Consider the following 60,948-nt stretch of genomic DNA (forward strand, 5'->3'; position numbering starts at 1 on the left):
ATTCAGCTCTGCTTGGCTTCGTATTCAAGGTTTCAAAGAAAATATCGTTGATTGGTGGAATTCCTCCCATTTTGAAGGATTTGCCGGTCATAGGCTGATATGCAAATTGAGATTCATCAAGGAGAAAATCAAAGAGTGGAAGATAACTGAATTGTGCCAGCGCGAAAGGGAGATGGAAGCTCTTTTCGATGAATTGCATGACATGGACTCTAAGGCTGTCGACTCTGATCTTTCGACGAACTTCCTTTCCAAACGAATTCAGATAATCCAAGCTCTAACGGCCAGATCTCTTGAAGATGAAATTACTTGGAGGTCGAAATCGAGATCGAGATGGATTTCGGAAAGAGATAAAGACACTCAATACTTCCACTCCATAGCTAACATGAAAACCCGGCCGAAGACCATTCTCAGCATCTCCAAAGATGGTATCCAAATCGACGACCTTGATGAGATTTTGCAAATGGCCGTGGACCATCTCAGATCCGTCCTCTCTTCCGAGGGTTAGAATAGACCTCGCCTAGATGGGATTCCTTTCTTCTCGTTGCAGGAATCAGAAGCTCATATCTTGGAAGTGGCGTTCTCGGAATTGGAAGCTAAAACAGCAATTGATGCCATGGAAGGTGACAAATCACCTGGCCCTGATGGCTTCCCCATCAGTTTCTTCCAATGTTTCTGGGATACAGTGCGGCCTGATGTCATGAATTTTCTCCATGAATTCCATTCAAGAGGTAAGCTTTCCAAGGGTATCGAAGCGTCGTTTATTGCCCTCATTCCCAAAGTAGCTGGTGCTACTTCCTTCTCGGATTTTAGACCCTTCAGCTTGATCGGCAGCCTGTACAAAATCCTGGCCAAAATTCTGGCTATCAGATTATCAGCGGTCATAGGGAAGTTGATTTCTAAATATCAGAATACGTTTATCAGGGACAGACAGATCATTGATGGAGCCTTAATTGCTAATGAAGCTCTCCACACCTGCCACTCCTCAGGAAAAAAAAAGTCTGTTCTGCAAGATTGACATCGAGAAAGCTTATGATCACGTTGATTGGGAGTTTCTTCAATACTTGATGATTCGTATGGGATTTGGAGATAAATGGAGAGCCTGGATCCAGTCCTGTATCGAGTCAGCTCACTTCTCCGTTCTTCTCAATGGCATCCCGAAAGGTTTCTTCCATAGTTCGAGAGGATTGCGGCAGGGGGATCCCCTATCCCCCCTCCTCTTCCTCCTTATCAGTGAGGCTCTTTCTCAATTGCTGCAAAAAGGCCAGCGCGCTAACATCTTTAGTGGGATAGCTATGCCAGGGATCTCTATGCCGATCTCCCATATCCAATTCGTGGACGACACCCTCATTATGATAAAGGAGGAAGCCGCAACCAATCTCCACACAACTCTCAGATGTTTCGAGGCAGTTTTCGCGTAGAGAATTAATATGGACAAATCTAAAATCTTTGGGGTGAACCTGCTGGACCAGGAACTTCAGAGCTACGCTGCCTCCTTCGGGTGCCTCCATGGCCACTTCCCATCCTCGGAAACGTAGGTATTTATCCTTCGGCGGCCATTTAACTCTTATTAAGGTGGCCTTTTTCAATATGCTAGTTTACTTTACGTCTCTCTTTAAGTGCCCCAAGGTGGTGTTGGATAGACTTGAGAAGCTGAGAAGAGGAAAGGAAAACCAGAAAAAATTTCACCTGTTAGATTGGAACGAGGTGTGCAGCCATTTTCAAGAAGGAGGCGCGAGTGTCAAACGGCTGAGGATCATGAACAGAGCCCTTTTGGGAAAGTGGACTTGGAGACTTGGCTTGGAATCTGCTGCTCAACAAACCACAAGAGCAGGTACTAATGGAGATTAAAGGTGAAGGATTCGTCAACTTACAAGACAAACTTCGGAGCAACCCGAACTGAAGGAATAAAGGCAAATACTGTCATTTGCATTGGGGAGGGGCAACTCCATCTGATTTTGAGAAGACTGCTGGATAGGAGACTCAAGCCTCGAGAACAGATTTCCAGCTATCTATCGTCTCTCCAGCAAAAAGGACAGCCCCATCTCCGACTTCTATTCTGTCTCTCCCTCAGGCGCTGTCTGGAGCATCCTGTGCCGCAGGGACCTTTATGACTGGGAGACAATTGATTACGCCAACCTTCTCGGCGTGTTGTCCACTGCTTCCCCCAACCACTCCGAATCGGATAAGATTATCTGGAAGATAGATAAGTCGGGCAAATTCTCAGTTAAATCCCTCTACTCCTTGCTCACCCTCCCCTCCACTTTACCCCGAGCTCCTGCCTTCATCTGGAAATATCCTACTCCCCCCAAGTTCATTTGCTTTGTGTGGCTTGCTGCAAAAAATAGGATCCTCACGATCGATAATTTGAAGAAAAAAGGCATGCAGATCCCCAATATCTGCCTCTGCTGTATGGGTAACGAGGAAACTGTTGATCATCTCCTAGTTCACTGCCCCTTCGTCACCAAGATTCGGGAAGAAATTCAGTCTCGATTCAATGTCAAAGGGTGTGTCCCTGCTTCTGCCCGCCTCGTCCTAGAATACTGGCACGGTTTTAAATTGGGCAAGAACTGCTCCTTGGTCTGGCGCATGGCCTTAGTCGCCATTTGGTGGGCGGTGTGAAAAGAACGTAACGAGAGATGCTTCAACAACTGTCACTCTTCGGCCTCCACCGTGGCATCCCGGGCTAAATCTTTTGTTGTCGAATGGGGTTCTAATGTTTCGGCCCTCAAGGGTTTTAATTTTCTGTTACAGGGCCATAAAAGCCATTACATAAAGGTTATGAAAAAAATGACCTGTAACCGCCATTAACAGCCCGTTACACCCCCTATAAAGGCCGTTAGATACAAAAAATTTGGATTTTTATTCATCATTACGGAGCGGATATAGGTTTTTTGAGTTTTTTTTTTCCTAGTAAAAAACTGTAACAACTGTTACGACCTATATCGTAAAGGTAATGGTGGTGGCTGTTACGGAATACCTTGGATAAGGACCAAATTTCCCCTCACATAAGTATTCTGGACCAACCAAGTTCTCCTTTTATTCTCACAGAAATAATCGAACCTAACCATTTTCCAGTTTTGCCTTTGTTCAAGCGGTAATGGCAACAGATTCCAAAATGAAAAATCCTTTGACTTCCTCCTTGAGAAATGCATGTGTACTTGCAATGATATGCAAGGGCACTCAGATTTTTACGTGTGCAACAGTGCAATATCCAAGCTGCTCATCAAGTGGCTCACTAAACTCTTTGGGCCTAGTCTAATTTTAATGGAAAATTTCAATGACCAAAATTGTCCCATCATCTCAATGTTAAGACTGCTCCATCACAAAGGGGTCCATGATTTGCAGGGTTGGATTGACACACTTGATGAACATATACCACTAATGGGGTTGCTTTCATGTAATCTCTCATGAATTGAAGCATACAACAATGTGGGCCTTCGAGCATAAATGTAGAGACTAACATAGTTCACCACTGCTTTAACTAGTTACTGGTTCATCCTAAATACAGGTGACAAGCTGAGTTTGGGTAGCACTAAGGTGTTTCGTAATGGTAACGGTGGCCGTAATGGCCACCACCATTGCCTTTACGATACAGGGCATAACAGTTGTTACAGCTACGTAACGGTCGTTACACTTTTTTTTTTTTTTAATTGAAAAAACCCCTGAAAAACCTATATCTGCCTCGTAATGTTGATTAAAAAGTATGAAAAACCTTTATATGTCCTGTAATAAACCATTACAGGGCTATTATGGCCTTAATAGGGGATGTAACATGCTATTAACGGCAATTACAGGTCATTTTTTTCCATAACGGCTGTTACGGCCGTTATGACCCTGTAACAGGTAACGGTTGCCACCGTTACCTTTACAACCCTGTAACGGCCCTTACGGCACACCATGGGTAGCACACCTAATGGACAGATTGGATTTCACATACAAAGCACAGTGGGCCCCATACAATATCAAGCTGTGTCACCAAAACTCAGCCTGCTATGCAATTTCTATATGTAATCTAGAAAAATAAAAAATAAAAATGGTCGCCTTTGGGCCTAACAAATCTTCATTGGGTCAGGCGCTGTATCGATTGGCTTGGGCTGTCCTTAAACCTGCCCAGATCTGCCGCATTGACACCCATATTTGTAGAAGAAAACATAAAGAATAATTTAGAATATTAAGGTATACTACTGAACTTTAAATGACTTGTTGATTGTAATCAACTTGTGTGCTAGACAACTATATAGCACTTAATTGTAATTAACCTATATAATAGTCTATTACATTGCACCTGTTGGAGTTTGAAGTCTTATTGCCAGTCCCAAGCCCAGATAAAGAAGGGTTGTGTTAGGTTGGCAGCTGGCATCAAACTTATGCCAGAACTTACATCATGAATCCGAACAATATGACATTCCAAACTCATGCATGCTAGGGTGTAGGTTTGGCCCTTGATAGGGTGGAATGGCAAAACAGGATTCATGTAGCCGACCCATAAGGCTCAGAAGATGATGATGATGACGACGACGACTGAACTGTAAATGAGTGATGAAGATTAGCTACACACCTACACCACAAAACAAATCTGCTAGGCTGGCACAACCAAAAGATATTAAGGGTTGGCATTTGATGATTAAAATAGTAGAAATGGTAGAAAGTTAGAAAGTGCCGTAACCAGAACATATCTTATAAAGAAGATGTCAAGTAGGAAGAAGAAGGCCATGAACCCAAAAATGAGGCAAATCCAAAGCTCCAGTGGACCACACCATAGGAAACAGTGAAAATTGAATGCTTGCCGTATAAAAATTTATGTGGCCCGTAGAAGTTTTGGCTGAGGCTGATATTTGTGTTTACCCCTTATCAATGTTTTTATGACCTCATGAATAGGTTAGATGATAAATAAACATTAATGTGGGCCCAATAAACAAATTAACTTTTAATGGCGGATGTTTAAGGCCATTGTTTCCTGTGATATTGGCAACTTGAGCATTGCATTTGTCTTAATTTTGGACTTGGGCCCTAAAATCTTCTGATAAAATAGATGGATGGTGTGGATATGTTATGCACATCATAGTGGGGTCCACAAATGTAAGTCAGCTTTTTCGGACCAATTTTTGAGAAGAAAATGCACTTTGAAAATTCAAACAGGAAAAAAGGTAATAATGACACTTTTCAAGGGTATTTCCCTATTCCCTCAAAACGACTGAACTGTAAATGAGTGATGAAGATTAGCTACACACCTACACCACAAAACAAATCTGCTAGGCTGGCACAACCAAAAGATATTAAGGGTTGGCATTTGATGATTAAAATAGTAGAAATGGTAGAAAGTTAGAAAGTGCCGTAACCAGAACATATCTTATAAAGAAGATGTCAAGTAGGAAGAAGAAACAAAAACATGTACAATTATTCTTGTAGGACGCAATGCCCATTCCTTTGCGGACTTTGATCAAAATGGACCATCCATCTGGCAGTCATCACCTTCCTTTGTTTGCTTCTGATAAAAAGAGTGCTGACCATCCAATCAAAAGCCCGCAAATGCACATTAAAAACTCCATGGTTCACATTCCACAGCAGAAAATCTGCTGATGGATAGGATCATATCTAATCAGAGCAATTTTTTGGGCAAATGGCAATCCAAGGTGGGGCAACTGGGTGGATGGTCCATGTGTCCAATACATAGGTATTGGATTAAGTATACATACATAAAAGTTGCATTAGATTATTCCTCAGCAACAAATTGACAGAAAATAAGCTTAAAAACCAATTAAATTAAGTGGTATACCGTATGAGAAGATGACGCGGGTTCTGACTCCAAAGGCAGTTCTGATTCCGAAGGCAGTTCAGAATTCATGTCCTCCAATCCAGCAGCCATAGAGGGACGTAGTGTGCATTTTGGTGCCAACAACATATGATGAGCAATTTGCAAACTGAAGAAGACAACAGGTTTTAGTTAGTGCCTTAGTGACATTAGCAGAGAGACAAAACGGTTTGTCAGTCATGAGCAGTGTTGTCAAAATCCTATGATTTACGATTTACAATTTGAGTCAAATCTTAAGCAAAACGATTCAAGTCCCACCTTTGAATCCCTTTTTATATGAAACCTATGATTTTATGATTTGAATACTAAGATTTAGGATTCAAATCCTGATTTACGATTTAAATTACACTTGTTTTCTTCTATTTCAAGCTTCACTTAGCTTTCATTTTATGTTTTAAAATTGGTGGGGGGCTTTAAGAATCATTTAGAAAACGCCCTTTAGAAAATCCTTTAGAAAAGATAAATTATTTTATTTTGTTCTTTATAAGAGATTAAATGATATATATTCTCTGCAAGGTTAAATTGTAGAGAGATTCTTTTTTTTTCCTTTTTTTATGATTTCCTATTTCTTAACTGGTCGAGATACCAAATTGACGTATGACTTATCTGGAATGTTTTTATGGATGGTTACGATTATGTTGACTTATATGTATTGTGGAATCAGGAATGATAGTTAGAAATCAAAACATCTTTTTTCATCAGTCTACAGAATCAAATGTCATTTTTCCAATGTGATTCTACATTCAAGAAAGGTAACAAGAACATAAATTATTAAAAGATCCTTTTTTGTGTTTTAAGAAAATTTTCTTGAAAGACAAAAAGAAGGAAAGATAAGAATCCTTCAACACTATCATGACATGGTATTACTTAGTACATATTGATGGCAAGAGGATGATTGCTGAGTTTTTAATTTTTTTTCCTGATTTATTTATATTTTTCATGTTTTTAAGAAAATCATTAAAAAAATTCTTACAATTTTATTATACAATTTGCAATTTGATGCGTTTCAACCCCTACTCGATTTGTGTTACGATAACGATTTTGACAACATTGGTCATGAGTGACTGACCATGGGTTGGTCACCCATAACCTCCATAGGTGTGGCGGGAAGGTTGAAGGATCAGGGATGTGGGTCCTACTATAGAAGGGCCCTTGGTCAAAATTACACTAAGTGGACAATCTGAACAGTGTTATACTAGACTTTTTCCCATTTAATGTGAGAGTGGATGATTTTTGTGTTTCTAATCGTTCATTTGAAGGTTTCCCATTGGATAGTCGAGATCATCACCAACTAGTGACTTTTTCATTGTGGGCTATCAGCTTTAGGGCCTGTTAAATGGTTGATCCAAACCAAAACAAGTTCAACTGAATACAAAAGCCGTGAAAACTTGTGAAATGCCCAGTTCCAAGTGGAGTAGACCTTGTGTGCATGAGTCGACCACCTGGATAACCCGACTGAACCAACAAACTACAAAGCTCACTTTCCTGTGGAACCTATAGTTAGCAAAACTCCATTTTAAACTCGGTATTTCGAAATAATCTTGTATAACTGCTTTAACATTTATATACTTCAAGAAGTCATGTGATGCGACATTGAACCTGTCCAATAGGTTGGCCTTACCATGGGGATCAGCTTTTGCAAAAATCTGCCCCATCCATTCATCACATGGACTACATTTGTATTTTCTTCTACTCTTTATTTCCTACTTGCATTTTGTTATTTATCAGCGGTTATTCTTTACTTTCTATGGTGTGGCCCACCTGATGAGTGGATACGACTGAATTTTGCACAAGGTGATCCTCATGGTTGGGCCAACCTATTGGACAGGGTGGATATTGGTTGGAAGTTATCTGCCAACTTATCATCCAACCCATTGGACCATAATTTATGGTCCAACCAGCAAATAATTTCCAACCTTATTGTGTGCGTGCAACATCCAACCCTTTCAATAGGTTGGCCCCGCCATGAAGATCAGTTTGTGCAGAAATCAGCCCTATAGACTCATCAAGTGGGACACACCATAGTAAACAAGGTCTGGCCATTGATAAACAACAAAATACAAGTGTGGTCCACTCGATGTGTCGATGTGGCTGATTTCTATACGTGGATCCTCATGACGGTGCCAACCTATTGGACGGTTTGGATGTCACACGCACATTATCTGCTGGATGGACTGTAACCTATGGTCCAATATAAGGATTATTTAAAAATAAACTGGCAGAAAATGTAACACTACGATATTTCCACAGCAAGTTATCAAACTAAAAATTATTGCAATTCAATTTGATAGTACATCCAAACACGAAAAAATAAAAAAATAATAAAAAAAATAAAAGAAAAGAAAATCACAGTGAGAAGAATCAAAGATGACAGATTGTAATAGTAAGGGAAGAACAAACAAGGAAAAGAGGGAGATTAGATCTCACCAGATATGGGGTTGCGACCTTGAGATTCGTACCGGATGCGACGACGGACGGTGGAGATTCGAACATGTAGGGTTAAAGGAGGGTGGAGGATTGTAGGGCTTAGGGTTTGAGAGAGAGGAAGTGAAGGTAGTTGGACTGAAGAACAGTACAGCCATCTGTACAGAGAGAGAGAGAGGATGGGGAAGAGAGGAAAGCAGGACGCAGATTGCCTGCAGCGGAATATCCCTGCAGCAAGCCGGACACGGATCGCGTAGTAGAACACAGCAAAGCACGGATCGTCCCTGCCATGTATACATCGCAAAATTATGTGGGCCCCACCATGATTTATGTGTTTTATTCACGCCGTCGATCCAAAGCTAAGTTGACCACACCATGGCAAGCAGTGGAGATTGAAATCCTACCGCTGAAAACTTCCAAGAAGCGGATTGCGTCCTGGACCCAAATCGGTCCAGGCAGGGGAACTGTGGGGTCCACCATGATGTATGGGATTTATCTATGCCGTTCATCTAATTTTCCAGATCATTCTATAATGCAATTCAAAAAACGAGATGGATCCAAGACCCAGATGGACCACAACATAGGACACAGAGGTGATAATGATGCCCACCGTTGAAACCTTCCTAGGCATATCATGATTTTTATTTCAAATCCAACCTGTTCATGAGGTCACGAAAAAACCGGATGAAGGGAAAATAAAATTTTCAGCTTGATCTAAAACTTCTGTGAGCCCCAAACAAAGTTTAATGATGGACAGTCTATACCAATTATATGAACCAATTAAGCTTCCTATACGCCTCATTTTTAGGCTAGGACTCTAAAATGATACGAAAAGATGAATAAAATGGTGTGTTTTACTTATCTTTGGGTCTGCCTAATTTTTTGACTCTTGCCATTGGAAAAAAATGAACTGATAGCATAAATAAAACACATACATCCCAGTGGAGCCCATGGAGTTTGCCACATATACATAGTACGGACAATCAATGCTGTATTTTATTTTAAGCAATCCAATTCCTACATGGTCCAAGCTCTACAGGCTGCTGTGATGTATGTATTTTGTGAATGATGTCCATATGTTTTTTTTCAAAACTCATTTTTTTAACATAGCCCCAAAAAAAGGGTTAAAACCAAAGCTTAAGTGAACACCCCAGTAAAGAGTGAGGAATAAGACATTTACAAAGGTTTATTTGCCATCCACCAACATGGATGAAGGAAAAAAGTAATAATCAGCTTATCTAAAACATCCATGGCCCCGTGGTGTTGGCCATTTGAGCTTTCTACTCATTTTTTTGGCCAATAAAATGTATGGACAGCATGAATAAAACACATACATAATGGTGAGGCCGACAAATCTTGCTCTACATCATGCCCTAGGATATTACTAGAGAGGAGGTTGTCAGTGTCTGGTCAGAAGCTACATGGGCCATAAAATGTAAGCAAGAAATTCACTTACATAGGACTATTAAGGTTTTGGATCAAGCTAATATTTGTGTCCTGTAGCTCATTCCAGTTAGAATGAACTTATGAACAATTTGAATGGCATATAAAATGTATGGTGGGCCTCAAGACAGTTTCAATAGTAGGCATATTCATCCCACTACTTCCTTTAGTGTGGTCCACTAGCATTTTGGATCTAGCTCATTTTTCAGTTCATATCTTAACATAAGCTGACGAATCCAAGCTGGGAAATCCGACAAGCAGGTGGATTTGGTTGTTGATGTCTTAAATCTGCAAGTAATAGAGTCTATCAATGCCATCGACAGATTGCTCAATGTCATTGAGGAGAATTCGATGCCATCGATAGGTGCTCAATGTCATTGGAAAAATCCAAAAAACTCATGTTTCGTTGCTGAAACATTTTAGTGTTTTCTTAATGCATTCGGTTTATAAAGATGACATCTTTACTAGGTATGATTTCTGTTCTGATTCATCTATCCCCATCTTTGATGCACAGTGCAATCCTTTCAATTTCGCAATTTCTAGTTCTATATGGTATTCTAGATTGTGTGATCAATGTTCAAATAAAAATGTAAAGTTTGACAAAAGTATGTTTAAAGTAACTTTAAAAAAAATAGAACCCTTTTTTTGTATTACGCTACTTCAATTTTACCATACTCCTTTCCCTCTACAATACCACTTGCTATTATATTATTTCCTACCATAATTTGGTTTTACAAGGGATATTTATAATCAAACTGCTAAACCGATTTAAGCAAAAATAATAACAAAGATTTTACATAATTTCATAACTTTCATATTTAATTAACTTATTGATATTGTCTCTTCCTCTTCCCATGCTCTTTAAATATTCAAATTACTCCATTTAAATTTCAAAATTATTTTCAACAAAACTCTTCAAAAATTTTCCAACAAAACTCTTCCATAATTTTGAGTTTTCACGATACTTCCACAATTTCAACGTCCAATTCATTCTTTTCCGCTGCTGCTCGAACACATGCTTTGAAAATTTTCAATTTTTCTTTTATTGTTGCTTCAAACATTTCTTTCGCTATTCCTGGCTTCTCATTCTCTTGTTTGACAAAACATGATCACTTGTTTTCTGTTTTTTTCTTCTTCTGAATATGCATTTATATCCAATGTGCTTCTATTAACATAATCAAACTTCGCATATCTTCTCATTTTAGTTCATTCAACACAGCTGATTGTTCCTTCGTTTCCTTCTTTGACTGTCTTGTCACACCAATGAATGTGTAGGTAAAATGGTCTCTTATGAATTTGAATGTTGCAACAAATTGGGGTTAGTGATTCGTCTAGTATTATATATAGTATTCTTTGGCTCACTAAGATGTACTTTGAAATTTACTTCATGTAACATTGTTAAACAGAATAATTACTCTAATAATAAAAAATTCATTTATGCATAAAATACAATATGATCATCCACTTTGAGTTTTTATAACTTATAACTATAACGATGAGGATTACATTTATTCAAGCCTATTTTCATATAACTGTATAGATTTGCTTACCACCCAATGTTACACACTTTTATTAAATGGATGATCAGATAACATTTCGAGTGGTGTCGATTTCTAATCATTTTCACACCATTCCAAATCTTCGATCGGGATCTTTTTACAATTTTTAAAATTTGGTATCCTCTCACAATTTTCTTAATTTAGCACCAAATTTTGTCTCTGTTGTTCAAAATAGATAGAAGATTTATCAAAATGGACATGAAAATCAGTATTTCTCAATGCCTACCGAGAAAAGGAAGTCTACATTGATTAACCAGCTGAATATGTGGAGAAAAGAAAAGAAGGTTGGGTATACAGATTAAAGAAGGGGCTAAAGTAAACTCCAAGAACTTGGAACACTTAGATTGAGTTCTTAAACATAAATAACATCGTAAGCGGGTTTAGAATAAATTAAAAAGAAAAGAGAACATTTTTAAAGATGTATAATCTATGACTGTATAAAGCTCTATAACTTTACTAAGTAGGCTTTTTCTAAATAATAATAATAATAATAACAACAATTCTTGTTGGGGAAAAAATACGACAAGTCCGGAGGCCCGGTTATGGAATGGACTAACTCTACCGACATAGTTCGAGGATCCGAAGTAATGGGTCTGACCGAGGCAAGACAGTAAAGCCTGAAGGAGAGACTTAGTTCGGATTGCAGGAAATGAATCCCGACCGAGACTCAAAGAGTTAAGAGCCATAAGCAGTTATGGGTCAACTATGGATGGACCACATTCCAGTTCGACTCGGTCCATAGGTCAGCCATATGTCGGTCTTAAGTTGATTACGGATTGATCATACCTCAACCGACAGCTGATTAAGGATCGGCCAACATCGGTCAACCGTATTACAGTCAACGTAAACGGTATCCCCGACAAAGTCGAAAGGAAGCCGTCTAGTATGACCGACGCTCAGCTAGCCGACGATCGACAAGTATAGTGAATATTGATCCAATTGGACGAAACAATCACCACTGGGTTCGACACAGAGCCGAGCTACAGACTTGGCTAAATCCTCAAGATCTTACGGATGTCTTTCGATATCTCCGGAAGATAACCTCGAATCTCGAGAATCACGAAATCTATAATCTCGGGATTATCTTGGATAATGATAAAATCCCCAAAATATCAGGGAAGGATCCCGAGACCGCTGAAGCTTCTCTCTCCTATAAATAGGAGAGACGCTTAAGGTGAAAGGTATGCACATTCTCTCACCCTAAACCCTTACAAACCATTAGACACAGATTCCCGACCTGACTTTGGCATCGGAGGGTCCCCTGCATTAGTCGGGGTCTCCTTTGTCCTCTTCCTGTGTAGGTACATGAAAGTAGCGAAAGGAGTGAGCCAAAAACTGCATCAACACTTCTCTACTACACTTCTTTATTTCTACAATATCACTTTCTACTCTACTTCTTGCTACAATTTGATTTTACGAGAGATATTTATAATTAAACTACCAAACTAATTTAAGAAAAAATAATAATGAAGGCTCTACAAGTTTTCATAACTTCTCTTATTCCATAACTCATTAATATTGTCTCTATCTTCCTATGTCCTTTAAATATTTGGGCCACTGTATTTATTTATTTTTAAATTAATTCCAACAATTAGAAATGATTTTGACGAAAGCAACATTGGTCTAATTAGATATGTATAATGACTTACAAATTGGATGCTCCATGTAAGAAATGGTCCGATAGCTTGGCTATCAATCCATATTGACCCCATTATGGATTGCTTGTCTCTGAAGAATAACTTTGATTCTAAACATCTGATGATCTTGGACCACAAACATTTTAGCAAAAAGGGACATTGTTTGGATGGTTAGTTTTATCTGATCAATGTGATTTTCACATGGTGATATATGAAGAGTGGGCCAAGTATATATATTAAAAAGAACCAAAAAAAAAAAAAAGACAAACAAACAAACAAACATGTATTAGACTCGACAAATGTCATATAGAACTTGTTTGCACCATAATAGAATGCCAAGTACAAATGTTTAAACTCTCAATATTAACAAATTGTTGCGAATGGTTATTAAAATTACAAGATGGTCCAGTAAGATATCTAATTTAGACATCCGAGCATGGGTTATGGAAATAAGTGGAGAAATTTGTGAGTCACAATGGGCATCGAGAAGACATGTACTACATACATCTCTCACCTCCTATATGGTGGCTAGGAATCTTGACACATTCTAAAATGGGGCTTGCAAAATTTACATTCTGAAATATTTGCTACCTTCTTTAAACAATAGGAGGCATGTACAGCATCTCTTGGTGCTTATTGTGTGCATGGAAGTTTTGTCCAAACATCATCATCACCATCATAGCCTTGTCCCAGCTATTTGGGTGGTTTAAGGGATTGATTCTTATAGTAGCCTGACTACTTAAATAACACATGCCCAGGTATAACTAACAGATCTCAGCAAAAGCCTATCGGGTCTTATTGATTATGTTTTTTTTTTTTCCTGCCATTTCAGTTTATGTATTGAGCACTGCATGTTGGATAGGTCGGATCTTCAATACACATGGGTTGAAATGAAAGAACTTGTAAATTAATTCATTTGTATTCATTAATATTTTCATTTTTTTTACAAAATCAAAAGACTAATTTATGCATGTTAACTCTTGCTTAGTGTGTATATCAATTTGATATGTTCCGTCCTCATTTGTTCTTTTGTATGAGTGGAGGTTGTGATTGGGACTTCAACTTAGGACCCAGAGGGGTGTTTTTTTTTTTCATTTGCCTTCTCTTTTATGGCACATGCCATAGTGCCCATGTAAGAGATCCAATCCATTAATCAGATGGTGAACATGCCATAGCTTGAAAATCAAGCTTTTGACTCGTTTGGTAGACCACACCTATATGAGAAATGAATAGCTGCGAAATATAAGTGACTCTCCAAGGAGGGGAACATGACTACTGGTAATCTTATTTTGAGCGACATGCTCTTTAAAGTTCAAAAAGTTTCACATATGCATTGGGTCGCCAAAGGATGTGTCAGATCCGAGGCATGGTTCACTAAACCGAGACAGAAGTTAAGTCGGTTCGGACGACACATCAACAATCCGGGCATGCATCGGGCCGATCTTCTTATCAGATCGGCCAGCGCAAGATAAAGCCTCATCCCGACTGACCCTGAAGCTCACGGGATCGGATGAAGACTGGAGATGGGCACGATCCTATCTCCGTGATACCAGGAGAGGATCCCGCACACGATATCAGGAGGAGAATCCTCGTACGATTAAATGCTCCAGCAGCTATAAAAGAGGAACCTCCATCGTCTTGTGAGGTAGGCAAAAATTCTTTCTCAAAACCCCTCAATACATTTAGACCCAATCCTAGCCCGACTTTGGCATCGGAGGGTCCCCTCAAGTCAGGGTCTCCTTTGTCCTCTTTCCGTGCAGGTATACGAAGGTCTAAGAGGACGAACCAGATTTTTGCATCAACAGTTTGGCGCCGTCTGTGGGAACCGTACAAAAAAGCCATCTCATATTTCTATATTGAATTCCATGGTGATGACTAGAAGGACGGTCCCAGAAGAAGATTTGAATGAGATTGCGATTACAGGGCCAGCGGGTCCAGTCGCGGTCCCCGCAGCCCAGAACCCACTTAACAACCACCAACGAGGAGTGACCAGAACAAGCAACAATCAGTAGGGTCGCAACAATGGGCGGTTGGACCAGGAGGTTCAAGAAATCCGGTCTGATATGAATATGATGAAACGAATGTATCCAGCAAATGCCGCCACTCCCGCATCCTCAAGGGGAGACAGAGCACGACCGCGGCGGTTGATCCTCAACCTTCGGCGCCACTCTTTCCGGCCGAGCCAACCCCAAGGCGAATCAGAATCATCTCCAGCGCAGTCGGGCAACGCTTCCCTGCCCCCGACCGATCTTCGACACGAGATAGAGCGAAGAAGGCGCAACCGCCCTTCCATGAAAGGCACGGCAGAGAGCAGTGAACCTTGGAAAGCCGATTTTCAAAATTTTAAAAGAGAAGTTCGGGAAGAAATGGCGAAAGAGATGGCGGACATGAAGCATGGCCGGAATATGTATTCGACCAGATCCGAAGCAAAGGCGTCCCCCTTTGTGGACTCGGTAATGAAGGCTCGGTTGCCCGAGAGGTTTCGATTACCTCAAATCACTCCTTTCACCGGTAAGACCGACCTGACGGAGCATATCGAATGCTTCAGAACCTATATGGAGCTCCACGATGCCTCGGATGCAGTAATGTGTCAGGCCTTTTCTCTTACATTGACCGATGTAGCTCGACTGTGGTTCAAACAGTTGAAACCAAAGTCCATCAGCTCATTCGTTGAGCTGAGCGACGCCTTCCTCACTAAATTCATCGGTGGAAAAAAGAAATTGAAGCCCCCTGCACATCTGAACAACATAGTTCAAAAGCAGGGAGAGCTATTGAAAGATTATATCAAGCGTTTCAATTTCGAATCCCTTCAGGTTCGAAAACATTCAGAAGAAACGGCTCTCAATGCGCTCATGCAAGGAGTTAGAGATAAGCCATTCCTAGCATCTCTAGACAAAACTCCGCCCGATACTCTGGCAGAATTTATGGCACGGTCGGATAAGTATGCAAACGCCGAAGAAACGCGAATTCTGCGTGAAACTAAAACTTTGGTCAAAGAGTCGGCCAAAAAGGAAGCCGACTCGGCCGGAGGAAGGAAATGCAAGGATGATCAAGCGCATGATGAGCGAAGGTCAGGCAAACGACCAGATCGAAGATTTTCCACATATACCCCCCTGAACAAGACTCAGGAACAGGTATTGATGGAAATCAAAAGCGAAGGCTTTGTCAACTGGCCCAGTAAGCTTAGGAGTAATCCTAATCGGCGGGACAAGGATAAATACTGCCATTATCACCGTGATCACGGGCATAACACAAGTGATTGCCGTCACCTAAAGGAAGAGATCGAACGACTCATAAAGGACGGCCGACTCAAAGAACATGTGGTTAAAGCTGGGGTAGCCGAGGGACGTCCGACCGAGAGTCAGCCTATGGAAGAAATCCGGACAATTATCGGCGGTCCGCGAGGTGGGGGCGACTCAAACAATGCTCAAAGGAATCATGCGAGAAAACTTAGTCAGCCTAAGTCCGAGCTTATGATTATAGATCGGCCACCAAAGGAGAAGAAAAGGGAAAGATATTGCATTTCGTTCACAGAGGAAGATGCCCGAGGTATCTATCACCCCCACGATGACGCATTGATTGTCACCCTGACTATCGCTAACCGAAAAGTGTTCCGGATACTCGTCGATACGGGGTCATCTGCAGACGTGTTGTTTACTCAGGCGTTCGACAAAATGGGGATCGAACGATCCATGCTACGCCCAGTTCGGACCCCGTTAATCGGTTTTTCCGGAGGACAAGTACTGCCCGAAGGGATTGTCTCGTTACCACTCACTGCTGGTAGTGCCCCACATCAAACGACGATAATGGTCGAATTCTTGGTCGTCGATCAACCTTCGTATACAACGCAATACTCGGCCGACCTTCATTGAGTCTCCTCCAGCCGTGGTATCCACATACCATCTTTCATTGAAATTTCGACCGAGTCGGGAGTAGGAATTGTCAAAGGAGACCAGAAGATGCGAGGCGTTGTTACATGATAGTAAAGGGAACCGCCGACAAAAGTCCGATCAACATATCAATGATCGAATCATTGGACCCTCGGGCGAGAGTCATGAACGAGGGCGGCCGGTCGAAGATCTTATCTCGGTCCCCTTGGTCGAAACAAATGGATCCAAGAGTGCTTTAGAATTGGCTCGTCTTTACATCCCCCTCGAAAGAAAAGCGATAGCCCTGCTCCGAAGGTACGCCGACGTATTTGCTGGTGTCATGAAGATATGCCCGAGATCGACCCTTCCGGTGATGAATCACCGACTCAACATCGATCCGTAATATCGACCGATCCGACAGAAGCGACGCTCGGCCCCGAACGATACGCCATCATTGAAGAATAAGTCAACAAACTCCTCCAGGCTAATTTCATAGAAGAAATACACTATCGAATGGGTCGCGAATGTCGTGCTTGTAAAGAAATCCAACGGAAGTGGCGAGTCCGTATTGACTATACCGACTAAAATAAAGCCTGCCCCAAGAATAGCTTTCCGCTTCCGAGGATAGACCACTAGTAGATAGTCACCGGACATGAGCTCCTTAGCTTCATGGATGCATATTCGGTATAATCAAATTGCAATGCATCAAACAGATAAATCAAAAACTACATTTGTCACCGACAAAGGCCTTTATTGTTACCGAGTGATGCCATTTGGTCTGAAGAATGCCGACGCAACTTATCAAAGATTAGTTAACAAAATCTTTGCTCGGTTTATAGGCCGAACCATGGAAGTATACATTGACGACATGCTCGTCAAAAGTATACACGCGGCAGATCATGTGAATGATTTGGAAGAAATGTTTCTCATCCTACTAAGTTTCGGATGAAGCTAAATCCGAGTAAATGTGCTTTTGGGGTGGGCTCAAAAGTTCCTCGGTTTCTTGGTTAGTCGAGGAATAGAGGCAAACCCCGAGAAGATAAAGGCTTTGATTGATATGGAATCCCTAAAACCATTAAGGACATCCAAAGGTGGACTGGACGAGTCGCAGCGCTTAATCGGTTCCTGTCCAGAGCCACGGATAAATGTCTCCCTTTCTTCAAACAATTGAAAGGAAGACAAACAATGGGTTGGACGGAAGAATGCGAAGCGGCATTCCAACAATTAAAATCATATCTCGGTTCTCCACCTCTCTTATCAAAACCCGAATCAGGGGAGTCCCTGCTCCTTTACCTAGTAGTATCCGAGGCAGCGGTTAGCTCGGCTTTGATACGAGAATCCGAAGGAAAGCAACTGCCGGTTTATTACGTCAGCAAAGCGTTATTGCCAGCAGAAACGAGATACCCAAGCTTGGAAAAAGTGACCTTGGCTTTAATAACTTCCTCTCGCCGACTCAGGCCGTATTTCCATGCCCATACCATCATCGTGATGACCGATCTTCCGCTTCGCCAGGTATTGCAGAAACCAGAAGCTTCCGGCCGACTCACGAAGTGGGCTATCGAACTGAGTGAGTTTGACATTCAATACAGACCGAAGGTAGCAATCAAAGGGCAAGCCGTAGCTGATTTTATTGCCGAGGGAACACCACCAACCGAACTCCCGGTCAACGATATGCCAAAGGATGTTGCAGTTCCAACAACAACCGCTCCCCCGACCCTACCCTGCCCTATTCCCTGGAAACTGTTTGTCGACGGTTCTTCCAACTCGAAGGCAAGTGGGGCTGGGGTTGTGCTGGAAACCCCCGATCATACCTATATACAGTATGCCTTACGACTTGGATTCCAAGCGTCGAACAATACAGCAGAATATGAAGCATTGTTACTCGGCCTCCGACTCGCCGCTAGCATGGGAGTCACGCACCTAAGTGTTTTCAGCGATTCTCAGTTGGTTGTTAATCAAGTTACCGGTGTATACCAGACACGGAAAGACCAATTAAGAGCATACATGGAGAAAGCGAAAGAACTTATCAATGGATTTCAACTCTGTCGTGTCACTCGGATCCCTCGTATAGAAAACGGCAAAGCCGATTTATTAGCAAAGCTCGCCTCCGCCGATGAAGATGATATACCCAGGTCCGTCCCTGTCGAATACGTCGATAAGCCGAGTATAAATGAACCAATTAGCGAGGCCGTCAATACAATCGACTCGGAACCATCCTGGATCGATCCAATCCGCCAATACCTTGACAAGGGAAAGCTGCCCGAAGATCGTGCCGAGGCTCGACGAGTTAAGATCCGAGCCTCCCGTTACACCATACTCAACGGAACCCTCTATAAGAAAGGTTACTACGCTCCGTTGCTGCGGTGCCTCAAACCCAGTGAGGCGAACTATGTATTACGTGAAATCCATGAAGGAATCTGCGGAAACCACTCTGGAGGGCGATCTCTCGCCCACAAGGTCCTACGACAGGGATATTACTGGCCCACTATCCAACACGACGCTCGCAAGCTCGTCCAAAAATGCGACAAATGTCAACGGTTCGCGGCAATTCCGAGGCAAGCCCCCGAGGCACTGACGCCGATGACTGGTCCTTGGCCCTTCGCACAGTGGGGTGTCGACATCATAGGTCCACTCCCTATGGGAAAAGGTCAGACCAAGTTTGCTATGGTAGCAGTGGATTATTTCACGAAGTGGGCCGAGGCAGAGCCATTAGCTAAAATAACCGAGCAGAAGATCACCGAGTTTGTATGGAAAAACATTATCTGCCGATTCGGAGTACCCCGTACCATTATTACAGACAATGGAAGGCAATTTGATAATAGGAGCTTTCGCGAGATGTGCGACAACCTCGGAATCGAAACGCTATTCTTCACCTCATCATCCTCAAACTAACGGACAAGTTGAGGCGGTTAACAAGATTATCAAGCAACATCTTCGGACCAAGCTTGACCGAGCCAAAGGAGCATGGGCCGAAGAGCTCCCGAAAATTCTTTGGGCTTACCGAACTACAGCTCGAACCGCCACAGGAGAAACTCCCTTTTCACTCGCGTATGGCTCGGAAGCCGTCACTCCCGTTGAAATCGGATTACCTTCGGCTCGAATCACTTCGTTCAATGCGGAAGAAAATGAAGAACTCCTTACACTCGGGCTCGACCTTCTGGACGAACAAAGGGAAGTGGCGCGGCTGCGCACGGAGGCACGGCAACGACAAGTGGCTCGGTTCTACAATACCCGAGTTAAGATCAGGAGGTTTCGAATGGGAGATATGGTTCTCCGAAAAGTATTTTCCAATACCAAGGAATTTGGATCGGGTACGTTGGGACCCAATTGGGAAGGACCCTATATCGTCTCGGGCACCATCCGACCAGGAACGTATCGGCTAGAAGATCTAAACGGACAATCATTGCCTCATCCTTGGAACGCTGAGCACCTCAAGATTTACTATCCTTAGCTCGGTACTCAATGTTTAAGGACTCCGAACTAAGAAAGATTAAAGCCAAGTCAAATGAATAAAACTAAGTGTTTTCTTTCATTCATCAACCACATGCGAGTACAACATGTGAATACATCGATTAAAAAAAAAAAAAACAATACAAGGGGCCCTGGTTACTGTCCTCAGGAAGGAATGGTACCCGAAGCATTCTCGCATGTACCGGCCTCATCCCCAGCAGCGGCGTCCGGATTCTCGGATTCCGAGGCTCCTCCACCCTCGATTTCTGAGAGATCAAGGTCAGGAAAAGATTTCTTTATGTCTTTGACACATTCCAGAAATCCGCTTTGGAACAAGCGATCCCTCTCATCCTCGAACTCCGCTGACTCAAGGAAAGCTTGGACGGCTTGGTCCCTAGCCTTCTCAGCCTCCCGAGTCTTCTCGTTGGCCTGCTGAATATGCCCCGCCGCCTCAAGCTTAGCCCGAGCCAAGTCATCTGCACAAGAAGCATGGACTGCGAGAACTCGTCGGTTCTCTTCTTCAGCTCTGGAAAGGAGAGCCAATACCCGAGTAACCTCGGCTTGCGCTTCATCAAGGGCTCTCCTGGAGAAAGCCGCCTCTGCTTTTGCGTCTTCGGCAGCTTTCCGGGCAAGGGCCGCCTCGCCTATCAGAACGCCGACCCGAGTTTCGTCATCCTCGCGTCGCCCTTCGGCTTCCGACAGAAGAGTCTGTAGCCGACGAGTCGAAGATAACTCTTTGCTGGCCTTAACCAAGCAGGGAGCGAGTTCAAAAAGCACCCTTGCTGCATGGCCGATGGTTTGCGATGAAGGAGCGTTGTAGAGACTGATGAACTCTTTTTCGCTCCCATGGGCTAAGGCCCAGGGAACCATCCCCGACACCACCTTCTGCAGGACGGACGGCCCTTCTTGGTTCGTTTCCTCCCCTCGGGAGGATGCAGTCCTCGTCTCTTCTTCCCCTTTGGAAGACGCAGCCCTAGTCTCTTCCTCTTGTCTCGGAACATCCGTCGCAACGTGTCCCGAGTCGGGTGCTGCCTGAGGTCCCGAGGCTGCGGCCACCGTCACTTCCACCCTTTCTTCCGGGTCAAAAATTACGACGACAGTAGGGGCAGAAGAACTCGCAGGCTCCTTCTCCTTCTGCACCACTCTTTGTCTCTTCGGCGGCCGAGGCTCCGACAGAAGAACTGATAGCGGAGGAGCCTTTAACTTCGAAACCGCCCTAAGAGGAGGACGAGCTCCAGTCATTTCCGAGGGGGCCGATTCGGGAACAGTCTTGAGATGGGGTCGAGCTTCGGGCAAATCTAAAAATAATAAAAAAAAAACGAAGTAAGTCAGGAAAAATTCAGAAGATACATGAAGACACATTTTCAATTACCTGTGACGGCCGAGTCAAGACCTGCGAGATGAAGACGCTCACTGTAAGAGCACCTTCCAGACCTATCTCCGGATCCAACGCCTCAACTCTTTGATCCGAGCCAAGCACGAGCCGAGACTCGAGCAGTCCGAGTCAACCACGAGCCCGGCCCGCTGACTCAATATTACAAAAATAAAGAAGGGCAAGAGAGAAGACCCAAGTCACCTGCTCTGGAACGCCCGAGGAACACGAGCCTCGCAGGACCCGGACTCGTCTCCCAACGACCGCAGGCCCAAAACCAACGTTCTTTCCAATGTTTGTTGGAAGTGGGAGGGTCGATTATCAGGGAACCGCCTCCGCCAAGCAGCGAAGACATAAAAGTCGGGGTAGTTCGGGTTCACGCGCACTTGGTATAAGTGGAGAAATTCGTCGACCGTTAGCGGCTGTTCCATCTCCGCCCACAACACCGCACACCCGAATAAGTTCCTCCACCCATTCGAACTATCCCCCGGGCAATCTGAATACGAGATAAAACTCCCTGGACAATGGGAAGGGGCCGACGCAAGCCGCATTGCATCGAGACTTGGTAGATCGCGACCGCCCACAGGAGGATGATCCGGCAAGTCATTCGGACGGGGGAGATAAGTGATAACCGATTTGGGGATGTGATACCCGATTCGGATTCTTCTAAATCCGCCTCAGTTAAAACTGAAGGAACCGGGCCGCTTAGATCATCCCCCGATCCTTCTCCTTCAGACTCAGCGTGTGCCGACTTATCAACAGGAACCGGCCCAGAGGTTCCCTCGGCAATCAATATTTTCTCTTCCTCCTCTTCCTCCTCCATGCCCATTGGAAGATTAGGCCTTCCCGGGCGGGTTATTAAAGACGACCCACCACGAGAAGGATCAACGGAAGCAGGGCGCTCCGCCGGAGCTTCAGTGACCCTCTCAGAAAGAAAAGCAGCGTTCGCATCAACTGCTATCTCTGTCAGTAAGGAAGGCGATTCCGCAACATTCCAAAAACATTGCGCTTCGCCTTCATCTCCGAAAACTCCCTCCTGGGGACTTCGAGAACCTCTAGCCGCCATTATCACTAAATAAAGAGGAAGGGGAGACTCACCGGAGGGAGGAAGGAAAACGGAAATGGCGAAAGGAGCCGCTGACAGTTAAGAAAGAGGAAAGGAAGAAGACGAAAGACCGAAAAAGCTCCAAAGGAAATGCAAAGCGGGAATGGCAGTAGAAGTTCGAAATGCGGGACCCCCACCATTTTATAAGATTGCCATGTGGCGGAAGCAATTAATGGGGAAATGATTCGACGCCTGCATCGACTCCCCCACTCGACACGTGGCGCACGTCGACTGACGACAATAATGCCCTTGCTACGTGTCCAACCCTCATTGGCGGGGTGAGCGATTTGACGGCTGTCGGCGCATGCGATGTCAGAAACTGAACCGTCTCCCGTCAAAGGCGACACAGAATGCATTAAATGACTACTTATTGTCTCGGACTAAGTTATGAACCGACTCAAAACTCGCTACTCCTAAGTGTCATATGAAACACACGGAGTAAGGGGGCTTACTGTTGGGGACAAAAGATACAGAGTTCGGAGACTCGGACTTAATGCCCAAAGGATGTGTCAGATCCGAGGCATGGTTCACTAAACCGAGACAGAAGTTAAGTCGGTTCGGACGACACATCAGCAATCCGGGCATGCATCGGGCCGATCTTCTTATCAGATCGGCCAGCGCAAGATAAAGCCTCATCCCGAATATCTTGGGATAAGATCCCGACCCCGAAGCTCACGGGATCGGATGAAGACTGGAAATGGGCACGATCTTGTCTCCGTGATACCAGGAGAGGATCCCGCACACGATATCAGGAGAAGAATCCTCGTACGATTAAATGCTCCAGCAGCTATAAAAGAGGAACCTCCATCGTCTTGTGAGGTAGGCAAAAATTCTTTCTCAAAACCCCTCAATACACTTAGACCCAGAATCCAGGCCTGACTTTGGCATCGGAGGGTCCCCTGCTCAAGCCAGGGTCTCCTTTGTCCATTCTCCAAGGAGGGGAACATGACTACTGGTAATCTTATTTAGAGCTTTGCATATCATATATAACATGCTCTTTAAAGTTCAAAAAGTTTCACATATGCATTGGTCTAGTCCCCTGTAACTTGCAAAACTCGCACTTCACTCCTAACCATCTTAAGCTTGTTTGGCCGAAGAGTAGTATTGGGATTGATTATCCTTTGGCAAATGCATCGACCTGCCAAGGGTGTATGTCCTCGAAAAATATGCCTAGATCTCAACAAGCTAGGGATATGCATCTATCCTTAGGTATTCAGGTCTTCAAGTGCAGTGTGGGAGACTTGTCCTTGTGGAGTTTGTGGAGCAATGGCTCCCATCCATGGTTGTCATTCCATCTTAGTGATGAGTTGGTTGATAAGAATCATAAGATGTAAGAACCAGTCTTATAATACCAAAGGAGAAAAGAAGATTGAATGTCATTATAGAGTGGGGGTTCATGTAGTCAGTATGCTAGATTGATGGGTTTTGTTTCTTCCTTTTGAAAATTCTGTGGCGCCCCAACCTCGAATCATAGGTATGAAGGGTCAGTCTACATTGACTTGATATAAATATTTTTTTAACACAAATTTACATTGACTGATATAGTATTGATGGATTCCAGATGGTGACTGATCAGTGTGGTCCTTGTTAATGCTTGCATATCAACCAAAATACCACACTAAAACAACTGGAGTTTCTAATTTAGGACTTGGATAGAGCACGACTTAAAATGGTATGAATCGGATGATCCCAACCATCCAATTGGGTGCAAGCCGATGGACTAAACATCAACCAGAAGTCTTGGATAGATCACAACTTAAAATGGTATGAATCAGATGATCCCAACCATCCAATTGGGAGCAAGCCAATTAACTAAACATAACCACAAGACAAAGCAATAACCATTAGTTCATGTTACCATGTGACCAAGTAAAAATAATGTTTATTTTTACTGAAACCCATAGTCTAATCACTCCAAATGAAGCCTAGCAGTGAGAAGATGACCTTAACAGTCTACTCTCATTTCACCTTACACCTTTAACCATTCATTTGATAGCTATCATTGGATTGTTAGGAATGCACTTGCCAAACCACCATGATATTATATCCACTTTGTTCATCTATTTCACATTTCATTTGAAATCATGGGCTCAAACATGAGGCAAATCAAAAGCTAAAATAGACATCACCAACAAAACAATATGGAACGCCCACCATTAGAACAATGAGGCTGATTTGGATCAAGTTGGTATTTGTTTTTTCCTTCTAGGAGTCAGGTGGACACTCTGAAGTTTTCGACGGTCGGTGTCTGTTCTTGTTGCTTCCTGTGGTGAAGTCTAATTGAGCTTTGTTTGAGCTCATCTCCCAAATTGAACTGAAAACCATGGGCAGAAGGGATGTCATGCATCACAGTGGGCCCTATAGAATATAAGTCTAGGTGATTATGTGTTGCCATTAAATTCGATTTCTAATCACCATTGGGGTCGATAGTCTGCATGATACTTCATCCACCTATATCCATATATATTTCACTTTTAAAAAAAAAAAAAAGTGAATTATCCACTACTGGTTATAATTCATTGTTTGTTATTTTGGATGTTAAAAACAGTTGTGATATGGAGTTATTTATGCTCGAGCAGATTAGATAAGACGCCTGATTTGTATTGTTAAAATATGATTAACTTTATCTAATTGTCCCAATCATAAAAATTACGGGAAAGTGATTGTAAACATATAATAAATGAATGAAATGATTGTATTATTTGATTTCAACCACCCACTCACTTGGATCAAGTTGAAGTCACTATATCTATTATTTAAAATATGAGATATATGAATGACTTGCGTATGGATTCCTATTTATGCACTACTGTGACTATCTGTTACCAACAGTTATTGTACAACACTAGGTGGGCCCACCATTATAAATGTGTTTTATTCATACTGTACAGTTATCTTTCTAGATGATTTTGGGGCATGAGTGAAAAAATGAGGTAGATACAAATCTCATATAGAATTGAATGCCCAACCTTAAAAACTTACTATAGGGGACAAAAGTTTTGAATGAAACCGACCTGTGTTTTCCCTTCATCCAGCTTTGTGTGTCCTGATCAACAGGTTGGATGGCAAGAACTTTTTAATGGTAGACATTTTCTTACGGTGTGATCTTGTATCAAACGGACGGCGTAGATAAAACGCATACATCACGGTAGGGCTAACATAGCACTGTACAGTAGCCAAGTCCCATGGCAATCCGCATCCCTTGCGCTTCCGGACGCGGTTTGGCTAGTGACGCTGACATCAGCCAGGTGGCTAGTGGTCGGTGCTATGTGGACCCCACCATGACGCATGTGCTTTATCCCTATAGTCCATCCATTTTGAAAGATAATTTTAGGGCTTGATCCCAAAATTGAGTCGATCTAAATCTCAGGTGGACCACATCATGGAAAAACAGTAGTGATTAAATGTCTACCATTAAAAACCTCCAAGGGCCCATTGTAATGGTTATTTGACATCTAACCTGTTGATTAGGTCATACAGACTTGGATGAAAGGAAAAAATTATATATCAGCTTGATCCAAAAATTTTGTGGCCCTTAAGAAGTTTTAAATGGTGGGCGTTCAATCAAGTGCGGTCCACTTGAGATTTAGATCAATCTCATTTTTTAGATTATACAATAAAATGATATTTAAGAATGGGTGGATGGCACGGATGAAACAAATACATCATAGTAGGGTCCACATAGCACTGACCACCAGCCATTGGCCCGTGGCAGGGGCAGTAGCCAATCCGTTTCCTGCGTATTCATCGTTTGTACCATTCTGCTGGATGATAGATCATCGATTCTCTCAAGTGTTATGGAGACTAAGTTTCCTCGCTCGCGTGAGAGAGGAATGGGCCTCGTACCACACCTTCAGAAGTGGCATATTATTAAAAGATCCATACCATTGATCCGGTCCAGTGTACCGTAATATTCTCCATCCAATCTGGTACAGTCATGTTGAAAGCGGCAAGTGAATGTGGGATATAAGCCGCAGGTCATTAGTCCATTTTCTAATGTAATATCTGCACCTGATGAGTGGACCAGTCTGTTTCTTTTCTGCATGGTATCTCTCCCTGTGACCTACCTGATGGGTGGACTAAAATCTCTAACTCATTCCAAATCTGACACGGGTGCCGAAAAAATCTCAAGCGAGCGAGAACACTCGGCATCGAAATTCTATCATTATCTCACGTGTTGTACTGGTTCTATGGAAACGTGTTCTCCACGTGTCAAAAAGAAAACACCGCTTTCCGCATGAATGTCGGAAACGGATATTTGCCATGAGTCCGGATCCTCTGTTACCGGGTAAACAGGGATTTCCTGTTATCCTGATCCTCATTGGTCCACGTCACCACTCACTTAAAAAATAAAAATAATAAAAGAAAGCTTCGATAGGGGAGCCACGGGCAAATCCCTTCCCTAAAACTTCTCTCTAGTGCGATCTATCTCCTAAATCTCTTCTCAAAACTCTCTTTAGCTAAAATTCATCTCTCCCTGTATAGGTGCTACCTAACTGCCTAAACAAGAGGAATAGAGGCAAGCTCTATGGGGCACATCATGATGTAGATGTGATATCCATTCATTCATCAGTTTTACAAGCTTGGGTTAAGACATGGGTCAAAAAAATCTAGGCATATCCAAAATTGGGGTGAGCCACACCATAGAAAACAGTGGGATGAAATGGGAATGCCCACCATTGAAACCTTAGTGGCGGCCAGCCTTATGTTTATATGCCATCTAACCCGTTCACTACCAAATCATTAAATTGTTCTGTCTATTGTGAAGTGAATTGACTCTATTATTTTGATAGTGGTATGATTGGAGATGCATTGATAGTGGTATGATTGGAGATGCATTGCGGACAGACCTCTCTCTCTATAGTGGTATGATTGGAGATGCATTGCGGACAGACCTCTCTCTCTCTCTCTCTCTCTCTCTCTCTAGGCATTCATAAACCCATGTTTATTGTAGATTTTTCCTTTCTCAATCTGCTAAAATTCACACTCAGACCACTCACTGAACTGAATCCTCTTATCTTATGGTTAACATTATCATAAACCGGGCTAATTTGTTGGGTTTCCCTATCCTCTGTTACCGGGTAAACAGGGATTTCCTGTTATCCTGATCCTCATTGGTCCACGTCACCACTCACTTAAAAGATAAAAAAAATAAAAGAAAGCTTCGGACGCCAAACTGTTATTAAAAAAAAACAAAGGAAAAAGAAAACCAGAAAAAGAAAAACGGAAAGGGAGGGAAAAGAAAAAGAAAAGAAGCTTCGGACTCCACCCATACATGCAGGATCTGAGAAATCTCCTGCAATTCCACCCAACTACATCTATCTTTCAAAACCCTGGGAAAAAAGCTATCAGAAATCTTCATTCTTGGTTAATTCGAGCTCGACTTCAGCAACCGATCGCTATCAGTCTTCATCAGAACCATATGTAATCCATCCATCCATCTTCTTCGTTCATGAATTCTGTTTTCTGCTTCCTTTTCCGTTGATCTTAGGATTAGTGTTTGGTTTTTGAACTTGAGCTCTTGAAATTATCCTGTTTTGGACGAGAATTAGAGAAAACATTACCCTTGTTCAAGAATAGGCGTGTATTTTAGCGGATTGGGAAAGGGAAACCCAACAAATTAGTCCGGTTTATGATAATGTTAACCATAAGATAAGAGGATTCAGTTCAGTGAGTGATCTGAGTGTGAATTTTTTTAGCAGATTGAGAAAGGAAAAATCTACAATAAACATGGGTTTATGAATGCCTAGAGAGAGAGAGAGAGAGAGAGAGAGAGAGAGAGAGAGAGAGAGAGAGTGGTCTGGGTGTGTATCAGAACCTGTTTAAATATCGTGCAGATTCACAGCCCAGATGGGCCACACCACAATCAGCAGCGGAATTGAATGCCTACTCTTAAAATTTTGTGGCTTTCAGAAGTTTTGGATCATGCCGATACTTGTATTTTCCATTCATCATGGTGGTTATGACCTTATGAGCGGGTTAGATGGCATATAAACATACGGCTGGCCCCCACTAAGGTTTCAATGGTGGGCATTCCCATTTCATCCCACTGTTTTCTATGGTGTGGCTCACCCCAATTTTGGATATGCCTAGATTTTTTTGACCCATGTCCTAACCCAAGCCTGTAAAACTGATGAATGAATGGATATCACATCTACATCATGATGTGCCCCATAGAGCTTGCCTTTGTTCCTCTTGTTTAGGCAGTTAGGTAGCACCTATACAGGGAGAGATGAATTTTAGCTAAAGAGAGATTTGAGAAGAGATTTAGGAGATAGATCGCACTAGAGAGAAGTTTTAGGGAAGGGATTTGCCCGTGGCCCCCCTATTGGAAGCTTTCTTTTATTTTTTTATTTTTTAAGTGAGTGGTGACGTGGACCAATGAGGATCGGGATAACAGGAAATCCTTGTTTACCCGATAACAGAGGATCCAGACTCGACAATAATATATCAGCCAGGAGACTCAAGACACGGCCATGGGCGGATACACTGAGAAAATCGTTATACGGCCAGTAGACTATCTTGGTTTCGACCGATGATTCCCCTTAAAAAATAAAAAAATAAAAAACAAAGGAAAAAAAAAAAAAGAAACAGAAAAAGAAAACCGGAAGGGAGGGAAAAGAAAAAGAAGAGAAGGGAGAGAGTCTCATCTCCTCTCTCTCTTCTATTGGGTCGTTTTCCTTCCTTGCAGAAGATTTACGAGGTTAGTATTTGAATTTTCATATATTTTAGTTGGATTTTCCTTTAAATTTAGACTCCACATTCTTTAAAAAGATTCACTGCTTTGATTCTTCTCTGTCATTTCACTGCCTTTCGGCAAAATCAATATAGTTACCCTGTAGTTTTTTCCAACCAACTATGGATGGAGTATCAACAAAATTTTAACAGGGAGATAATCTTAACTGTCTGATTTTTTTCCATTTTCTACCGGACCACTCACTTTTTTATTCTTAACCATCCATTTGGTAGACTTTAATTGGATGGTTAGGACTGCCTTAATCAGTGTAGTTTTAGAGATGAGATATGGTTCATTTAAAAAGGAACCAACAATTTGAATGGTCAGGATTGCTGTACCGGTACCACCATGTGACGGACAGGGAACCAGATTGGGTGGTGAAGCCAACAACAACGGGACGGCTTCGGTGGATCCACCGAGGTGGGTGGGACCCTTACTGTGGGGCTCACAATGATATATGTGCCTTAAATCCACACCGTCCAACCATTTTGACAGCTCATTTTAGAGCATTATCCCAACAATTAAGCTGATCCAAATATTAAGTGGACCACACCATATAAACAGTTTTGATTAAATCCCAACCATTGAAACTTCATCGATTCCACCGGACTGTTTATTTGACTTCCAACCTGTTTATAAGGTCACAGAGACCTTCATCCACGCAAATATCATCTAGATCCAAAGCTTTCATGGCCCACAGGAAATTTTTAGCGGTCAATTACCACTGATTCGTATACTATGGTCCATCTAAGATTTGGATTTGCTTCATTTTCGGATTATGCCCAAAAGTGAGCATTCAATACGAATGGATGGCGTGGATGTAGTCAAATATATCACTGTGGGCCCCACAATCAGGGATCCCACCCACCTCGGTGGATCCAGGGATTCACGGAAGCTGCACCCTTTCGCCGGCTCATTTTACGCGTGAGCCCGTAATTGAAGCGAGTTCGGATCCTTTGTTATCTAGTAAACAGGGATTTCCTAATTGCCTAATCCTCGTTGGTTAAGGGCGAGTTATTTTGGCAGATGGGCCCCAAATGATTCATGGCAAACCTCTTCGGGAAGATTTTTACAAGGTTGCGTCGAATTGCCTGGGCCAGACGGATATCATTCGACTTTAGGCGAAGTTGGAATTGGCTCATTTGTTGCATGGCTTTGAGTCATGGAGTTTTTAAAACTATAACTCAACACCATGAAAACTGTAACCATAACTCTCCATCAATAATTCAAAATCAAGCCCTTCTTTATTTTTTATTCTTTACATGTCTTGGGACGTACTTAACAAACATAACAAACGGTGTAAAACACCTTGTCTTTGGTGGGCCACAAAAAGTCCCTCTCGTGCCCATCTATTTTATACATTCATTCATGGAATTGATGTCTCCACCCACCTTAATTGATTTGATTGTGCCCACTTGTCACTTTGTGATCTGAAATATTACATTTCCATTCTCAAAAAATAGAAAATGGGCATACAAGAATATTAAGCGAGGTAAATTGAAATATTTCGAGCCTGATGCATTATAAGTTACCTTCCAACCACTGATAAGTTCCAACTAGCATTGTGTCTCAAAACCCAACCTGTCCCCATATGAAAGGAAAATTGCATATCTTTAGCAAGAATTGTTTAAAGAGTTGTCACATGTCAATTTCTGTTTCTATTGGATTTGGATGCTACCTTGTTTCTTTTAATTTTTGTTTTTTATTTTGCTAGAATATGGGCTTCAGTATGTTATGTTACATGAGTGCTTCAACTGGACCCTGGTACCTGCATCAAGGTACGGGTATGAGTGGTATGGCTCTTTTGGGTCCTCCCAAAGGTTCATATTCTCTTGTTGCTGGTTAAAATACATCACAGAGCTTTCTTATATTTTCAGCAAGATCCCTTTGTCGGGGGAGTCTGGATCCTCTGTTACTAGGTAAACAGGGATTCCCTGATTGCCCAGTCCTGATTGGTCCATGTCACCACTCACTTAAATAAATTTAAAAAAAAACCTACGGACTCCAAGTCATTATTAAAAAAAAAAAACCAGAAAAAGAAAACGGGAAGGGAGGGAAAAGACAGAAGAAAAGGGGGAGAGTCATCTCCTCTCTCTCTCTCTCTCTCTCTCTCTCTCTCTCTCTCTCTTCTGTTGGGTCGTTTTCCATTTTGGCGAAAAAGCGAGAGTTATAAAAATTGCAGAAGATTTACGAGGTTGGTATTTGAATTTTCATATATTTTAGTTGGGTTTTCCTTTAAATTTGGACTCCACATTCTTTAAAAAGATTCACTGCTTTAGAGAAAAGTGATGGCTGCTCCCGTTGGCAAGCTGTTGGATTCTTCTCTGTCATTTCACCGCCCTACCATAAAGATCACATTGCACAAAAATCAGGCTCTGAGTCAAACCGTAGATCGTTCATTGATTCCATCAATGTGGCCCATCTTATTAGAGGGCCAGCCAGATTTTTGTGTAAGCCGATTTTCATGCTGCGGCTTACCGTTTTTAACGTTACAGATTTCCTGCAGCCAGGAAAAAGCAGCGTCCTTACGGTTGTAGCTCATCAATTACTCTGTATGATGGTCCTACGACCAAGGCTTTGCATACTATTGCTAAGACTTTTTGTGTAAATAAGGCCCACTGATTGAAATCCCTACCGTTGGAATGATGGGCCTCGCCATGGATGGTGGATCCCCCAAGTCTCCCCGATGGAATATATCTGAATCCTTCTTTAATTCGCGGCATAAATGGTTGGGAATAAAGCAAATAGATTGTCCACATTCGATACAAGTATAATAATTTTTTTTTTTGAGTCCGGATCCTCTATTATTTGGTAAATAGGGATTCCCTGATTGCCTAATCCTCTTGCTTTTGGATGGCCTTTTTTGCCTGTAAATCATTTTACAGACTGTAAATGATTTGTGGCATTTACAGGCAAAAAGTTTGGATTTCATTTACAGGCTTGATTGGTTCTCCATTTACAGGACTTAAAATTTTTTACAGGCTATCCAAATGCACACAATCATTTACCTGTAAATCATTTACAACTTAAACCGTGCCGCAAAGGAAGGATGTCTCCTCTTAAAATGTTCACAAGCCCACTTTGATTGATCATTCTAAGACATTCATTAGGTCATTCAAAACTCTAGTGGCCCACAGATTATATAAGATTTGGGGATAATTTTCGTCAATTGCTCTTAATGGTGACCCCATAGATTTATTTAAAGAGTTTTTAGATTTATTTGAAGTGCTTTATGTTAGATGACGGATTATATATATATATATATATATATATATATATATATATATATATATATATATATATATATATATATATATATATATATATATATATATATATAACTGCTATCGGCACCCGCTTTCATAGAAAGTAACCCATTCTCCCAATTTTGGTTCTAGTACAAAGTTGTATGATCGTGTAACCAAAAGTGGAATAGATGGTGTATTTATCAGTCAAAGTGGCCGTAAACAATGGGTCCATCTCCCTCCTTTGATCATACTAATTGATGATCTTTTTTTAGGAGTGAAGCTAACAAAAACACTCGAGAGGAACTCATGCTGATGAAGACACAAGATATATGATACGTCCTTCAGAAAGTTTAGAGTGAGAAGAAGGTAGATGAATGTTGTCATCTAGGGATTTGAATGCAGTTCAGTACATTTTTTATCTCATTTTTGTTTAGTTCAATTGACAAAGCTTCGTTGTTTGATGCAGAAAATTGAAAGGCTAAGTTCCATGCTACATTCTCTTGATAATCAGCTACCAAACAAGCATGTTTATTATGCTGAAGACAGGTATGACTTTGCCAACAATTAGTATGCAACCTTGAGAAATAATATTTAGTTCCATGCGTAGATCACTGCCCAAAGCATCTATATTGTTCCTTTTAGAGCGTTTTCTTTTTCTAATGATGTAATGGTAAGCAATAGGGCATACAATTTTTGGGATGTATTTGTGAAACTTGAAGCTATTGTATTAATACTTGCAAGTTGTTGAAGATCAATCATTTAATACCATTCCATGCAGGGCACAATTGTATGCTACATGGTTCCTCTGCTTCGTATTGTTGTTAAAGGCTTGGTCTAGTAGTTTGTGAACTACTGAAATGAATCTGCACTCCAATCTGGGTGCCCTGTGCAAGTGGTTGGAACTGTTTAGGATTTAGGTCATGAATGTGTCATGGGAAAAGTATGGGCTGCCACAGGTGAACCAAGCCACTTAATTTTTGGGCAACCAAAAGCCTACAAAGGTCAACAGTTTACATTCATGTCTGTTATTTGAATGTTCAAGATAACTTCTATGTGGAAAGTATATATCCTCCATCGAGTCGTACCGTACATCTACATGCCCCAATTAGTGGATTGCAATTCCACCGAAACAGTCAGCAAGGTAGAGAGCGTAGAGAGTGTAGTGTGTGAGTTATCTAGGGTTCAATCCCTGGTAATGTTACCTTTATATTAAAAAAAGAAGAAGACATTGGTGGAAGATAAGAAAGTAAGTAATTGGTTGAAGAATGTTCCTTTCTTCTCGATGCTTCTTATGAAATCCATGGTGGATTGTCTCCCTCTCCATTGGTGAAGGCTTGGAAAGCTTCCATTCCACCCATCCAAATTTTCATTTGGGCTGCCATGGCTAAAAGGATCTTAACATTTGATAAGGAAGAGGAATATGGCAAATTCCCAATGAGTGCTTTTTATGCAAGGGGGACGAAGAGGCTGTCAATCACCTCTCCATTCATTGTAAAGTTGCAAGGTGGATTGGCATGGGTTTTTAACAGATCGTGTATGACTTCATGGGTGTGAGAAAAAGGGCCGTTTTCCACCTGTGGCTCTATTATGTGGGATATGATGCTGCTTGGTAATTTTTTTGTTCTTTATTTTTTGTCATTTCTTTACCAAGCCTTTAGAGAGCAGCATAAAAAACCTTGGTAATTTTATCCAACTGAATTTGTTGTTGCATATCTCGAAACATTCATGTATGCACCATAGTTTTGTTATTGCATATTGTTAAATGAAGATGCTTTCTTGATCATTGATTTGTTTTTTCAATGTAGTTATCACTTATGATTGCATTTGGATGTGCCCCAAATTGCTAGGTAGACATTTCAGCTGAACATATCAAATTCCTTTCTAATAGCAAGGACCACAATGCGCAGTTGTTCTTTAATGCATTTATTTCTTTGTGATCTTTGTTAGGGGCTTGTTTAAAAGCAATTTAATGATGCATCAACTAAATTTTGCAGGTTTCAAGAACTCTTGGTTTCTCTATAAAATAAGAAGGTAAGTCATTCAGTGGTGAGTATCCATGTGATTTCTTGCTTTACTTGTTCTTGGATGCTTGAATATGACTGTAATCTCTTATGGAAGAGCATCACTGCTTTATCTTTCATTATATTTGATTCTTGCACTGTTAGTTCATCGATAAGACCTCTTGAAAAGGTAACACTATTCCATTTCCCTTTTAAGAGGTAATCTGTTTACAAGTAAACAGATTGTGCATTTGGCTAGCTTGTAAAGTGTTTACAATGGATAAAGAATTTTATACAGTTAGGAATAACTTGGATGATCTGATTCATGAAAGTTGTTGTGCATGTTTCTTTTATTATTGAATTCAGAATTTTTAGATGAGTTGATCGATCAGGGCATGCACCGGCAATGGTAAGCCATTAATAATAATATTATTATTTTAAAGAAAATAGCTATGGCTAATAGCCGTAGCCTTTTATCTAAACACCGTAGCCATGGATATTTAGCTACGGTTTTTATCCGTAGCTTTTGACCCTTTTTCTGGTAGTATTACTTTTGCTTTATCACCTAAGATTATTATTATTATTATTATTATTTTTAACTTTTTGCTCTTTTTTTTTTGTTATTTATTTTGAGGGTTCTAAATGAATAAGGATTGAAAACTGAAAATAGAAAAATAAACTATAATCTTCGCCAAAATAAACAATCATATCACATTTCTAAGTGAAATCACTTCACACTCACACAACCATATCATATCCTCGAGTGTAACCTCATCATATAGTCTATCAATCGTATCACATTCTCAAGTGGATCCACCACACCAACTGTTAAACAACCATATCATGCCATCAAGTGCAACCTCATCACATAGTCCATAAAGTGTTTCACATTCTCAAGCAAAACCACATCACACTATTACACAACCATATCATATACATCCTCAAGTGCAACCTCATCATATAGTCTATCAACTGTATCATATTCTCAATTGGAATCACATCACACTATCGTCTCAACCATGTCATGCGCTCAAGTGCAACCTAATCACATAGTCCATCAACCATATCATATCCTCAAGTGTAACTACATTACATTATCATACAACCATATCATATGGTGAGGATCTTTGAATCCCAAACGCTAAGCCATATGCACCACAAATGATAAAGTGGATGTTTATTTTTGCAAAAAGAAAAAGAAAAACAAAGATGAGAAGTAACCAGTATTCAGTTCACAGGTTGCACTTGAGGATGTGGTATGGTAGTGTGATAGTATGATGAGGTATATATCCACTTGAGAATGTGATACGATTGATGGACAACGTGATGAGTTTGCACCTGACACTACTGTATCACATTCTCAAGTGGATCCACCGCACCATATTATCACACAACCATATTATATCCTTAAGTGCAACCTCATCACAGTCCATAAAGTGTTTCACATTCTCAAGCAGAACCATATCACACTATCACATAACCATATCATATGCATCCTCAGGTGCAACCTCATCATATAGTCTATCAACCGTATCACATTCTCAAGTGGATCCACTACACTATACTGTCACACAACCATATTATATCCTTAAGTGCAACCTCATCACAGTCCATAAAGTGTTTCACATTCTCAAGCGGAACCATATCATACTATCACACAACCATATCATATGCATCCTCAAGTGTAACCTCATCATATAGTCCATCAGCTGTATCATATTCTCAAGTGGAATCATATCACACCATCGTTTCAACCATGTCATGCGCTCAAGTGCAACGTAATCATATAATCCATCAACCATATTATATCCTCAAGTGTAACCACATCACATTATCATACAACCATATCATATCCATAGATGCAAACTCATCACGTTGTCCATCAATCATCTCACATTCTCAAGTGGATATATACCTCATCACACTATCATACTACCATACCACATCCTCAAGTACGACTCTATCATGTTGTTCATCAACCATATCACATTCTCACAGCAATGCCAGAAAGTTGATTTTAGCTCAATCGGTGAGTTTTAAACCAATTGCAAACTTTCTTCACAAACATTGAACTCTACAAGACATTATTTCAAAGGGAAACAACAATAACAAGAAGGACTATACCTCCACAAATTTCAATTTGAAATCGAGGCTTCCAAAATGTTGTGCAAGCTCATACTCATCTCGAAGGTATTCCAATATCTGGGCATAGTTTGCATCGTGCCAAGCAATTTTAGATTTGAACGATGAGAGTAGACAAGCATGAGATGCATCCAATTATGAGCTAGCTTATAATTCTAATTCGATATTTTTGGAAGTCAATTCAGAAAACTAGTATTTTGATTTTGCAGTCCAAGTGAACTGTCAGAAGAAATTTACTAGGTTGGTAATGTAATAGGTCAATTTTGGACTCAAGAGGCCAGGCCAATTGAAAGGACCTGGTTGAGCTGCAAGTAGATCAATGAGTTCTCAAGATTTTATATTACTTTGAGCATACACTTCTTGGAAAAAGAAATTATGTTAAGGACTCTCACTCTACGCCAATTTACTCTAATAATCGTCCAAAAAAGAAAATTAATATAAATGGCCATTGTTTCATCAATGTGTGTGCGGCCATCATTCCATTGTAGATCAATTGTACCTCTAATTTATAATACAATGAAGACTTGAAATTTTGAGACACTTTTTATAACCTCTAGTCGTTGATCAGAAGTAACAGGAATGACATTTTTTTTTCTTTTTAATAACCTACAAAGGAAAAGAGAAGAAGCCTATATGCATCATACCATCATAGCCCAGCAGTCCATGTCTAGTATGAGCATCTTCCAGTAATTCCAAGTGTTAAATCCCTCTATAGTTGCATTCCTAGAGAAAATAACTGAACCAAAAATTGTGAAAGCTCACCACTTCATTTGCACATTCTCCAGAAAGAACAGTAATATGATAGAAAAGCCCACAATTAATTAAAAACCAAGACAGTTCTCTATATGACCAGGCCTGGAGCATCCAATACCACAGTGGTTGAAATTCTTAGAAAAAAAGAAAATTTTAGCAGCATCACAACTTCGAATGGGAAAGGAAGCAGGAGTGGCATCTTGAGCAGAAAGTTCCTATAGCTAAGCTCATATCACTTCACAGGTTCTGCTTAGGACTAAAAAGTGGGCATAGAATCCCTGAAAATTCATCAATTAGCACCCACATTCGGTTTATACCATTGAAAACTAACCTTCCACTTTAATCTTGCCAACTACTTTCTTTGCCGCTCCATATATTCACTCATATCCAATCGTATCATGGCTGCCTCCTACAACAATGTCAGCAAAAAAATGAAATTAGCTAGTTGCCACTTCATGCATTGCCTGAACAGCTCTAATTTCTTGCCAATATTCATTTGGCGACTTTGAAAGTAGAAAATATTAAAAGTTACTAAATAGATAAAAAGTAGCGACATGCCAACCAATATGTGGATAGGGCTAAAGGAGGCTTGATGTCAAGTGGCATTGGTTTGCTGGATGTCAAACTTTTGTCCCTAGTCCACATAAAAGTGCTAATCTCAGGTGGCACTGGTTTGCTGGTTGTCAAACTTTTGCCAACCAACCATGATAATTGTCAGAAAGCCAACATCAAATAGATGGGACAAGGTTATGGTGATGATGATCATGATGCAACCAAATGTACCTTTGGCCATTTGATGCAACCAATCGCTATAACGGAGACTTCTACCAGCAAATTTTATTTTATTTTTTTTAAAAAAAAGAGCCCATCTTACTTACTAGATTGATTGGTTCTTATCAAATAGTTTTTTTACCTTGCTGATTTTTTATAGGAGTCGTCCACCAGCTAGCAACCCACTGTTACGGCCCGTATCATAACCGTTATGGCAGTGGCCATTACATCCCACTGTTACCTTTATTGAATACCTCAAAACCATGAAACTTTGCTGTTGTAGCCTATTCATAATGAAGACTTCCTAAGACCTTCTTGGGAATACGATGGTATGTTGATTTGGTTTCTCTCTGGAATTTGCATCCACCTATACTCGATTGATCTTTCAGTAAAGTGTGGCCTGCCTCACCTACTAGGGAGGTGTCAGGGCCCACCTGGGCTGATCCATGTCATGATTGCGTAGTTAGACTCTGTGAAAATTGTTTTGTTGATGATATACTGGTTTTGTGCATTTTCTGATTCATTTTCTTTTCTTGTATGCTTAAAGGTGGTTGGAAAAGTGTTACCGGCATTGAATGGAAAGCTGACTGGAATGGATTTCCGTGTTCCAACTGTAGATGTCTCGGTGGTGGATCTCACCGTGAGGCTTGAGAAGAGGGCTACCTATGATGAGATCAAAGCTGCAATCAAAGGGAAAATTAACTTCTTTATTATCCTTAATGAAGATGGTTAGCTGACTTCTTAAATCTAGGGATGAAAAGGTCACTCACTATTGATCACTCTTTGCTCCTTTTGTAATGCATTTCTGTTTTTGGATAAAAATTTCCCCATACAGAAGGAAATCCAAATCACAAATTATTTCTCTACTCTTGATGCAGCCTAAAGTTTCAACACCTTTGTTTTATTTCATATACTAAGATCTAGACTCCTGCCTTTTTTCTCTTGTACCATGACATTGGACAATAATATTTTCCAACCACCAGTGAAGGCTCTATTAGGCCTTCCTAACATTTTTCTACATCTATAGTCACTTAAAAGTTATCACTTAGGTGAGAATATACCTGTTAGATGAGACGATTTTCATTAAATTTACCTGTGTGTCAAAGTATCTTTTATAATTCATATTTTTTGCCATGGTTGGTTGTTCTGTTTGCATCTTCAATTATTTTCAGGTTTTGACACTTTCAATACAATTCTAGGCATAACTTGCAAGCATTTCATAGCTTTAAACAAACCATTTTAACAGTCTCTAGGATGCTTTTGTTATGACAGAAGCTGGAAAAACTTAAAGATGAGGACCAAGTTGAGAAGCCATTTCAACGGAAACAAATAAAGGTCAGGTTTCCCTGAGCATGGAAACAAGTGGAAGATCTGTAGTAATGATTAAGAATCTAGAATTTGGATATGATGACAAGGTGTGTAATTTTGTTCTGTGATACACATTTATTTAAGTACTATGGTATTTCATTTTATGACTGGGGCCTTTTGTGTTCAATCATCTTTACTTGCACATCCATGCACCAGGTGCTTTTTGATAAAGCAAACCTTATGATTGGGAGGGGAGAAAATTGCTGTCATTGGCCCAAATGGATGTGGGAAGACTGCTTAAATTGACTATGGATCTTGAGAAACCAAGAGGAGGTGAAATTTTGTTTGGGGAGCACATTGTCCTGCCAAACTATTTTGAGCAAAACCAGGTATGGTACTGTCTGCAAGAGTGTACTTTTGTTGATATAGTGAGTAGTTGGCTGCTTCTGAGTCATGTTTTACATGTCTGAATTTTCTTGTGACTAAAAAAGTTTCCATTCTTGCATCGAAGTAAACACATCATACATGTATAGTCTAGAATGGATGCATGCATCTATCTAGCAACCAAAAGGCACATGGCTAATATCAATTGTCTTGCCTTCCAAATACCCAAACATCTCCACGTGCCAATGTAGAGCACATTTGCAAGGTCCAGTCCTTTCATCAAGTAGTACATCAGTGAATTTGCTCTGATTAGTCCATTTTTTGCCACATTTTGTAGGTGGAATATCAATTATCCATTCATTCATACATGTGAGGCTCATGTATGATTTGACTGGCCCATTTTGGCCTAAGCTGTATTCATCATGGCCCTGCCTCATGGACTTCCTGAATACTTAGCAAGTGTGCCAAGCACATGCTTCTTTCCTAATTCTAATTTTCTCCAAAAGTCAGGTGGGCCACATTGCAAGAAATAATAGGGATTGGACACTCACCATTGAAAATTTATTGGGGCTCACAAAAGTTTAAGACAAGGCTGATATTTGTGTTTTCTCTTCATCCTTGTGGACATCACCTGATGAATGGGTTGGATGGAACATAAACAGAATGGTGGGCTCCATAAAGGCCTTATTGATGATGTTTCCATCCTCTAGTATTTCTTGTGGTGTGGCCCACCTAGGTTTTATTATCTACCTAGTTTTTTTATTAGCTCATGGACTACCATGACTTGACAAAACTGATGGATGAAGAGGATGTCACAAGGACATTGAGACTTTCTGATCTTTGTTACATCTAAAAAATGTATCCTCCTAATAACTATGGTCTAAAGAGATTGAGACTTCTTAAGATCCATCAGCAACAAGTATTCCATGTTGCAGCTTTCCTTTAACAATTTCATGCTTCTGGTAGGAATTATGGAGCTGCATCCAGGAGGGATCAATAGCATCTCAAGTAAAGCACGCATAGAAATTGGTATGCCTCTTCTCTTTGGTGAATAAAATTCAGTAAGACCCAGGATAATTTTACTATTTGTGATTTTGAAGGAGAAAAAAAAGATATGGGTTCGGTAAGGATTCCTTCATTGAAATTCTGTTTTCTGTATAAGATGCCTTTATTAATTATATGGTGATTAACTATCTTTGATTCCTAGCATAATAGTTAGTATGACTTTAAGTTCCCTATAAGGAAATCCTGTTGATTAGCTTGCAAGAACAGGCTTTTTCTAATTCTCCTGATTACCAATAGAAGCATAGATGATTCTGGTGATTTACTGCTTGCATATGCCAGTGTTTTCAAGTGCATTATCATTCCTCACATGTAACTTTAAAGAAACCAGGTCGAATCTGACTGGTCGAATCCCTCCTGCTTTAGGTAATTTGAGCAACCTCGCATCTTTGTATCTGTATGGCACCCAAGTTTCTAGTTCAATTCCACCAGAAATAGGGAATCTGGTTAATCTCAATGAGCTTGACTTGTCCGCTAACCTTCTAACAGCTTCTATCCCTTCCTCTTTAGGAAACTTGTCCATGCTCACTGTTCTTCATATGTTTGAAAATCAATTCTCTGTTTAATCTCGAAAGGTTTGACTTGTCCGTTAACTATCTAGATGGTTCCATCCCTTCCATCCCTTGTGAGAATTAGCTCTGACTTGTCCAAAGATTGGATGCTAGAAGCTGTCCGATCGGACCAATGTTGGACACTCAGATTTGTGCAAAAGTGGGCTTTGATTGATCATAGAAAGTGGCCCACACCAGTGATCCAATGTCCAAAGCTGACCATACTCGGACCATTCGTTCAACATAAAAAGGGGCTCAAACTAGACAATTGTTGGGGCAATGAAACGTATCAAATCTGGGCCATCACTTGAGAGTCTAGTACTGTCCATATCTGGACCCTGACTAACTGTCCCCAATCAGGACCAAAAATCAGATGGCCAAAGGCTGCTCAATTTGATCCACGATCGAACATCCAGGGAAAGTCCAACCTGGGCTGTCATTTTGACATGCAAACAGCCCAAAATCTGTCCACCATTTTTATGTTTTCAAAGTATGAAAACTGTCCAGTCGTAGCATGCAATCTGTTCAGGATTTTATATGTTAAAAGTATGTAAAATCTGTACACTATTTTAGGTATTCCATCATGCAAACCGTGACTCAAAATGGGAGCAAGTTTGAAAACAAAGTCTCACAATGCTATGTACAGAATAAGAATCCTGGCTATGTGACACTAGAAGGGAAAATTTTCCATTTTGTCAAATATTTGTACGATATCCACTATTTTATTTAAACTTTAAAGACCAAGGAGAATCCAGCTAATTGACCTTGAATGATCAAGTATTCTCATTATCTTGCACATTGCTTTGTTGGTTGGATATAAAGAGACCAGGAAAAACCAAAACAAAGGTGGGTTTTGATATCTCTTATCAAGCAATGCACAATAAAGAATGCAAATGGATAAAAATTTAGGGGATAGGAAAAGGGTATATGCTTAAGGAAACTTTGAAATCAGGAATATTTGTAACATTTGAAGTTTTAACTAGGAGATAATTTTGGCATGTGCTGACATCCAGATCTTGGCAGAACAGGAAAAAAAAAAAAAAAAAAAACAGAATAGATTTATTTTGGATCGGTTGGTTTATTTATTCAAGATGAAGTGGAAGTTTGTTTACTGAAATAAATGGTCTTCTCCTTTAGCTTACTCCATTGAGAAACAAATTCCATGGTGGATGATACAAGTCAAATTGGATGTGGCTAGTCCTGCTCTATTTGCGTTGTGGCTAACAGTGGGGTGTGTGTACTAACATGCTAACCAAAAGAAAAAAAAGTCCTGCTCTATTTGTTGTTGCCTCTTATTATTTATATCTTGAAAGGATATTGTCCTGGTTTCTCACCTTCCATGAAGTTGTTGTTGCTGATGTCAAATGTTTTAGAATTTTACTTTTTGGATGCCAGTTCGGACTCCGCCCTGCGTATTTCATTCTGATGAGATTCTTTCTCCTTTGGCAGTCGAAACCAGTTAGTGTGGTCATCGATTTCACCAACCCATCAATGGTTTATGACAATGTGAAACAGGTTGGTTTTGTTTAGAACTTGGAACTTGAACTTGTCATGAGGCATGTTATTAACATATACTTACAAAGATAGGAATTTCCTGAATAATCCAACATTCAATATACATTGTGCTATGTAGTTGTTTGATTTGGTGACTTTCAATCGCGGGAATTTCCCTTGTCTTGAATTACATTGATTTTTTCTCTATTTTTCTTATTTTATTATATTGCAATTTGTCAATTGATGTCATTTCATCATCCATACGATTGTGGTCCACAACATAGAATAAGAAATCCCATTTGATATCTTCTATCAATTTAACAAAAGCCTTAAAAATAACAACAGCCCGAAAAATCCAAAATCATAAATCACGGTTTCAATAAAAACCCAAATGGCAGAATCCACAACAGTGAGCAGTTTGGAATTGAATCAAGGCGCTACATCTAAAACCAACAAAAACCCTAGATCAACATACCATATATCAAGTGCACACACCATACATCAACGACATTTCAATCAACAGCCAGATGGCAGAATACACCAAACAATGAGTTATTCTCAGATTAAATCAAGACCATTGATCTAAAAAAACAACAACAACAAAAGAAAAAAAAAACACTACAGAATCAGCAGAGCCTCATAAAATACTTCAAAAGATACACATTGTTGGAGAGAGAGAGAGAGACATTCGATGGGAGAATGCCTGTCAGCGTGGAGGGGAGGGAGAGAGAGAGAGAGAGAGAGAGAGAGAGAGAGAGAGAGAGAGAGAGAGAGAGAGAGAGAGAGAGAGAGAGAGAGAGAGAGAGAGAGAGAGAGAGAGAGGATGACTGATGTGTTTTGTTTGGTTTGTGTGCTGCAAATTGATATTGGTTTGTGTCAAGCAAATTGATATGCATGTGTTGAATTTTTGTAACCAAAAACATGATCTTTGCACTAAAAATAACATGCTTTATAACTTGTAGGTGAATAAGTATGCTTGTCTTTGGATAGAAATTTCACATGATAGTAATTGTTATCTATTGCATACCAAATTTTAAGAAAAAAAATGGAGGTTCTTGATTTGTACGTTTTATAGTTACAGCCTGCAAAAAAAAGAAAAAAAAAAGAAGAAGAGGAAATGCTAGGTAGGCTGGTTATCTAATTTTTAAAATTATTTATGGGGGGTTTTTTTTTTCAAGTCGTCTTCTTCTTGCATTACTTGCTCTTGAAAGATTATTGTTATTTGTGTCAATCTCATTTTTGGGGCAAATAATTTGTATTATTGTAATATGTGAATTTTATTATTTGCATTAAATAAAACAGGATGATCAGTCGATTTAGGGGACTAAAATACCAATGATTATTTATTATTGTAATTTTGTGGCAACATCTTCTTTTGCAGGTTGATAGAGTGGCAAGCATGCTCAATTACTTCTTGCGGATGATCTGGAGGTCGTGTGGATCGACGAGGAAGTGACTGAAATCCATGGCCACGATGCCACGATCGTTACAACTAATGAGAAAACAGTAAGAACTTCTGATCATATTGATTTTCTTATTAAAAATTCTGTTAGAAACAAAGACAACTGTGGATGCTTTTTTGCACACTTGTATCTGCAATTGGCATAGCTGGGAATGTTATTTAAACTGTGGATGACCACCATATGAGTGGGCCAGTCTGATTATTTTTTTATTTTTTATGTTTTGCATATGCTCTTCTTCCATATGATTGTTTGCTCTGTAACATGTGTTCCTTTTGGTGGCAATATTCTAATCTTTTCTTGTTAGCAGGGAACACTGATGAACCAAGAAGTCTGAACTGTGCAGTCAGTCCAAACCTTCAAGCCAATACTAAATGAAAATGGTGATTTCATATCTAGGATAAAATCTGATTTGCATTTGTAATTTGTCAACAATCTCACAAGTTCTCATTTTATTGGATTTATAGTGTGGATTATCACTTGCCCCATTTGGATGGAATGAGTACAACATCACGGTTTTTGCATTTACGTATTTCTATTTTGTTGATGAATTACTTTACTATGAATAATTGCACATCATTTTTAGGCTTTAACCAGAGATTTAATTTGTACTCTCTAGATTTTATAGGTGATGCTGCTTGCACATTTCAGGCGATTGATGAGAGAGTTTACACATATGCATGACCAAGCTGCTCATCCAACCTGATTCTTAGACCAAGCATAGGTTGTGGGTAAGTTTCACTAACATGTGTGAAGCATTGCCTAACCAAATGCAGCCACATGCACCAGTATATTTTTCAATAATTTGGATATTTATAGGATAGTTATAAGACCAGCCATGCTTTATGGGACAGATGTTGAGAAGTTAAGAAACAACATGTTCATAAGATGTGTAGCTGAAATGAGGATGTTGAGATGTATGAGTGAAAGACAAGGATAGACTTAGAAATGGATGCATTTGTGGGAACTTAGGAGTAGCACCAATATGTAATAAGATGAGGGAAAGTAGACTTAGAAGGTTTGGTTATGTGCAACGGAGACCAAGAAATGCGTCGGTTTGGAGTGAGTTGTTGCAAGTTGAAGCTCTAAAAGGAGAAAGGGAAGGCCCAAAAGGATGTAGGTGGAGGTAGTAAGAAAATACTTAATGGCCTATGGTCTAACTGAAATTATGGCCCTTGATAGAATGGAATGGCAGAAAAGGATTGGCTAGCCGACCCCAATTAGTTAGAATAAGGTGTAGATGATGATGTAGCCATGATTTATTTGACTTGGTTTTCCTAGGAATAGTTAGCTTGTGTAGTTGAAATGGTGATATCTGAGTCCGGTCTGTCTACTTGGTTATGTCTTGCTCTATTGAAGATCTTCAGAGGAAAAGATGGAGACTCGTATTGGTGGCAACTCTGTGGTTCCTTTGGGGAGAGGAATGATTAATGCTTTTGTAATAAAATTATTGTGGTTGCCGGGGTTCTAAGCAAAGTCATTCAGCTCTTTAGGTATTGGGTGCCTAAAAAATGCATATTTCTGTGATCATGGTTGTTGGTGCTCAGTGGAGATCTTTGTTACCTGGAATAATCATGTACAATTCAAATATACAGGAAGAAAGGACTGCAGCAATCTCACTGGCCAGCAAAATGGTTGAATCTCTGAAGTTTCAGCCTGTTCAGGTATTATCTTCTATTGTATAGGATGTCTTGCTTGATATTTTAAAAAATAAAAAACAAAAAAAATCTTTTAGAATTTTTTTATATATTGGTACTTCATGTTTCCTGGATCTGCATTTACAGGCTCGCATCTTCGAAGGCAAGGAACCTATTCAGTTCTTTTCTATCTTTCAGAGCTTTATGTTATTTAAGGTTTGTTAAAATATTGAGATGTACAATGTGTAAACGGACTCCATTTTTATTTTTGTTTCTAGATAGGTCTTTGATGTTTGTCAAACACTGATAGATTTGAAACTTCACAGGGTGGTGTTAGCTCTGGATATAAGAACTACATGAAAGTGATCCTCAAAGTTCTTGTGGAATTGTTCATTTCGATCATGGATGCCTGCATCTTTCTCATCTTTCCAGCACTTATGTTCTTTATCATTTATATTACATTTTTCCTGTGGATCATTCAGAGTGTGGTATAAGTCTAACGTGGGCTTGATCTATCCAATGGAATGCTTGTGCCTTTTTCCCTTCTGTAGTTTATGCTCATATTTTCTTCAATGATGCATCCCATTTTAAGCAGAGAATCATTCTAGAGATTTTTTATTTTTATTTTTATTTTTATTTTTATTTTTATTTTATAAATGACAAAGCATTTTTCTGTTTTCTTTGAATTTATTTTGTTTTTTGAATGTCTTTTTGTTTTTTTTTTTTTACAAATTATTTACTGAATTAGAAATTTGTCACATGATCAGAAGCCCAAAAGGCGAACACCCACATCACATGGAGGAAGGTCTAGCGTGCCAGACAAATCCCAGCGTTCCAGAAGCATGTCCTTCAGTCCTGATAGAGTTCGTGTAAGAGGCAGGTCCCCTGCCTTCACCGCGCTCGCTGCCAATTTCGAGAGTCCAAATGCAAGGAACCTTTCTACTCCACCTCCAGTCGTTAGAAAGCTGTATCCAAAATCTGTGACACCAGACTCTGCAAGCCTGGCTCCCAGATCAGCAGCAATAGCAGTCCTCACTTCTACTTTCGAACCTGCAGCTGCACGGGAGAGTCTTATACCACGGTCAATTAAAGGTATGGATTGGTATGGTTTATTGATGGAACATGAATATAAATCTTGGCATATGGAAACTGAAAATTTGAACATTTTTTCTAATGTGTGAAGTGAGCCCCAACAATTATGTTATTTATATAAAAAATTCTCAAACTTGATTGTTTTTACAGGGTCAGTTGACACTCTCCACTGTTGAACCTCCTAATCCTACAAGTGATCCTGAACATGAACAAAGAGCAGACTAGGAACGGTTCCTATTTTTTCGTGACACCTCATTTAGGAACGGTTTTAAACTGTTCCTGAAGCATTTAGTTCTTGACGATTTTGGTGTAGTGGGAAGAGCATAACCGCTTTATCGTATCACATTTTCAAGTGGATCCACCACACTAACTGTTAAACAACCATATTAATCATCAAGTGCAACCTCATTATACAGTCCTAAAGTGTTTCACATTCTCAAGTGGAACCATATCACACTATCACACAACCATATCATATGCATCCTTAAGTGTAACCTCATCATATAGTCCATCAACTGTATCATAATCTCAAGTAGAATCACATCACACTATCGTCTCAACCATGTCATGCGCTCAAGTGCAACCTAATCACATAGTCCATCAACCATATCATATCTTCAAGTGTAACCACATGACATTATCATACAACCATATCATATCCTCAAGTGCAAACTCATCACACTGTTCATCAATCGTATCACATTCTCAAATGGATATATATCTCATCACACTATCACACTACCATAGCACATCCTTACGTACAAATTCATCACGTTATCCATCAACCGTATCACATTCTCAAGTGGACACATCACACTCACACAACCACATCAACCATAGATCATATCCTTAAGTGTAACCTCATCACATAGTCCTTTAATTTCTTTCATTTTCACATGTAACCTCATCACACATTCCTTCAATTTCTTTCGTTCTTAAGTGTAACCCCATCACACTGTCACTACAATATCATATCCTCAAATGTAACTTCATCACAGTCTTTCAATTTCTTTCAATCTTAAGTGTAACCTCATCACACTATCACACTACAATATCATATCCTCAAGTGTAACCTCATCACACTGTGATAGCATGATGTGGTTATTCTATTTGAGAATATGATACAGTTGATGGACTTTGTAATGAGGTTGCACTTGATGATGTGATATGCTTGTGTGATACTATGATGTGGTTCCAGTTGAGAATATAATAGGGTTGTTTATTTTTCAAAGATTATAGTTTATTTTTATATATCCAGTTTTCAATCTTCATTCATTTAAATCATTCAAAAGAAATAACGAAAAAGAAATAAAATAGAAATTTAGAGGTCCTAAAAAAAAAGTAGCAACTACCTAAGTAGATTCAAGTGACAAATTTTAGTTAAATGCAGGGTCATATCACTTGGTGAATAAAATGCCATATTTGGATGTTCAATTGAATTGTAACAACATAATACAATAAAGTAAATAACGAAAGTGGGTTCCATTCCATTCACAATCGATGTTATTGTGGTTACTAAACAACAAAGTTAAAGCTACTAGTTAGCTCTATTCCATTCACATTCAAGGACTTACACCTTACTATGGTTACTTGCATGTTCAACTACCAAAATGGACTAAACTATTTAGCTTACCATTTTGCTAAGAACCATTCCATATTAACATCTTAACAAACATCACCCTCAGCTTGCATCAATTGCAATTCAACACCTAAGCATTGAGATGTGTTTGTAAATCATCAAAAGTAGGCACCGACTAATTGTAAGAGCCTCAAGAGCCTCCAACAATCTCCAAACTTGTCACTTGCATAACTCAACTTCCTTTGTCATTATCACATTTCAAAAGTAAAATTTCAATATATGGATGACATTCAAATGCATCCATAAGTAGAATTTTAATATTTAATTTCATCAATTTTCAAAATTACTATACATAAATTTTTACAAACCCACAAAAAAAAATAAGCCTCACTTATCATATAATGCACCTAAATAACACAAAATGTACATGAATTCAAGCGAGCCTAATTAAAAAACAAATGGGGTTCACCTTTCTCGCTTACCGTATTATGTACATAAAATACACATAATGTACATGAACTAAGAAATTTTTTTCTTTTCTTTTCAATTATTTATTTTGAGAGAATTAAATCAATGAATATTGAAAATTAGATATATAAAAATAACCATATTACATCCTCAAGTGCAACATCACCATGTAGTCCATCAACCGTATCACATTCTCAAGTGGAATCATGTCAAATTGTCACAACCATATCATATCCTCAAATGCAACATCATCACATAGTTCATCAACCATATCACATTCTTAAGTAGATATACCTTATTGCACTATTACACAACTCTATCATATCCTCAAGTGCAATCTCATCACATAATCTATAAACCGTATTACATTTTTACGTGGATATACTCACACTATCACACAACCATATCATATCCTTAAATACAACCTCATCACATAATCCATCAACCATATCATATTCTCAAGTATAACCACATCACACTATCACTCAACCATATCATATCCTCAAGTGTAAAATCTTCATATAGTTTATCAACCGTATCACATTCTCAAGTGGAGCCACATCACTCTCACACAACCATATCATAAATCTTCAAGTACAATCTCATCACATAGTCTATCAACCGTATCACATTCTCAAGTGGAACCACTTCATATTGTCATACAATCATATCATATCCTCAAGTTTAACATCGTCATATAGTCCTTCAATCATATGATATTATTCAATTTGGAACCACTACACACTGCCACACAACCCTATCATATCCTTAAGTACAACCTCATCACATAATCCATCAACCATATCATATTCTCAAGTGTAACCATATCACACTATCACTCAACCATATCATATCCTCAAAGTGTAACCTCTTCATATAGTTCATCAACCGTATCACATTCTCAAGTGGAGCCACATCACTCTCACACAACCATTTCATAAATGCTCAAGTACAATCTCATCACATAGTCCATCAACCGTATCACATTCTCAAGTGGAACCACTTCACATTGTCATACAATCATATCATATCCTCAAGTTTAACATCATCATATAGTCCTTCAATCATATGACATTATTCAATTTGGAACCACTACACACTGCCACACAACCCTATCATATCCTTAAGTACAACCTCATCACATTATCCATCAACCATATCATATTCTTAAGTGTAACCATATCACATTATTACTCAACCAATTTATATCCTCAAGTGTAACCTCTTCATATAGTTCATTAACCATATCACATTCTCAAGTGGAGCCACATCATTCTCACACAACCATTTCATAAATGCTCAAGTACAATCTCATCACATAGTCCATCAACCGTATCACATTCTCAAGTGGAACCACTTCACATTGTCATACAATCATATCATATCCTCAAGTTTAACATCATCATATAGTCCTTCAATCATACGACATTATTCAATTTGGAACCACTACACACTGCCACACAACCCTATCATATCCTTAAGTACAACCTCATCACATAATCCATCAACCAGCCACATCACTCTCACACAACCATATCATAAATCCTCAAATACAATCTCATCACATAGTCTATCAACCGTATTACATTCTCAAGTAGAACAACTTCACATTCTCATACAATCATATCATATTCTCAAGTTTAACATCATCATATAGTCCTTTAATCACATGACATTATCCAATTTGGAACCACTACACACTGCCACATAACTATATCATATCCTTAAGTACAACTTCATCACATAATCCATCAACTATATCATATTATCAAGTGTAACCATATCACACTATCACTCAACCATATCACATCCTCAAGTGTAACCTCCTCATATAATTCATCAATCGTATTACATTCTCAAGTGGAGCCACATCACTCTCACACAACCATATTATATCCTCAAGTGCAACTTAATTACATAGTTCATCAACCGTATCATATTCTCAAGTATAACCTCATCGCACTATCACACTACCATATCACATCCTCAAGTGCAATCGCATCACGTAGTCCATTAACCATATCACATTCTCAAGCACAACTACTTCGCACTATCATACAACTAATCATATCCTCAATTGTAACTTCATTTTATAGTCTATCAGTTGTATCATATTCTTAAGTGTAACCTCATCACACTATCACAATCATATCATATTCTCAAATGTAATCTCATCACATAGTCTATCAACTGTTTCACATTCTCAAGTGTAACCTCATCACATTACACACTTATGAAAATGTGTAATTTATATAATATTATCTTTTAAATTTTAAATATGTAAAAAAAAATGTAGGTTACAATAAAATATTATAAACATTGGCCTGCACATATACAGACCTTTTACCGGCTGTTCCATAATCGCCTTTACTAGCGCTTATAAAAGTGATGGTAAATCTTACCTATAGGGGTGTCCAACACAATCGTCGATAAAAGTCTCTGGTCGCCAGTAAAGCCTTTACCGACAACACTTTTGCTGGCGCTTGCCTGATCGCCGGGAAAGGCTTTACCCACGGTTTTCTAGGCCTTTGCCGGCAGTTTTAACTGTCGAAAAAGGCCAGTTTTCTTGTAGTGACTCCTTTTACCGAATGCCTTGATAATTGGTGAATGATTTTTGAATTGGGCTGGAATTGAAATTTTGAATATGCTAAATAGATTTGAAATGCACATAAAAACTTTTATTTTTCCAAGTTAACTTGTAGAAGGTATTCTAGGGTGAGTAATTTTTATCATATTTATCAATATTCTTGACTATTGAAATTTATTTGCTTTTAACTCTCTCCCTTACTCATGCACTACTATTACAATTCTAAGGGAATGCTCCATAGCAAGAAAAAGAAATTCACTTCCGAAAGGCCTGGTCTTATGTTTGTAGGAGCAAGATGTATGATGTTTGCATGACAGCCTATGAAATGTGTACTAGAACTAATAACTGGTTGAGATTGATGACTTGGAATATTAGAAGGCATCCCAATATAAATGAAAGAGGTGACAGATATCATGTAACAGAGTACAATCTATATTAGAATAGGTACATGCATATGTGGAAGTGATACAGTTGATGGACTATGTGATGAGATTATACTTAAGGTGTTGATATAATATTGCCCCGGTATGATGGGGTTACACTTGAGAATGTGATACAGTTGATGAACTAAGTGATGAGGTTATCTTTAAGGATATGATGTAGTTGTGTGATAGTGTGAAGTGGTTCTACTTGGGGATATGATATGGTTGATAAACTATATGATAAGGTTGTACTTAAGGATATGATATGGTTGTGTGACAGTGTGATATGGTTATCGTACTATGTGATGAGGTTACACTGGAAGATATGATATGGTTGTGTGATAGTATGATGTGGTTACATTTGAGAATATGATATAGTTGATATACTATGTGATTAGGTTGTATATGTGACAGTGTAAAGTGGTTCCAGATTGAAGAATGTGATACGGTTGATGGATTATTTGCGCTTGAGAATATGATATGATTGTGTTATAGTGTGATAAATGATCTCCACTTGGGAATGCGATATGGTTGATGGACTATGTCATGACGTGGATAATCCAAAGTTGTATGACAGTGTGATCATGTTACACTTGGAAAATATGATATAATTGATGGACTATGTGATGAGGTTATGCTTGAGGATATGATATTGTAGTGCGACAATGTAATGATGTTACACTTAAGAATGAAAGAAATTGAAGGACTATGCGATGATGTTACACTTGAGGATATGATATGTGGTTGTGTGAGTGGGATGTGTCCACTTGAGAATGTGATATAGTTGATGGACAACGTAATAGATTTGTACTTAAGGATATGGTATATATCCACTTAAGAATGTGATACGATTGATGGACAACGTGATAAGTTTGCACCTGAGGATATGATATGGTTATATGATAATATGATGTGGTTACACTTGAGGATATGATATGGTTGATGGACTATGTGATTAGGTTGTACTTGAGCGCATGACATGGTTGAGACAATAGTGTGATGTGATTTCAATCACTTGCATGACTCAACTTACATAACTCAACTTGTCCACCATCCATGGTGAGGCCCATCATTCCAACAGTAGGGATTTCATTCAGCAGGCCTTATTAGCACAAAAAAGCCTTATCAATAGTATGCAAATCCTTGGCCGTAGGACCATCATACAGAGTAACTGACGAGCTAGAGTCGTAAGGATGCTGCTTTTTCCTGACCGCAGGAAATCCGTAACGTTAAAAACGGTAGGCTGCAGCATGAAAATCGGCTTACACAAAAATCTGGCTGGCCCTCCAATAAGATGGGTCACATTGATGGAATCAATGAACAATCTACGGTTTGATCAGGGCCTGATTTTTGTGCAATGTGATCTTTATGGTAGGGCGGTGAAATGACAAAGAAGAATCCAACAGCTTGCCAACGGAAGCAGTCATCGCTTTTCTCTAAAGCAATGAATCTTTTTAAAGAATGTGGAATCCAAATTTAAAGGAAAACCCAACTAAAATATATGAAAATTCAAATACCAACCTTGTAAATCTTCTGCAATTTCTATAACTCTCTCCTTTTAGACAGAAAGGAAAACGACCTGACAGAAGAGAGAGAGAGAAAGAGAGAGAGAGAGGAGATGAGACTCTCACCCTCTTCTTCTTCTTTTCCCTCCCTTCCCGTTTTCTTTTTCTGGTTGTTTTTTTTTATATATAATGGTTTGGAGTCCGTAGTTTTCTTTTAGTTTTTTTTTAAAAGTGAGTGGTGACGTGAACCAATCAGGACTGGGCAATTAGGGAATCCCTGTTTACCAAATAACAGAGAATTCGAACTCCACTTTTATAAGTGCTAGTAAAGGTGCTTATGGAACAGCCAGTAAAGGCATGTGGAAGTGTCGGTAAAAGGTCTGTATATGTACAAGACAATGTTTATAATATTTGATTGTAACCTGCATTTTTTTTTTTTACATATTTAAAATTTAAATGATAATATTATATAAATTCCATTGTCAATTTTGTTGCCACACTCGAATCAACATTTTCACAATTGTTAAGCTTTGTCCTTCATAAAAACTAATATTGATGGAAGATAGTTTCGGCCATGCATATAGCCTCTTGTATATTCATTAAATTACAGAAGTCAAGCCTAGCAATTCCTGTAATTCTGGCCTAATCATGGCCTGACGCTTTCGCTGGCTGCTTGTATTTCTAACAGAAGCGCTGCAAAAGTGAAAAAAGCGCCAGCAAAAGTCTATCCAAGTGCCGGCAAAAGAATGGTTTCAAGACACTTTTACTCACGAAAAAGCGCCGCCAAAAGTCTATACAAGTGCCGATAAAACTCTTTGTATAGATTTGTAAGGGCCCAGTGCAAGCCAGTAATTTATTATTATTATATATAATTCAATTGAAACCTGTATTTTTTTAATATTTGAAACAAAAAAATGATGCAATACAATTAAAACTAATATTAAACAAAATTTATATTACTACACAATAAAAAAAATATAACATTTATTACAATAAATTGAAAATGGTCTTGAATATATATAAATAAATAACAAATCTTCTATATGGTCTACTCCTAGCAAGAGTGGTGTCAAAAGGCTAAAGTGCTTGTAGGCCTAAATTTAGGCACAATTGATTAAAATCCTGCACGAGTGGCGTCCAATTTGATGACTGATAATGGCACTTCCTTCTCTTTGCAATGGTTTCAATTTCCACAACTCCCCAAAAACATCTGTACTTTTCTGGTCAGTAAAATTACTGGACACGGTAGCAGCATTTTCAGATGGGGCATCTTCATCTTTATCAGATGTCACACTTAATGCAGATGCTTGTATGCTAGTCTGCTCTTTGTTCATGTTCAGGATCACTTGTAGGATTAGGAGGTTCAACAGTGGAGAGTGTCAACTGACCCTGTAAAAACAATCAAGTTTGAGAATTTTTTATATAAATAACATAATTGTTGCTGTTGGGCAACAAACACATTTGAAGTATTCTGCCCATAAGCAAATAAATAAAATGAAAGATAGGCATTTAAATACCTTCTCCTTTGATTTCTCCCTCTTGGCTTGAGTTTCTTTACCATTGGAAGCTTATTTGTTGCCAGAAGAAAACAGAGAAAAGTTAAAGTAGCAGACAACCACACAAAAAATTAAAAAAATTTAAAAAAAAAAATTTTAAAAATTTTAAAATTAAAATTAAAATTAAAATCCATGAAAAGCATGTGTAAATGCTCAAAACAATGGTGTTCCCCCTCCAGGTACAAACGAAACACATTGTTAAATAGAAAACCATTAAATGCATTGGGATGCATACCTGGTGGCTGTATGGACTGCTCATCTGACGACTCACTCGCAATTAGCTTTGCTCTTCGATCAACGACTTCGAATAAATCTGATAGCAGCTAGTGATTTTAGATTCCCAAAAGATCATCATATTTGAATATTAACCTCTTGCACTTAGTTAACATGAATAAAGCCTCACAAAAATTTCATGAAAAATGCCCATGTGAAAAACAAAACTAGATCAAGCCATCACATATTTGGTTGAGGAGCAGATAATTCCTCTAGACTCCAATTCACGTGAAAGAAGTATCTGCATTATATTCAACCACAACAATTCAAGTATAAGCATAGATCAAACCCTTTAAACCGATTAGGGAATGATAAGCCCCTTGCTGAGCTCTGACTCAATACCTATATCAGTAGATGCAAGGTCACAAAGCTCTATAACCCACTGATGATAGCTAGACGCGGGAAAAGGTACACGATATGCAAGGAAGGGAAAGGCAACCACAACTTGAAGAAAATTAACTACCTCACTCCGTCTCTGTACTTTTGCTTCTCCTTCAGCATCAATGCTATCCAAATTCAACAATTGCACCATGAATAATTCAGTCAACACCACAAACTCCTTTTCAGCAACCTTGGTCCCACCATGCATGATTGCCTCCAAAGAAGACGCCTGCAAAATCTAAGCCACATCATTTCTAAAAAAAGGAAAAGCACATGAATCTCAACCATAGTTCTAAAACTCGCTGACTCGACTCGACAAAACTCGGCAAGATTTTGAGCCTAGTCAGTGGTAAACTCGAATCTTAAAGTGACTTGACCCTGACTCAGGGAGACTCCGTCAACTCAATGTGATTGCTGTGACTCAGGCCTTTTTAATAAAAAGTAGAATAACATAGGTGTAGGCGTGCAGCACATTCAACCAGTGAGCTATGTGATCTTTAGTGGCTTGGTTTCTCATTCTATAAGACTAATAACAAAGATAACTAATTTAAATGTTCCTTCCTATTCCTACTATTTTTAATTTATTGTTACTAGCCACCAAGTCAAGTCAGGTAGAGTCTTTGAGTCAAGCTGAGTTTTCGGGTTTTTAAACTATGATCTCAACTACAATGCAGTCAGCATGTTGTTGGTAGAATTTTAGAAGTCACCTTTTGTGAGAGCTTATCAACCTCTGCTTTGACTAGGGCAACTGAATTAAGAGCTCCAGAGATCACTTGATCTCTCTTCATCTCCTCAAGCTTCCTCTCCTTGCTGGCTGCATCCTCCATGAGGACCACCTTTGACATGTCCTTCACACCTACCATGTGCAAAAACTCATCATCATCTTTCTCTTTGCCCCTGAACAAAAGCTTTTGTTCCTTTGGCTCCAAACCAGTCTCCCGAGCAAGAACCCCCTTCAGATTCCCTTTATTAAAAAATAAAAATTCATGATTAACCAAATTCACCAAAAGAAACTTTAGCAAGCACTGTTACTAGTTAATGACTTGTAGAAAGAACGACCCACAAAACTCAAATGCACAAAGATAAAAACAAAATAATATAATATAAGAAATGCAAAAGTACATGGTAAAATCACCAAAATATGCCAAATAAAAAATAGAAAACCTAAGAAAGAAGTGAACTCACCTTGGGGATATTCATCAATCATGGGGAGCATATAAATCCTAGAGTCACACAAATGACCTTACTGAGGTAAGAATTGTTAGCATTGGTTAAAGACAAACAATTTCCAGTATGATTAGCTTCCGTGTCATTAGGATAAGCTTCCTTCATCTGTTAAAGTCCTTGCTGGACTTGATTTTGATTTATCTACGACTCGCATCGGGATTTTGAATGCATATGGAATTAAAGAATAAACTACCACTACTGGAATGAAGCATAAATGGAAATTTTGCATTTGTAAGATAATATTAACCATTTGACTTTTCCCTTCAAATTTGGACCACTTCCTACTTATAGCCATCCATTTGATGGCCATTAATTGGTGATTATTGTGATTTTAGAGATATGCTTCATCCACAATTTGGATGGTCTAGATGTACATTAGTATCACATGCGAGGATGGTCAGTCAATACATAGCTAGCCTAATTAAAACATTCATATCCAAAACCCCAAGAAATTGATAATAAAAAAAGAGAAATAAAAAGAGTTTCTGTGTGTTTGGAAAAAGTAGATGGTTAATGAGAAAAATTACAACATTGAATGGCATAATTGGTGGGATGTGGCCATCAGACACCATAGAGATTCATGGAGACTGTACAAGAGAAACCGTGAGTATTACCACATATTTCAAGAAAGGGTTTGAATTTCTTGTATTCACCACCACCGGTGGCTTGAATACTTTTGATTATACACACTCGAAGATATTCTCAATATTCAATTTTAGTCTTTGAAAAAACACAAGTGCATACCGTGCAAAAATACCATGTAAATCTACTAATATCAATGAAATGTATCTAATAGCAAAACCAAGTACATCCCCAGGTATCAGAAACTATCAATTCCAAAAGTTTATTGCCTACGAATATATTATAAAAAAGAAGTTTAAGACTTCTGCCCATCTAAGAGGAGGAACAAGAGTTCACAGATTTATCAATGGAGACGGGAAATTGAAAGTGAGAAAGCTGATAATGAACGTTGGATGATAAGCACCAGAAATTTGCAGTTGCCTCTAGATATAAGTCTCCTTTCCTCAAGCTACTCGGAAAAAATCTCCTGTATCGATGTACCTTTGCAAAGAAAGCATAAAGTGAATACCAATTAGCCAGATCCTAACTTGGATGTGAAATGCATCTGTATGCATGTGAAGGCGGTATAGCTACAGTATACTATGTATACACTATGGGTGTGCTATTTAAAACACTGGTTTGTACATGTATTTGGAGAATGATAAATCTATGATGATCATCAGCTAGAATACTCAGACATATTATGTCCATAGAGTGCTTGCCAGGAATATCATCCAGTGAAAAGAAGCACCTAAAACCAAAAATAAAAAATAAAAAATTGGCAGTACTGTAGCTAAAAGAATTCAGTACCAAGGTGGATGGTCAAATAGAACAACTAGCAAAAGGAAGAAAGTTACCGGCAGCCAAAAACGCCCCTAAAAGTTTAAAAAACCACCCGTAAAGGAATTACCGGCGGTTGTACTCGAGCCGCTAAAGGGGGACGTCGTTGTATCTTTTACCGGCAGTCGCACATCTTTACTGGCGTTTTTTATGACCGCCGCTAAAATAGATACTTTTACTGACGCTTATTATCCTTTACCGACGCTTGTTATCCTTTACCGGCGCTTTTGATGAATGCCACTAAAAACTGTAGAAGCGCTGGTAGAAATTGTAAAAGTGCCGCTAAATAAAAATATTATGCATGCATGTCCCTTGATAGTGGAATGATGGAACAAGATTCGTATAGTCAGCCGAATTAATTGGGATAATGCTTTGATCTCGGAAAGGTATCCCTTTTCATGTGTGTTTCGGGATTCTAAGGAAGACTACTAGTCCCCCCGACAAAGGGATCTTGCTGAAAATATAAGAAAGCTCTGTGATGTATTTTAACCAGCAACAAGAGAATATGAACCTTTGGGAGGACCCAAAAGAGCCATACCACTCATACCCGTACCTTGATACAGGTAACACGGTCTAGTTGAAGCACTCATGTAACATAACATACTGAAGCCCATATTCTAGCATAAGAAAAAACAAAAATTAAAAGAAACAGGGTAGCATCCAAATCCAATAGAAACAGAAATTGACATGTGACAACTCTTTAAACAATTCTTGCTAAAGATATGCAATTTTCCTTTCATATGGGGACAGGTTGGGTTTTGAGACACAATGTTAGTTGGAACTTATCAGTGGTTGGAAGGTAACTTATAATGCATCAGGTTCGAAATATTTCAATTTACCTTGCTTAATATTCTTGTATGCCCATTTTCTATTTTTTGAGAATGGAAATGTAATATTTTAGATCACAAAGTGACAAGTGAGCGCAATCAAATCAATTAAGGTGGGTGGATATATCAATTCCATGAATGAATGTATAAAATAGATGGGCACGAGAGGGACTTTTTGTGGCCTACCAAATCAATTAAGGTGGGTGGAGATATCAATTCCATGAATGAATGTATAAAATAGATGGGCACGAGAGGGACTGTTATAGTTTATCTATGTAAAAGAAGATCGAAGAGATCAATACCAAGTACCAAGAAGCCACAAATGAACATTGTCGAGAGAAGATACAAGGAGACTGTTATAGTTTATCTACGTAAAGAAAAGTTTCAAGGGGGGAGTCCTAACAACTTTAATAAGATCAGGCCATGTCGAGTAAAGAGAAAGTTGGACAACTACGCCCATGAGATTGAACTACCAGATGACTTAGATATCTCAACATGTCTGATTTGTTTAAGTGCGATGCAAAGTATATGCGATGGCATTGCTTGTGTTCATAGTCTTGATGAAGCAAGGCCAAGGGAATTAGTAGAATTTGAAGGGCGTACGTACAATAGGCATTGCTCTTAATTTGGAATCAAATAATGTTGGCTATTCCACTTATAGTATCAAATGCATTAATTTCCTCTGCATAGATCCTAATCTATTGGGTGGGGTGGCTCAGTTGGCAAACTTCACATGCAAAGGGAAAGGTTGAAAGTATGGAATTTAAAAGTATTATGGGGACTTGAGATCCGCCAAGGCAAACCTCCATAAAGATTCATTGATTTGGATCGAAGCAAAGAAGAGTCCAAATCATTGCATGTGGATTTTGCCTCTAAGAAGCTGCAAGGTGCAAGAAGCTTTAGATGACTTTTCATGTTAAGAATCTGGACAAGGACACCTAAATGCCTGTGACATTCAAACCGCTCATAAGGTTATTCCCACTGGGGTGAATTGAAGATACAAATATTAGCCAGATCTAAAACTTTTGTGGCCCCCACAGTTTCTGACTGTGGGCGTTCAATCCCACTGTTTCCTGTGGCGTGCCCCACTTGTGTTTTAGAACCGCCTCATTTTTTAACTTATGTCCTAATACAAGTCTTTGAAATTGATGGATGGAGTGGATGTTACAAGGAAATTGCAGTGGGCCCCACATAGCGTACACCTACAGGAGCTTCCAATAGGGGGGCCACGGGCAAATCCCTTCCCTAAAACTTCTCTCTAGTGCGATCTATCTCCTAAATCTCTTCTCAAATCTCTCTTTAGCTAAAATTCATCTCTCCCTGTATAGGTGCTACCTAACTGCCTAAACAAGAGGAACAAAGGCAAGCTCTATGGGGCACATCATGATGTAGATGTGATATCCATTCATTCAT

General features: G+C 39.5%; 3 protein-coding genes across 17 annotated transcripts in view; 1 reads left to right on the forward strand and 2 right to left on the reverse strand.

The window, feature by feature from the left end:
- The window catches only part of LOC131237755 (uncharacterized), an 18,223-nt gene extending 9,710 nt beyond the window's left edge, over positions 1 to 8,513 (reverse strand). The window contains exons 1-2 of the mRNA XM_058235711.1: positions 8,240 to 8,513; positions 5,777 to 5,921 (exon numbers count right to left, since the gene is read on the reverse strand). Coding sequence (XP_058091694.1) covers positions 5,777 to 5,921; positions 8,240 to 8,394 — 300 coding nt within the window. The 5' untranslated portion in view covers positions 8,395 to 8,513. The remainder of the gene's footprint in view (positions 1 to 5,776; positions 5,922 to 8,239) is intronic.
- A 30,165-nt stretch (positions 8,514 to 38,678) lies between these two features.
- LOC131237756 (villin-4-like) lies at positions 38,679 to 47,329 on the forward strand. Of its 15 annotated transcripts, none has more exons than XR_009167400.1 (10): positions 38,700 to 39,082; positions 39,594 to 39,736; positions 39,846 to 40,018; positions 40,980 to 41,042; positions 43,076 to 43,141; positions 44,502 to 44,626; positions 45,200 to 45,311; positions 46,176 to 46,244; positions 46,365 to 46,433; positions 46,544 to 46,580. XR_009167400.1 is itself a non-coding variant. In XM_058235712.1 (4 exons), exons 2-4 carry the CDS (start codon positions 46,092 to 46,094, stop codon positions 46,709 to 46,711), a joined length of 390 nt encoding a protein of 129 aa, XP_058091695.1. In that variant the 5' UTR covers positions 41,723 to 43,145; positions 45,956 to 46,091; the 3' UTR covers positions 46,712 to 46,833. The 15 variants fall into 15 exon arrangements, 2 of the variants coding, with proteins under 2 accessions (XP_058091695.1, XP_058091696.1); XR_009167401.1 differs by having other exon boundaries at positions 38,701 to 39,082; positions 45,209 to 45,311; XR_009167399.1 differs by having other exon boundaries at positions 38,702 to 39,082; positions 45,232 to 45,311.
- Positions 47,330 to 54,905: 7,576 nt separating this feature from the next.
- On the reverse strand, positions 54,906 to 56,922 carry LOC131237758 (BAG family molecular chaperone regulator 1-like). The gene is made up of 6 exons (XM_058235714.1): positions 56,788 to 56,922; positions 56,163 to 56,309; positions 55,990 to 56,041; positions 55,662 to 55,739; positions 55,388 to 55,437; positions 54,906 to 55,259 (listed from the first exon to the last, which is right to left on the reverse strand). The coding sequence occupies exons 1-6, from the start codon at positions 56,905 to 56,907 to the stop codon at positions 55,185 to 55,187; spliced, it is 522 nt and encodes a 173-aa protein (XP_058091697.1). The 5' UTR covers positions 56,908 to 56,922; the 3' UTR covers positions 54,906 to 55,184.
- Between the last annotated feature and the right edge of the window lie 4,026 nt (positions 56,923 to 60,948).

The sequence above is a fragment of the Magnolia sinica genome, chromosome 2, assembly GCF_029962835.1.
Source record: "Magnolia sinica isolate HGM2019 chromosome 2, MsV1, whole genome shotgun sequence".
NCBI lineage: Eukaryota > Viridiplantae > Streptophyta > Magnoliopsida > Magnoliales > Magnoliaceae > Magnolia > Magnolia sinica.

Coding starts and splice junctions, on each gene's coding strand:
- LOC131237756 (XM_058235712.1), top strand. CDS start 46,092: ATGCATATTTCTGTGATCATGGTTGTTGGTGCTCAGTGGAGATCTTTG. Junction 46,245..46,364: donor TGAAGTTTCAGCCTGTTCAG/GTATTATCTTCT, acceptor CTGCATTTACAG/GCTCGCATCTTCGAAGGCAA. Junction 46,434..46,543: donor AGAGCTTTATGTTATTTAAG/GTTTGTTAAAAT, acceptor GAAACTTCACAG/GGTGGTGTTAGCTCTGGATA.
- LOC131237758 (XM_058235714.1), bottom strand. CDS start 56,907: ATGGAGGATGCAGCCAGCAAGGAGAGGAAGCTTGAGGAGATGAAGAGA. Junction 56,042..56,162: donor AAGTACAGAGACGGAGTGAG/GTAGTTAATTTT, acceptor CTACTGATATAG/GTATTGAGTCAGAGCTCAGC. Junction 55,740..55,989: donor ATTCCCTAATCGGTTTAAAG/GGTTTGATCTAT, acceptor AGCTGCTATCAG/ATTTATTCGAAGTCGTTGAT.